This window comes from Neopelma chrysocephalum, unplaced genomic scaffold (assembly GCF_003984885.1).
Source record: "Neopelma chrysocephalum unplaced genomic scaffold, ASM398488v2 Primary Assembly neopelma1_74, whole genome shotgun sequence".
Lineage (NCBI taxonomy): Eukaryota > Metazoa > Chordata > Aves > Passeriformes > Pipridae > Neopelma > Neopelma chrysocephalum.
The window spans coordinates 10,307,138-10,378,330 of NW_020897735.1; the positions used below are offsets into that span (position 1 = coordinate 10,307,138).

The following is a 71,193-nucleotide window of genomic DNA, read 5'->3' on the forward strand; positions in this document are numbered from 1 at the left end:
ATTTCCCTCCCTATCTTGAAAACTACGGGAGGACAAAGCACATTAGCATGGATCTCTGCCTTGGCTCTTGCCATGCTGCAGCTTCACACACCTCTGCCCTGCAGTGCTGTCAATCACCCACTGGAAAGGCTGGGGCAGGCTTGAACATGCTCAGCTACGACATGTTGGAGCATTTCTTGTGGAGAACACACAGAGGCAGTGACTGCAGGCACACTGGGGAGCCAAGGGTGGACCTTACTGTTTCTAAGTGGTCACTATTGGTTTCAGCTGGCTAGTGATAGATAAGACCAGCCTCACCTGAAGCTGATATGACCAGAAACACCAAGAACTTTGCCCTACTTCTGCTATTTCTTGACTCCTCAAAAAGTCCACTCATAGGTGAAGGGGGGATTTCTGAATATGAATTCATAGTTTATCTCACTGCCCAGAGACGATTCTGGGAGTTACAAACTATGCCAGAAAAAAAGCTGACAGAAAATACACAGAATTGGATTACTAGATGACAGCTAAATCTAAGACACTGGTTTCTTTTGTCCCTTTTCAGCACTAGCTGATTTCTCCCAATTTAAGTGTTTCTAGCAGGAGAAATCTTGCCACTTCCAAACTGTATCCCAAGCCCTTATCAGATAGAGATGTCAGTACAGTTTGTTCCCAGACTTCTATGTGGATTCAGTTGGATTCAGGCATGCTTCCTAAAGCACAGCAAAGCCAGGACTGTCACTGCAGAAGGTGCCTGACCAGGATGGTGGCTCAGAGGCCTGAGCCTGTGGATTGAGTGGTTGTAGCTGCAGGGTCACCTGCCCTGTGACCCTGCACACAGGCAGGAGGTGCAGCCCTTCACCCTCCCCAGGCACCGAGTGCCACCAGAAACAGGCAGGTGGATCTGCAGAGTGTGGGAAATGCCCACTGCAGTGCACACAGGGTGGTTCTGTGCTATGCGTCTGGGTTGTAAAGATGATACTTTCCTTATAGAAAGCCTTGTCACTCTCACACAAGGTGTCCTTTATTTCTTCTGAACAGTTCTTGGCATCCACAAATGGAGTTTCTAGGTAAGATGCCAAAACAAGCTTCATCTCCGTAATCCCAGATCAAGTGAAGGCATCCAGAAGATTAATTTGGGAATTTTCTCTACAGGGCTGCTCCTGGAGAGCTCCAAAAGAGACCCAGAAACTCTGGTTTGCTCTCAGTTTAGTTCCCACATTTTTACTTCGGGGAAGGCTCTGAGGAACAAGTGTTTAAGTACCAGCATTAATGTGGCCTGTACTCGCCTTTTCCATCCCCTGTCATTTTTACTCCTGGAAATGGGAGATTTGGCAGCATCTTTCCCCAGAGGACAGAGCTGTTTCAGACTGAAAGTTATTGTTGGAGACTGTGTGTAGGGTTAGAGGTTAAATGTGAATTTGTTTTTTATAAAGCAGTTTCTCCTGCACTGATTTGTCAAATATTGACCTCAGAGTCCTATATTTCCCATATTAAATTGATGATCTCACATATTCTGCTTAATGTGGTACCTGTTCTATGAGATATTGTATCTAAATATTTCTTTGGAGATGCATTTACCTTACATTCCTACTGGAGACAAAACAGCTGAGATTTTATACTGTACTGGGATTCGTTGTGTGTTTTTTGGTAAAAGTTTGTGAACCTCATTTGAAGGTATTGAGGTTTTTTCCAAAACATATATGGATGCCTGAATATACTGCTAGACATTTCACTGAGGTAATGTATTAATATTCTGAGAAGATAATGTTGGTGAATGCCTTCTTTAATACAAATGCCATACAAGAGGATATAAGACATAAAAATTGCATATATATGCTTGATATTAAGTCAGAAAGTCATCAAACTGGTCAGAAAATGTAATTGCAGCAGGGTGAAATGCAGAGAAGTGGTTCTATACATCCACAGCCTCATCACCCATGGGAACATATCAGATCTGCCAGCCCTAATTCACTCCAAAAGTCAGTGCTGAAACAGCCAAGTTCTTTCTGGACTTTAAAGAAAGAAATTAGATGCAGAAAGAGAACTACATCCATTTTGCAAGGATGAGTACTAGGTTATGGGTCTTTATATTTTTTTGTAAGGAAAACCTTTGTGAGATGGTTACCCTCATGAACAGTCAAAACAGACATCCTTGGGACAACAGAATATGAAACTCCAGAAACATAGCTCAGGATCAATCCCCTGTTCATATACAATCTTTATTTACTTTGAGCTTGGGGGGGGCAGGAATTAGTTTTAGTTTAGGTTTGGTATTAGTTTGGGGTTTTTTCCTGTTAAGGTTGGGGGGCTTTTTAGCTTGGATTTTACAGCACTACAAGAAAAAAAACTCCTCAGTATTGATCCTTTAAGGTTAAGAACTTGGTGCACTTAAATTATTCTAACCCAGAGAGTTTGAAATTTATAGTCCCTCTTGAACCTCCCTGCCTCACCAGCTTCCTTGGGAGGACCCTGCTGCAGGCTGCACGCCAACTGCAGTAAAATTTAAAGAGGTGAGAGAGAAACTTCCCAGAAAATATAAACATTTCATGGAAATGAAATAAGTCTTCCCTTATAGGAACTCACCTCAGCAAGCTTTAGATAAATGGAAAGGTATTCAGAATTGTAAGTGGATATAAAGTGTGGTGGTTTAGATACATTTGTTTATGAGCAATGCAGAAATGCACATTGTCCTGGAGGGTCTGGGGGCCATCAGTGCCCTTGTCCCGGGCCAGTGGTGGGCAGGGCTGGCGGGTGGGTTTGTCCTTCCCTCTGGGGTGATGGCAGCCCCACACACCTCTGACCCCAGGGACACCCTCTCCCCTGCTCACTGCAGCCACAGCGCTTGAGCCCATGACATCCACACACCCCGTGAGAGAGGGAAACACACTCGAGTTCAGAGATGGGAAACTTAGAAAAACAGCAGCAAGCAAGGCACAGGAACTCACTCTGCTCTCGTGTCCAAGGTCTCTGCTGACACAACACAGAAGACTCACATGGCTGCACAATAACAACAACTGTGGGGAGAAATAAAGTGTGAGCACTAGGAGGGCTGTAAATTCCTCAGCCCCACTCGCGGGTACCGGCTCCAGAGGCCTGCTCCTCCTGCAGCTTTCTGTGACCCAGGTTTCCGCAGAAATCTCACCACATCCGTGAAGTGTCTGGGAAACTGCTGGGAAAATGACATGCTGGAGGCAAGAAGGGGTTTTTCAGAGGGGACCCTTTTTATGGCCGGGAAGATGCTGGAGAATTCAGATCCAGTGGTGGCTCGGGAAGATCAAGGGGTTGATGCCCATCTGGTGCTACTCTCTGTGAAGGTCCTTGTCATGACCACAGGAGAGACCTGGCCATCCCTCTCACATGGTCACTCACTCAACCAACAGTGACTTCAGCTAAGACCATGGGTGAGCACAGCAGAGGCGTGAGCTGGCTCTGCTCAGCAGCCCTGTGTGGGTGTTTGCTCACACATCGGCACCTTCTTGTCAATGGTTAATTGACCTCAAGGTGTACCCAGAGCAAACCAGGTGTTCACATCTGTATATGCACAGAAATCCCAGATAAAATCGTGCCCTTATCAGGCTTGTCACATTTAATAGGAAATATAGGAAGGGAAAACAGATGCACAGGACAAATCACATAGTTCTACCAACTATTCTTCAGTCTTTAAAGATACTTAGCAAACATGCTGTAGTTCAATTCTTCTAAGGTTTTGCATGTCCCTCAATGAATTTTAACTCTATGCTGCTGCTGCAGCCACAGTTTATGTGGATGCATTGCCATGAGAACGAACATCTGTGAACACAGAGAAGGGATGCTGCACTTCAAAATGCCATTGAGCATCACAGGACAGGTGCCAGCATGTTCCTAATGCATAAAGCAAGGTAATCACTGTCCTTCAGATGCCAAATGGGTACCAGCTGAGGAAGAAAGAAGACAGAAGGTTCTGAAATACATTATGTGCATTGAGAGCTGATTAGGCCAGGAATCCCAGGATGTAACATGTAAACAGTAAGAAGTCACAAAGCCTGATGTTTCCACATGCTGTCACTGACTGAAATGGTTCTAAAGTTGGGTTTTCCTTTCCCAGTTGTTTCTCCACAAATGTATAAACTCAGTTCATGTAGAAACTTAAAATCCAGTAGTTTAGAGGTAAAATTTTTCACACCAAATCTTTTGAAATGGGTGCACTGGTGGTGTATGTCTGCTCTCTCAGAAAAGCTTTACTGTCCATAATTTATTTTAGATTTTTTTTGAGTGAAGTTGCAGATAAAACAAGGATGTCATTGCTTTAGCCGAAGGCAGATAGGGGTATGGACAGGTGGAGTTGTAATGCCCCAATGCCCTCCCCATTCTTCACACTTTAAAATGTAATCCCTCAGGCTCTCTGGAGTCCCAACGCTGTCCCAGCCCCTAGGAGGGCTCTCCCACCGCCCTGTGTGAGCTCTGCAAGGGAGCCAAGAGGAACCAGGGCTCCCTGTCCCTGGTTTATGTATCTGCATTGTCCTGGAGGCGTGTGGAGAAGGCAGAGGGATGGTGGCACCTTCACTCTTCTCTATGATATATTATATCCAGAAGAGAAAGAATTGCCTTGTAGGGAGCATAAATCAGGGGCTGCTTTCAGCTTTTAAAATGAGGTAAAGTTTGTATGAATATAATTACAGCCTCTGATGCAAATAAAATAAGATGTGACAGATACAGAAGGCCGCCACTACTAAGCTAATGCTATAAAACTTCGATAAGTGACTAGCAGTTGGCAGGAAGTTCAAAGAAGATTTTACTCCCTCTGACATTGATATTGTGTCTAAGATATCTCTTTTTAAAGTTTTTTGTTGAATTTTATATACTTTTTTAAAACATTGATTAGTTAAGATTGCATTGAGCTGCATCATTTAAGCCAAATTTATTGATTCCAAAGTACCAAACAAGTTTCTTAAGTCTCAAAAACAAAGTTATGCTCTTTGTGGTATTTGTTTCTTGGCAGTGATGTTACATTTTCATATGGCAAACATATATTCTATTTTCCAGATTCAGACTAATTGAGGTTATTACCTTATGTCTCTCTATAGCCAGTCTTACCTCATATCTTTGAAAGACTATATCACTCCATATGTCCCACAGACTGATACATATGCACAGACATGTGTGTTCACCCAGCAGCAATGAAGAGTTCAGCTCCTTCACACCCAAAGCAATTTCCTACAGGGACCTGAAGACAAGAGGAGCTGGGTGTTTTGGGTTTTGGGGTTTTTTTTTAATAGAGTGCTTTCCTTACGTGTGTAGTAGAGCAGTGTTCAAATACTTTGACAATGTTCTCTGTAAGGTGCACAGGTTTCATAAATAGACATAACAACGATATATATATATATGCCAGGTAAACACTGGACCAGGTACACAGTATCTGGAGGACTGTCCTGTCAGGAATTTGCAGGATTTAGAGACTCTCTATTAGAAGTCACCCAACTGTTCCCCATTTTACTGCTCAGATACTCATCAAGTAATCACTGACCTGACTCCTCACAAAGATAGCATTCTGAGTAAGAGTAAATTACAACGATGAAATCTCTAAGGGACTATTTATACAAAGTATAATTACAAAAGGTTACTCTCTCTGACACTTTCAACTCCTTATCACCAAGTCTCCTACAATTTGTTACCTTAATTACAAGTTGCCCAATTTTTCTGGTCTAATTTCTAAAATGACCAGAAATTAGATTGCCTGGTATACATTCCATGTTTTGCAAGGCTAGGCACTGTAAGGGTCACAGTCACCACTGCCTTAGTGGGATGAATCACTGACATAGACGTTTGTACCAATGTCTTGCATTGCTTTTACTTCAATAAATAATTATGTTGTTGGCACACATTTTCCCCCTGCAAATAGAGCATGGTGCTGGCTGCATTGGTCTTCAGTAGTATCTCTGTGCCTCTCTGTGACAGCCTCTTTTTTTGGTGGCAGGTGACCTTTAAATCTCAGGTGTGCCTTGCCACGTGATTCCATGTCAGAGAAGTTACTTGTGAGCACAGCTATTCCCACCCAGGCCATGCTCGCTGCAAACTCAGAGCAAGACAGAACAAAGCACCATGTTTTGCTTCCTCTGTAGGGGAATTCTTACTGTTTGTCCCAGGATAAAGTATTCTGTGGTGAGCTAATTCCAAAAGGAAACTTTCCTTTTGTCACCTAGCTGCAGCAGTTCTTGTCACTGAAGCAGATCTCTCCATACAGTGTCATGCATACATTTCAGTGTCAGTTCTACTCTCAAAAATCTCTCTGACTTGTAAGAATGAGCCCTCGGAGCTACACAGGACAGGGAGAGCCCAGCAGTCCACAAAACTGCTGGGATGAGACCCCCACGGAAGTGAACAAGAGTCTGGTGCCACTCAGTGCAAGTGTCAGCTTTTGTGCTGCCAGGTTAGGAAGGGGGTGGCTGTAAATCTCTGACCAGAGCCAACCAGAACCTCAAATGGAAAGATCCTCCAGAAACTCACCCACGGGTTTGCAGTTTCTGCTCCATTGCCTTTACCATCGTTAACCCTAAAGCCAAACCTAGAGGACAGGTGTCTTGCTCCAGGCTGCACAGCAGAGTGGATGCAAGGAAAGACAGGAACATGAGCAGCTTTCACAGGCCAACAGGCTGTCTTAAATCTCAGGTATAACAGGAGCTGCATTCTTACTGTTTGTCTTCCTTAGGTCATTGCAGCAAAGGCAAGGGGAATGTTACCATGTGAAAAATGGGATACATGACACAAGAGCTGGTCATACCAGACCCTGCCATCCTCCTTTCTCTCTCACTATTGCGGGCAATTTTGTCTTCACCTCCAGCAACTGTGAGAGCCTTCTGAATCACAGCTGCATTCCCTCTGAGCAATATGACTTCCACCAAGGCATTTGCTGTCTTGAGCGTATTAAAAGTTTTACAAAATGCCCTATTTTCCACCTCACTGAATGAGACTATTCAGTAACCTAACAATGGTCAGTGCCAAAGAGCAGGCAACCTTCAGTACTGCCAGCTCAATTTTCCTCCCCATGCCCCAGCACCAACTCTACTCTGAGACGTCATCACAGACCTCCTGAAGGAATTAGAGACAAAGAGTGACAATGGCAGCAGAGATCAGCCTTGTGCAAAGGAGAACAAGGAGATCTAACACCTACAGCACAACAGCCAGCAGCCACTCGCTCCGGTGATGCTGCCACAGCAGAAGCTCTGGGCCAGTGCTGGGAGGGCCATGCAGCAGCTGTGGTTCACACTGTTCAGTGGAACCATTAATGCAATCAATTACTTTTCAAGAATGTCTTGTCTAATGAATCACTGGGCCATTAACCTGAACAGTTGTAAGGTATATTCCCAATGTCAGTATTGCTTGAATAATCCCCAAGGGATTAATTAGAAGTGCATCACAGGGAGGAATGTGTAATACATTACTGGATCCTGGTAAATACTGTCAGGGATTTAGAAAGGTGTCAGTGGATGGAAGACAAAGAGGATGAGAAAGAGTCATGATGTGTGTCTTGCTGAGGTAGCTGAGGTAGCTGAGGTTGATACCTCACTGTGAGTTTAGAGAATTTTTCCATCTCCTTAGGACATCAAGACTGAAGATGTGAAGCAGAGAAAGAAGGAAGTTATTTAAATTCAATGGTCAGATTGTTTCTTGATATGGGATTTAGTCCTCCCTGTGGCTAATCTACCAGTCTAACTTGCTCCCTATTTAATGTAGACCCTGGTGTCTACATAATCCATTCTTCAGTCATGACACTTCATACTTAGGTTCCTCTCTAGTTAGCCAGTTAATTCCAGCCTTGAAGCAACCCAAGCAGAGCTAGCTGAGTAATTCACACAAGGGATACTCCAGGAAGAAATGATACATTAGAAGAGGCAAATTGCCCTGCCTCTGTCCAGGATAGGCATTTAACACTACGTCAAATGCCTCCATCCGCCTTTGCCACAAGGTACAGAACATTCATCCTCTATGCAATGTTTTAAAAAATTATCTACCCCCTCCCCCCACCCACTTTCACTACTACAGAAATTACAGTTGTGTGGTTTGGGAGTACAAGGCATGCAAGGAAAACATTACTGACTTCTGCAGGTATGGATGGACACACTGTCCCCAAAGGATGCTGGCCATGACCAACACAGACAGGAGCTATCGACAGAGCAGAATAGTGTCTTTGTCTATCTGCCTCCATTTCCCATCCTCATAAGCTGTCATTGGTATTAATATTTATTTAGGTCAATATTAGGATCCAAGCACTGTTACAGCCTGTGTCTCTACACAATAAGAGCTGGTAGGCACAGTAGGATAGAGATATGACCCTAAGAGTCAGTTATTTCAAAATCAAGCTAAGCTAGCTCCTCATAAAATCCCTTTGGTAGAAAATCTTGTTTTACGCACCTAAGACTGTGACAAGATATAAAGAATTCACTGTCCTGTACCTTTCTTAGCGCAGAAAATGTCCTAGGTAATATAAACATATAAATGTAGATATACATCTACCATCCACATTTTTTTTCCTCATGAGGATGAAGGGTACATTAGGTGACCTTCCTCTCCAATAGGATGAAAAATCTAATGCCAGCTTAGGAAACTTAAAAGTTGTTAGCAGTTATATATTACTGGCAACATATTTTACACTAGGCAGCTATGAAAAAAAAATCATAAAAATGCAATTAAATGTCTGAACTGTTGCTATTTTGGAAATTAAAACAGCACACGGTATCCTTGCTGCAGCTTATATTACTTACTTATGACTTGTGCACAATTATTTTCACCAGTTTAACCATGCTTCTTTTCCATAAAAGTCTGCTGTTAATAGGTCCTTTGGGAACCCTGAAAATAACAAGATCTGTAATAAAAAAATTAATAACACTGAGAGAAAACTCAAGTTGGAAAGGGGTTTTAGAGCACATTAAATGTTCTATGCAGAGAAACCCCCCAATGCTCTGTAGCAGGTAGATCTGAACTGTCACTGCGGAGAAGTAAAAGAAGGGACACACAGTTTTCAAGAAACTGAACTTTATAGTTGTTGCGAATACTACTAGACTCTCTGATGTTCCATTAAAGAATCGTGTTCTCGTGATAAAAACATACAGAGTAACATTGCCAGTGAACATCAGTCATGTTTACATTATTTCTACTTATAAATTCTTCCTGTACAAGAAAAATTCCAAGGCAGCACAGCCCAATTCAATTCACAAAGCAGAAGGTAGAAACCAGATTCTTTTATGGTTATGAATATTCCAGCTGACAAGTATAAGCTAAAGGAGAGAAAGAAAGAGAATTATACGAACAAAACAGATCATGGAACGTTGCCAACTGGTAGAATGCTGAATTCTGAACTTTTATGGTTTCAAAAGCTAATGGTTTGGTCTTCCTTGTTGCTCAAAACTTGTCACATATTCATCTAATTGGGACATTGGTGTTGTACGCAGAAGGACTACAAAGAGTTCTAAAGATTTTGCTGTTTCAAATGAAAATGGCACACTGTCTGGTAAGGCAGAAAAAGATGGTGTTCAGCATATATTTCTATCCCAAATGTGAGAAAAATTAACCAAATATGGTTATATTGATGAAGGGTGATGAAACAAAGTTCATCAGAGTGAGTCTGATGGTTACTAAAGGAGCAATAATTAAAGAAAAGAGGGTGTAACCTGTTTGGAAAAAGGTGATCTACAGTGGCTGGGTGCTGAGAGAAGCATCTCCGGGAATGTGTCTTCTCCTCTTTCCCAAAACACCAAGTGCCTGTCCTGTCTTTTTTTTTGAAGCCAGAAGCAAACTGAGGAAATACCACACTTATGCTGGATCTTTTGGCTGCAGTCTGTGGTCAGGGTTTTGAATCTTAGACAAACTCTATGCTTTATCATTCTATTTCATTTATTTATTGATTTTCAGTCCTAGCCCTTCTTTTTAATACAACATAAGTGCTCAAGCAATCAAAAATAATAACAAGAACTGATCACACCCAGAGGAGGTCATCATCTTTGTTTCTTCTGGTGATATCCGGACATTGTAATGTAAAACAATAATAGAAGAGCACTTTTGTACAGGCACATGCGAAAACTCCTTGATGTGATGGAAACAACTCTGAAGATAAGTTGTCAAAGCCCAAATGTGTGAGAAGTCCAACTCAGCAAACTCTTTAACTGTAGACTTTGGTGTGAGATATATTTTAACAACTAAAGTGTCCTCTGTAAAGATGAACAAAGACTAATAGACTAGGGCATACCACATTGACATTAGAGCTGCCAGTTTTATTATTCATTATCCCAGCACCCAAAACGTGTCAGGCAGCAAACAAATATGAAAGAAAGTATTAACATCCAGGTTACCTGAAGGAGAAAATTGAAGACTTGCCATACTAATCCTGTCATGTAAGAAACTTTGTATGATTTGGACTTTACAACAGCAGGCAATCGGAAGTGCTTACTAAGTGCTAATTGTACATGAGGTGACAAAACACTTTGATTTGTAGTTTTATAACCAAACATTGCTGGCAATGTTTGTATAGTACATCAGCAGTGGCATCCAAGACCCAGATCTCTGATAGCTGCTATGGGCTCAGAGCAAAACGCTGGCAACCCACACAATTAAAATATTAAATGATTATGGATTATTGAAACTTTCTTCTGCTTGCTCTCTCTAAAGAACACTGTATGCAGCTGAGAACTGCCTTGCTACTCTGAGAAGCCAAACAGTTAACAGTGAACTGACATCTGGTGCTCCAAAAGAGCCAAGAATGTTACTCCAGAGGTCACAAGGTGAGTGGCGCAGTCCCCGAATAAAATGAACTGGAAGATTTCATGTAGAGTATCACATTTCTGAACATATTCCTGACATCTTGTCATATACACATCAGCACTGTTGCAAATGGGATGTAATAGCAGTTCCCTTAGAATGCAGTGCTTGAACAGCCAGTGTAATATTCTGGCAGTCGGACACTCCATGTGTTCATCTGACTTCCCCTTGCAGGGCCACTTTCTTCCCAAAGACAGGGTTAGTGCTTGTCCCATCAGAAGCAACAGTTTTTAATACCTCTAAAGGTGTGAAAGAAACCATGATATTATTTCTTCCACTGTTTAAAATCTGCTAAACACCTTCTAAGCTTCCTGTGCATTCCGCAGGATGACCAGGAAGAAGAGCCTTTCCTGTCCTCAGCTGCATTTGTTCTTACATTATGAGCAAGGATAAATGTGAGAGTATGATTTCTCTGTGGACTCTTTTGATTTCTCATTATTAGATTCTCTCATTTTCATCTCTTCTCTCAACAAAGCCAAGCTATTTACTGTAAAATCAAATGATTTTTGTTGCCTGCCTCTGGACTCACTGATATTTGCATTGTATCATTTTAAGAATGAATGAAGTGGACAGAGCAGCCCTAGAGCTTGGATCTCAGTAATGTAATTCTAACAGATTTTAGTAAGTTTGCCTAAATTTTATGTACTACTTTTCTTTGACTAAAGGTTGCACTTTCTCTGAAGCATTTGCTCTCCCAAACCATCTGTTCTCCTTCTTGCCAAAATATGTTCTCACTCCTCTCTAAGTCTGAGGGCACCCAGGCATCCTACATCCACAGTGTCTGCAGGTCCAGAGATTTTACTTTGCTCTGACTCTGCATGTGAGCACCAGCAGCACTTGATGAGGATTCCAAGAGTGCAATCCTGGCCTGAACACCACCACCCCTTTGCTGTACTTTTGTATTTCTTCCCTTTACCGTAAGCCTTCTATCACCAGCAGCACCAAGGCCAAAGGCACCTTATCACCAAATTAAAGTTATCTTTTCTCAAAAAGCATGTAGGTAGAATACATCAAAGCTACATATATTGTAAAATTCATACTTGATCCCAGATAACGTCTCTCAGTGGGTTCATATGTGTTTGTTCCAAATTGTCTTCTTAGTTCAGTTTCTCTGTTGTGTTTTCTCTGGCCATCTGACAACATCCACTGACCAGCAGTGACATGGCAAATCCAACAAGTCATTGGTGGTTTTATGAGTTGTAGCTAAGAGACATCAATTAGCTAAGATGTAAATAGCCTTCATGGGCCTCATAAAGTCACCTCCAACATCTGCTCTGCTAAGTGCAAAAGGCATCATGGTTCCAAGCCTCTGTCACAGCACAGGACTGGGGGAGCAGCTGGTGATGACTGCATTATGAGAGATATTATCTACCTATGCCAGCGACTACCAACTGCTGAATAAATGTTGGAAGGCACAGCAGGGCCATTGCAGTAGAATGCTAAGGACCAGCTGTAAATGGTAACATGACCACTCTTTAGGTTTATGGATAAGACAAGCTAGCAAAAATTGTATTCTGCTAAACATGCCTTTCTTGCCTGGACACCAGCAATGAGCCACCAAAGGGCAATCTCCTCACAACATATCTGAGGCAACAGTGACCCAGACTCTGTGTCCCATTGCATCCATCCACAATCCATAACCAGCATTTAGCAAAGACATTTTTTTAAGCTTACTAGATGTTTCATTCTTGCAAAAAACATTTCCAAATCAGTAACTGTCAATACAGAAAAAAATCTGCTATGTGGTTAAAACATGGGCCAGACAGGAAAACCTATTCTGCTACTGTGTGGTAGAAGTGGCAGAAACCCTGTTGATCACTTCTGTAGTTTCATCCCAGGTGAAAAACTGGTCAAGGGGCTGGTGGCCCTGCCTTTCCCACCACAGTCCAGTCCATTTCCAGTGTACTCTGTGCTAAGATCTCAGGGTGCAGATCTCTCCCAGTTCTTTGGGATTGCACTGGGAGCTGGCTCTTCATCACCACTTCTTTTTGAATACCTATTGTCAGTGCTGACAAATGTGCAACTCTGCCTTCAAACAAGAACTGCAAATATTACTGGGATTACCTTGCATGTCAATGTCACTATCCAGTCACTTAACAATCACTCAAAGAAATGATATAAAATATCACTTTTTTACATAGATGAATAATAGAGTGTTTGTCAGTCACTTCTAGGCTGACTGAGCCCCTTTAACTCATGGAAACCAGAGTCCATTTTTTTTCCTAAACCTCACGAGAAAATGTTGACAAAACAGGCAATTTTCTGTAATTTCTCTGCAAGCTTCTGTCAGCACAAGAGGCAGCCAGAGCCCGCTCATTTCAGATAACACCACGGGGTAACCTTTGACATCCACCCCCTCGCTGCCATTGGAGGCTCCTCTAAGTGCAACAGTTGTGTCTTTCAGGTTGCAGGATGCAGGCCCACAATTTGGGCTCTTGTTCGCTGAAGGCAGTCTTTGTTTCCCAGCTGACTAAGAAGCTCTTATAAAAGGGATAAGAAATGTAGTTAATAGCTTGAGAGTGGCCTAATCATCGGCTGCTATTACCCCTGCAATATTAGGGAGGATGACAGACCTATCAATAACAGAGCCCCAGGTGAGGTACGGGAGCTGATAAGGTGAACTTTGGCTTGATCTTTGCTCTGCAGAGCACAGCACTTATTTGAAAGAGAAGCCAGCATCTATTTTGTTCTTCATATTGTGCCAAAAATCATTCAGCTGAGCAGCTTCTGTTGTGTTTTTCTATCTTAAACCACAGTGACTTGACCAATTTAATTTATAAGCAGAGATGAAAATTTAAGAATTCTCCTATCGGGCCATGTAAGCTAGAGATATGCACCTGTGTGATGTGTCCACTTACATGAAAGTAAAAGGAGGTGAAATGAGGAAGCAGGTCTCCATGTGTTCCTCATCTTTACATACGTGTGAGCGTGGACACATTTTTGCACAGATTTGCACATGCGTTCATCACACACACACTGGTTTCCAAGCAGTTACTGTTTCTGTGAGTAAACAACATGCAAAAACTAAACATACAGCAAATGCACTGTAACAGCATTTTATGGTCCTGACAAATAAAAACACAAGCAGAATCCACAGATGAGAGCAACTGGATATACTTTTGCTTGGAAACAAGACTACAGAGTCTCCTTTAGTATCACATAATCTCAGAAGTTATCAGCATCTCCCTAAGAGGGAAGAGACTGGGAGCTGCTGGAGAAGGAAGACGAAGGTCCAGGGCTGATAAGAGGATAAGGGAGCCAGGGCAGACAATGGACATGATGATTCACTGACCTCTCTCCTACTTGCATTCTCTGCCTCCAGTCTGGAGGGGAAATCAGGACAGATCCTTATAACCACAGGCTTAGTTCCAGGCCTGTGGAAAGGGGTGGGAGTCTTTCCACCACCTGCAGTGTGTTACGGTCTGGGGCTGTAAGCAACTGGTGCTCAAGCAGCTGGTACTGGGACTAACTCACTTTCCATCATACCACTGAGAAACTTAGGATGCAAACCACAGCCCACAGCACGCAGCTGCATGCTCCCGCTATGTTGCACTGAATGAAGGTTAGTATTTAGAAGAGATCACAGCTAAGCAGGTTTTCTTCATTGTCAAACTATGTTCAGCTTGTTTTGTTTTAAAAAAAATCTGTTTAATACTTTTCTTCTGAAATAAGGGAACTTTTAATATAGCCAAAGTGGATGCTGTTTTTAAACAGATACAGTCGTTTGAGAACGGCTTTGTTTTCATCAGGTATTTAACTGGAGTTTTGTTACTAATGCTGGACTTACAGCAGCTAAAGCCAATATAATACCTTCCTGAAATATTGCTCGGAACTGCTTAAGCTAATATTTCCAAAGCCAGAATTCTTTAAAAAGCTAAGGGCACAATCTCAGATGGCTCAGAGCCACATACCACAAAGTCTGACTCTAAAATGTTTTTTAGGAAAGTTCTGTATTCTCAAACTATTGCAGTAATTCTTGCACCAACTTCTGTGATGGCAACTTTCTCCTGTACACAGTCCTGGCACTGTGAAAAGCACGTGAATTTATAATCCTAACCCTGAAGAGAGGATGCAGTGAACAGATTGGGATCTAAACCCAAGGAAACGTGAGCCCAGAAGAAATAATCCCTGTGAATGCCAGCAGCATGCTAAGGTGAAGGAGCCACCCTGGCTGTGCTTGGGGCCCTCTGTGATCTCCTGGCTCAGAGGATTAGGCAGCTCTTTGCAGAGAGACAGCTTTGCCCCACAAATATTACCTTGGTCTGCAGCTCTGGTTTGAACGTCACTGTGGTTCTGGAGGTTCAGCCTGGCCGCAGACGGGCCTTAGGGCAGAGCACCCCAATGACCACAGCAGCTGCTGTCCCTGCTTTGGCAAAGCTGGCCCCACCACAGGCCTGTGCCCCAGCACCGCAGCAGAGCTGAGCACCAGTCACTGCTCAGCTCCACACTGGGCTGAGACCCCGACACGCCCTCCTGGCTCGGTCCCTGTGCCTGCAGCAGCACCCGCTGCGATGCCCAGCCTGGCCGTCCCTGTCCCTTGAGAGCCACGGTGGGCTGGCAGCCTTGCCATGACCATGGGCCAGTAGAACACAAACAAGGCCTGGAGAAAGGTGCTGGTTTTGTAGAATGCACAAAATCTGGCTGATCTGGCTGTGCTTTTCAAGTTCACTTCCACCAGCATGAATCTGGGCAGCTACCACATCTTATCCAGCCCAGGATGCGCACTTGGAACATCGTCCTTTGCCTGCTAAATTCCATCTGTTCTCTGTGAGTGTGGCAGGGTCGATGTCTCCACTGTGACACAGCAATGCCATTAGTTATATTAATCACCCTCCACCCAGAAATGACAATACAGCATATCTCCAAATTAGCCTTTTTATTGAAATCAATAAAGGAAAAAATACATGGCACTAAACTATTTGGTGGCAGCTTTTTTATAAACTCATTACTGGAAAAACAGCAGCTGGACAGACCTTTAACCACAGCCATTGATTCCAGCACAGCAAGGGTGATCTATGGAGTTAATCAGCGGAGTCACTGTGGACAGCCCTGGTCATGTGCTGCCCTGCCTGGGACTCGCCCACATGTCAGCAAAAACTCCCCATGTGCAGGAGAGTTGTAGGCCAGGTATAAGCCTCAAAAAAGCAAACCTGACACCACCACCACTCCCCAAACAGACTGATTTTAAAAGCAGTACTTTCAGTGTCAAACTGGCTGGCAACACTCACTTTGGCCTCCGCAACCATTTAGTAGTGGGGGATGAGTTGCTTTCCCCAGCACCAAGTTTGGGGTTGCTGCAGGGGTTGGACCAGCTCACCCTTTGCTGATGCCTTGGTACTGCTCCTGAGCTTCAGAAGATTCACAGCCACACAGAGCTGGCCCTGCACGAGCAGATCAGAGCACACTCCCAGTTTGAACAGTTCTGCAAAGACATGTTTTTAGGAATTGAGCCAAAGTTTCAAAGGACCCACCCATAGGGTCAGTTTTTGCAGGGCTGACCCTTTCTGACCCTCTGCCAGTGACATGCTCAGAGTTCTAGCCATTCATATGCGGGTAAATTTCAGGACTGTTCACCTGAGGAAATGGCTTTTTTCCTCATGTAACTACATTTTTAAAGCTCCATTTGTGTTCCTCAGAATTCCTTTTTCATCAAGGTTACTGAAAGAGGAGACAGCATCAGCATGAACACAGTGTTCTATGTCTCATTCCTGGCCTTGTGACAGAATTTAGACGGTAAAACACTTAAAATCAGATTTGTTTCACAAGAAAGAGTGAACTGAATTTTTGCAGGTATCCAGTATCTGAAACCTTTAAAGAGCCAGCATCTGATAACAAATATTCCTTCAAGAGCCTGGTATGAGTTTATTCCTAAATACATATTTGCTTGCAGTCGTTTGGCATCAAGCTGCTTTTTGAAAATAGCAGGATACAGCATGTAACACCAACTAATTTTTTAACATTTTTTTGTCCATGGTGCCTCCAGATAAGCATCTTCTCGTAAGTGTCTGCGCAGCTTAAAAAAAAAAAAAAAGAAATTCAGATGGAAAGCAAAAACATTGTATAAAGAAATGCCTGAGAACAGGGCACATTTTTTGAGGCATGTGACACAGAATTTTTTATTTTCCACCTCAGAAAATATCTATAATAACAACCACAATTTAGAAGTAAATTTCCAGGTGCTTCCAGCCACATTTGCTGTTGCCATGCAGCTCCTGGAACAGGGTGGGACAGGACAGCCCATCTCCCTCAGCTCCTCAGTGCTGTCTGCTGCCTGCCTGAGACACGGGCTCTGGCTGTCACCAAAGATGGGCAGGGCAGGGTTAGGGTTAGGGTTAGGACTAGCCAAAGCCACCACCTCGACATCAGAGATGCATCCTCCCCCCACCTGCTGTATTAAACCTGAACTAAAATATTTTTCTTCTTTATAGATTTTTTTTAATGGATTTTCCCACGCAGGCATTCATTTCTTTTTACAGAATACTCAAATTCACCCCACAGAGAATTTATTCTACCTTCTCAAATGAAACTCAACTGTTTTCCCTGGGAACTTTCTGCAGGTTTCTCCCTGGGATGAAATTCACTATTTTTTCATGGAAACATAGTTAATTCAAGCTTTAATGACCTTTACAAACAAAATTTGGATTAAAAGATAAGTAAGGATTTTCAGCACTCTAGATAGCAACAAGTTTATGACTCTCAAGCAGGTCTTATTATGACTGAAGGGCTTTTCAGTTTATGGTATAAGAAAATCCTGCTCCCGGGTCATTCTATACTTTATTGTGACTGAGGTAGAGGTACTGTAGTTTTCTGTAGCAACAGCACCAGATAGTCGTGGTGTGATTTGTGTGCTGAGAAGATGATTTTTTTTTTCTCAGCCATCTGCTCCTTCTTTGAATTATCTCCTTCCATACCCCTGGCATTCAAAACTTTCAGTGGGATTATTGTTTATTTTTGACTGTCTGTCCTGGAATGTTATTAACTTAACAGTTTGATTCTGTACATTCTCAATTCTCAGTGATCAAAGTTGCAAGAACTTAGGTCAAAGCTGCATCAGAGTTTTAAGTTGTGAAGTGCTTTGTGATGTCCTCTGCTCATGCAAAACGACATAACTTACAACAGAAAAGAAATTTTTCTTCTTACTTTTTCCTTGAACTGTTAAAATGACCTTGTTGCTATACATCAGTATTTGGCAAATAGAAGGTCAAATAATTTTTCCAGAGCTTTATCTAACTCCTGAAAGGATGTGATGAGCAACTAGTCATATATTGGTCCAGTATTCCTTTGGATATCCAGGAAATTTGGGAAAGACTCAGTGATTGCCACCGTTAGAAACACAGCCAGCAGAAGCATACTGTGCATCTTGTTAAGAAGTTTTTAAGTTCCAGGATAGTGGCTTCTCCAGAGACAGTTTGGGGGTGTCATGCTTTGATTCCTCATTCAGTTCAGAGGAAAAGGAACAAAAGGCAAGGAAAGCATTTTGTTCAATGGCCAAGTTCACCCTATTCCCATCATATTGCAGAGTCAACTCCAGCCCATTCCAAAGGGAAAGAAATGAGATACTGCTGCAAAGTGCACAGACTCAAACCCTGATTTAATACTGGAACAGACTAATGTACCTATCATGGGAAATATATAAATGCAAAGCTTAAAATAGCTCACACAGTGCATTGTAATGGGATGTGTGTTCAGATATAAATATAATAGAAATTGTTTTGAAAATACAAATGAGGAGAAACATACAGATACTGTGTATTCCAAAACTTCTAAATTTTGGTCTTTGCATGGTTTTTTATCCTTGATCCCATATCCAACAAAATTAGATTTACTGTCCTCCTTCTTATGAAATTACACAGAGGCTGCAGCTTTATTCCTCTCCAAGACAGTAAAAAGCAATAAAATTCTTGCAGATTTTGACAGCAGGCAATTCAATAAAAGGCTATGTATATTTTATAAGTACAATAAAGACAAGTCTATAGCTGAATCATAAATGGGGTTTTGTTTGGTTGGTTTGTTTTCTGCAAGCATCAGTGTTAGAGTCTGTTTTCAACACAGGTTGGTCTTCTCAGCACACAGCCTTTCCTTTTTGGAGAGAAGCAGAATGAAATTTATATCTTTATAATGTATTATTTAGATTTTGCTCAAGGGATTTTGCAATGTGTGTCTATTTAAATTTTAAAGCTGTTATGGAACTGAATACTTTCCTGTTCCTGATTAGTGCTATAAAATTTTACTTTTTTTTTTGTTACATTGTAAAGTGTATCTATCTTATCATGTGTCATTCCCTTTTTTATGAGCAAACAACAAGTATTTGATACATACACAATTATTTCCTAGACTCCCATCAATGCTCAGGGATTTTTACTTCTTCAATAATATAAGATAACATGGAGATTAATGGTTTGGTGTATTTCTGAACAATAGTGCTACAATGCATTTAGTGACAGTGTCTGTCTACTGAAATATAAAATTTTATACAAATGTAAAATCAAAATTGACAACATGCAAATGACCCTCCCTACATAATTGCAGATGTGTCAATTTTTCTTCTCACTTGAAGAAAGAAATTTTGAAAATACGAAGAAGCTGATAAAGAAAAAATTTCTTCCCTATTTGTCTTTGGGATGAGTTCTCCAGCACTGAAAATCAGCAAGAGGTTTATCTGAGTGGGGTCTGTGGCATCAAACGCCAAGTTTCCCAGAGAAGAAAACTTTACTCTGTATCTGCATAGAATCCACAAGTACCAGTTTGCCCTTCTGAGTAGTTTGGTAGTTAAGGGCTGACTCATCCAGCAAGATATAACTAGTGTAATCTTAGAAGATTAACCAAAAATACAAACTTTCAGAGTGTATGAACACTATGGGACAGACCTAAACACATTTTTTTCACCATCACTGTGCAACTAAAGCTGCTGTTGTCCCTACTGCAAGAATTATCAACACAAGGGGATGCAGACTATCTCCATCTCAAAATCCAAACAAATATGATTTGGAAAGAGACATACGTCAGCCTGTCAAATGTCAAGAAAGAATTCCCTTTCAGCTGACTTCTTAGAACATTGTATTTCTTGTTATAACAGAAAAAGTATGAAACTCACCACCTTAAAAATAAATTATTTTAATTAATCACAGCAGGGAATACAGAGGAAGAAAAAGCCACACTATTAAAAAAAAAGTATTCAAGGGAGAAAAATCGTGGTCTCTAAGTTTAGAATGATCAAGATGTGAGTGGGGGAAAAAAAGAAAAGCATGAGAGCTATGGACTCATCTCAGATTTCTGTTTCCAAATTGTTGGTGATTTAAAACCTACTCCTAGATACCATCCCTATCAGACCTGGTACTCGGGATTGGCATGTAAATGTTAAACCCTTCCTAAAATAATTGCAGGCTTCTACTTTCTGCCAAAAACTGATGATAACATGCTCCTTTGGCATCATCATTTTGCTATTTCAAGATATGTAATCTGGTGACTGTATTAAAAATCTAATGACTGACACCTCACACCCAAGGACACAGCTTCACAGAAGCACATGATTTTTCCTACCTGGAGTTCAGACATGGGTCCAAATTCCATTAGTGAAAGATGGAGGTAACACTGACTTTTAGCACCGATTTTCTCTCTCAGCAGTGTAAAATAACATCAGTGCAACTGCATGCCTGGACACTTGCTCATGACTCAGAGAGTCAAACTCAGCCCAGCAATCTATGCCAAGCAACTAAGAGTTTTAAATCAGACTTTTCTTTGCTGAAAATTAATTGGGAGTTGGGGTGTCTTATTCTTTTTTATTAGTTTTAAGAAACACTTATAAAGGATTTGATTTGGCAATGAGAGAATTTAATGAGTATTTCATTTTAAGGAGCTAAGCAGTTGGCAGTGCTATTACACAAAAGAAGTATTTCAAGTATTTGGCTTTGGAGATCACAAGCAAGATACTTCAAAATAATTTCCCTTGTACCAATATGGTGTTTCTATTTTCCAGTAGTAAAAGGAAATATTTTACATTTCTTTTTGAATGGTTTAAAAGTAGGCAAGACCAAAAATTTCCAGCGGTTCAATTCAATGTCAAGAGTGGCCAGATGGCACCACATGGGAATAAAACAAGAGTTCCCCTCTACAGCACAAGCTTCTGGGATGGTGCATCCAAATAATTAAAGATTAAACAGATTTATTACTAAATCTGTATGGCTTTGACTGGGGGAGTCTTGGGGCAGCGGGACGGGCCCGGGCGGGGAGCAGCGCCCCCTGCAGGCGGGCCCGAGCGGGGTCACGGGGTGGGGGGAGCGTGGCCACGAGAGCGGTTGGGCCGCAGGGGAGTCCCGGCGCCGGAGCACAGCAGGATCGGGACACGCGGGCCGAGCCAGCGTCCGGCGCGGACAGCGGGCTCCAGCTGTACTCTCTGTTGGTCCCGTCCTGGCAGTGCCCACAGCAGCGCTGAACGTATCGCCCTGGGTAGCAGCTGCGGAGCAAAGGCAGAGGAGAGGAGAGCTCGGCCCGGCTCAGCTCGGCCCGGCCCGGCCCAGTGGGTCTGTAAGACCCCTGCGAGCCCCCACGGCTCCACCAGGGGGCGCCGTCGCTGCCCCGGCACGAGCAGGGTGCGTGTCCTGCTGTCACGTGACCGGAACGCGGAAGTGCCCGCCGGAAGAGGGGGAGCCGCTTCCGGCGCGGGCCGGGCTGGGCGCGGGCAGGGACGGGGCCGCACCGAGCGCCGGGGCCGCACCGCCCGCTATGCGAGAGACGCCGCAGCCCGTAGGTGAGATGCTGTCTCTCGCGGCCACCAGGAGGCCGCGCCGTCGCCGGGCCCGGCCCGCAGCCCCACTCTGGGGTGGAGCGGCGCGCGAGGCCTTTCCACCCTCCGCGGCCGCGGGTCCCGCTCACTCCGGGGCGCGGGGGCCGCCCCGGGCAGAGCCGATCGTCAAGGCCGCGCGGACGCGCGGGATGCCGGGGCCTGTCCGGGCCCGCGGGCTGGAGCCGGGCCCCCGCGCGGGGGCGTTGGGAGGGTGAGAGATCGGTGTCTGTGTATGCAGAGGAGAAGGAACTCCCTGCGCGCACTTCTTAGAAGTAACGTTATTTTAAAGCAACTAATATGTGCCTTGTATGTTTCACTCAACCCTGCAGCATGGAGACTAATTTTTTTATTATTAGTTGAAATAGAAAGACTTTATAAGTTTGGGGTAAACAAAATGCAGAAACAGAACAGGTTGTAGAAGGAGGAAGTGAAACCCCTTTGGAAAACTGAAATTTTCCTGATGTTTATAGCTTTGCTAATAGAAAATATTTTCCTTACATTTTGTTTTCATGAGAGCTTAAAATACATGAAAGTCTGCTACCACCTGGATTTTTTTCTCTGGTGACATGCTGAGTCCTTGCTGAAAGTTGGCAGTGTAGATTAGCAGGAATTATATATAAGTTCTACAGGCATCTGTCTTTAAATTTCAGTTGAACATGTCCTGAAGGCTTATCTTTTTTATAGGCTAGTATTGGAAAATAGAATCTGAAATCTGAGAATATTCTAAAGGGAGGTAGGGACCTACATCTGTATAAAAAAATCTGATTGTTTAAAAAAAGTAGGCATAATATACACAAGGTATAAGGTAACTCAAAGTACTTAAATAATTATGTCAAGTTGCTTTAAGCAAAGTGGTAAGAAAAATAAACAATTGAACTGGCAGGCACAGAATTCTGTTGCTCCCTGGAAAAGTATCGGTTGCTGATTTGGTCTCCTGGTTGGTGCTTTGAGGAGAAAAACTGAGGAGTGCTGAAGACAGTAGATTTAAGGGTGGTCTGCGATTGTGTGGGCGGCAACTTCACATAACTAGGCAGAGGATACCACTTGCTGCCCTGTGGCTCTTTGGGAATCCCACTGCCTTCAATTTTCTCATTATCAAATTGAAAATGGCGCAAGTTAAAGGAGGTAATGTTGGTCTTTCATGGTTGGATTTAAATTTCTGTAGTTTCTAATGATAGTAGCATGCAAACTTATCTCAAATTCAATTAAAAAGTTCAATCATGCTTTTTAGAAAATTGTATTACTGCGTAAAGGACTTTGTAGTGAGATGTCTGGATGATGTGGGACCACAGATGTGAAAATCTGGGAGCTCTTAGCTGAGGTTCTGGCACATCGTTGTTGTGTTGTTACTAATATTCACATTAGAGGCAGGAAAAATTCTGTACAGCAGAATATCAATTTCCTGATTGACATTTTAAATTCTGTAAGATTTTTTTGAAAGTAATGTTATAATAACATCTCGATAAGCTCAGAATTAAAAATTGGATTATAGTCCTGCAGCTGTACAAGCTGTTGCTGTTCTACCTTCTAGTTAATAAAATGACAGGGAAATGTCACAAGAGGGGTCATAAGCATCATTTTCAGTGGGGTTCTGCCTGTGCTGCTGTTGTCATGGGGTGAGTTGATACAGTCGCTTTTGAAAACTTCATCTGAAGTGAAATATTTCGTGAGTACAATCAGTGTTTATTGGGGGAACAAGGAGGTTATTTTGTTGGCAGTTGAAATACAGAATCTTTCATATGCTGTTACAAACTCTGGGATATCCTGGAGTTAGAGCACTAATGCTATAATTTCATGAAATAACTGGATTGTTATCCAAAACTCATGCTTGAAATGTTTAGTCTATCCCAACTGGGTAACATGCTGTTTGTATCTCCTGCTGTAGTGGATGAGTCCTCTTGGAGAGAAGAAACACAATAAAATGTGCTGGCATAGCAATTTGTGGCCTCAGTATGGCTTTCAGAAGAGAGAGAAATGAGGTGGAGTGGGAGAAATACAAGTACAGCAGTGACATAAGGTTCCAGAAGATGTTGGGTTGAGTTCCACGTGAGTCTGTTAAAGAAAAAGTTTAGGTGGAAATGGAAAGGTCAGTAATTGACTAAGGAGAATTTCTGATTTATTTTTTTTTTTCACTTGCAGCACAACACTTAATTTGTAATGAAATGGAGTCTGGGTCAAGCTCATTTCGAGTGGAATTTCCAGATTTTTCTAGCACCATTTTGCAGAAGTTGAACCAACAGCGCCAGCAAGGACAATTATGTGATGTGTCCATTGTGGTTCAGGGCCACCTCTTCAGAGCCCATAAAGCTGTTCTTGCAGCTAGTTCACCTTATTTCTGTGATCAGGTTCTCCTGAAAAACAGCAGACGAATAGTCCTGCCTGATGTGATGAATCCCAGAGTATTTGAAAACATTCTTCTGTCTACCTACACAGGCCGGCTGGTAATGCCTGCACCAGAAATCGTCAGTTATCTGACAGCAGCAAGTTTCCTTCAGATGTGGCATGTAGTGGATAAATGCACTGAAGTGCTAGAGGGGAACCCAACAGTTCTGTGTCAGAAGATGAATCATGGCAGCGACCATCAGTCCCCAAGCAGTAGTAGTTACAATGGCCTTGTTGAAACCTTTGAACTTGGCTCTGGAGGACAGACAGAATTCCACAAAGTGCAGGAACTAAGGGATGGCGAAAATGAAGAAGAAATCTCTAAAGATGAGCTGTCATGTCAGCTGACAGAACACGAGTACCTTCCCAGTAATTCTTCAACAGAACATGATAGACTTAGCACTGGAATGACCAGTCAGGATGGGGAAGAAGGAACTAGTGATAGTGCAGAGTACCAGTATACCAGACCAATGTATAGCAAACCCAGCATCATGTCTCACAAGCGGTGGATCCACGTGAAACCTGAAAGGTTTGAACAGGACTGTGAAGGTGTTGATAATCCTTATGATGAACACCAAGTTTCTGAATCCATGAATGCCATTCAAGCAGATCATTCAATCCAGTCTTCGGGTGTTGAAGACTTTCACATAGGTGACAAAAAGATGGAAACAGAATTTGATGAACATGCAGATGAAAGTAATTATGATGAACAAGTTGACTTCTATGGCTCGTCCATGGAAGAATTTTCTGGTGAAAGGGCAGAGGGAAATTTAAGTGCTCACAGACAGGATCTTATGATAGCAGCAGGCTATGGTGAGGGCATTGATATGGCTGCTGGGATTAAAGAAGAAACATCTCTCACTGGATTCTCCCATGCTGATAAGCTGTATCCTTGTCAGTGTGGAAAAAGTTTTACACACAAAAGTCAGAGAGATCGGCATATGAGCATGCACCTCGGTCTTCGACCTTATGGCTGTGGTGTCTGTGGTAAGAAATTCAAAATGAAACACCATCTTGTAGGCCATATGAAAATTCATACAGGCATCAAACCATACGAATGTAACATCTGTGGGAAAAGATTTATGTGGCGGGACAGTTTTCATCGGCATGTGACTTCTTGTACCAAGTCCTATCAAGCTTGTAAAGCTGAGCAGAGTACTACTGAGATGAACTAAGACATTAGTGCTTACACTTGTTTAATAGAGTAAGAAAAATAAACTAATTATGCAAATAATGTCTGGTACTTGCTATTGTACATTCTCAAAAAACAAGTTTTAGTGATTATGCTGGTATAAACAGATCAAACATATTTTGCTTTCTGCAGTATTACTCCAGGTGTTCAGTGTGTGAAGTGCAAATGGTTAATCTGAAAGGTGCTTGTAAAAGGAGTCTGACGTTGATGGTAATCACAGGAGTATTTAGAAGCCCTCTTGTATTTCTAAGTCATCTAAATTCACGGTAAAACTCAGCTCTAAATTGACAAAAATCCTGAAAATACTTGGATGAAGCAGGAATCCAGGTAGCACTACTTAATAGAAAACTAAGATGACCAAACTGGGTTATATGATTCGCATTTTAGTGAAAAAAAATAAATTAGAATTTCACCTCAAACTGAAGACTCCAACGTACTTCCCATGCATCATTAGATAGTCTACATCATTCAGTAGCCTTTGCTGTATTGCTGAATGCAAGGCAGTGGTAAAGGTGCTTTGGCTTTCCTTTATCTGTCTTCCATTTTTTAATCTATCTTCAGTAAAACAAATGTCTAATTTTGTGCTAATTTTTATTGAAAGTCTGTAAAGCACTTAAATATAGTTTATCAATATATAAACTTCAGTATGTATTAAGTATAATTTGTCCTTGCTCCTCTAGGGTCTAATGCTATATGACTCTTGACTTCATTAGATTTTAATTGCTACATCGTGAGAGCTTCTAGAAGTGTGTGTAATAAGTCTGAAAAAAAAGTAATATGTAACATTTGGAACTTACTCAAAGTAACTATATATATTTAAACTGTAGTTTTTTGTTCAAATTTTTTGTGACTTACTACAGTAGCAAGTACCAAACTGGGTTCATGAACTGACTTTTTATTGGTACAAAAACTTCTTTGAGAACTTCTATCTAGTTTTTGAAACCTGCCTTAGGAAAATTATGTAGTCATTGGTAGGTATTTATACTTCTAATTCTTTACTCTTTGAATAGTAAGAACTATAATATAGATTCTTGGTACTAAACTACTGTGACTGGTTAGGTGTGATCACGAGCAGAGTTGTTTACCTCTTCAAATGAAGTTGCTTGTGAAAAAAAGTAGGAAGTATGTGATTTGGATCTTCTAATGGTACTGCAGAACATGGTACCGTGCTTATGTCTGAAGTTGGGATTCTTGCTGGGAAAGTGGCACTTGTTCTTTGTTAGGATTAGGATCTATGTGTGGGGCTCTCGTTTGTGGAGATGGATGGAGGAGTGTGTACAGTTCTGAGAGATGCTGCCAGCTCTGAAGGGAGAGGGAAGGCATGAGTTGTAAAGGTGACAACAGGATTTTTGGGTTGAAAGCTTAATGCAGTCCAATGCAAAAGCAATTAACCCTTCTCAGTAGCTTACTGAAACATAAAAAGGAAAGAGCCTTTATAGCATACATAGGCTATAATAGAAAGGGGTGATGTCCAAGTACAGTGCTGATAACATAGGAAAAATGTTAACCAGCATTGAAGGCCTGAGCCTGTGCGGCCCCAGTTTCTGTATTAGGCACTGCAGTGTGCAGGATAATGTACTGAAACAGATGACCCTGTATAGTGAAGCAAAACCACACAAAGATTATTACTCTTCAGTTTCTTTTTTGCAGTTTCTTTTTTAACTCCCAGTTAAAAATTGTCTTAAGATGCAACTGAACTGTATCCTGAACATGAATGTCTGCTATGAGCTGAGGGTTTACTACTCAGTGGGCTGTAGTTACTGTAATTTCTTTACTGGCATTCTACTTACAAACTTTAATTTTTTAAAGAGGCTCTTAATTCTTAATCTTCTAATGCTTCAGATATTTTTCATATGGAATTTTGTTAAAACAGATATTCCCAAATACAATGAACCCATTGCTGGCAATGGGCACGAATGGTCAGCACCACAGAGTTCCTGTTCTTCGCACTTAGTTGAACTCTACAAATATTATGGCGGCCATGGGTTATACATGGTACCTTGTGATCAAGGTACCGAAACAGGGATTTTGCTCACTAACACTGTAACCTGCTTAATGTATAGAAGCACTTTGTATTTAAACAAAAAAAAACCAAACCATAAAACTTTATAAGTATGTTTTTTAAACTTAGAAATTATATTCCCTTTATGGTTTGTTTCCACACTGCTAACACTGTCTTTTTTAATATTTAAAAAAAAAAAATTATAATGCTTGCCTGTTTACATGAGTGTAGTGGAAAGGGTTCTTGCACTCTGTGGTCCTATTTTTCCATTCTCCAAGGCCTTACCACATATAGGGTGTCATTTCTGCAAGTAGCATCATCATGTTTGAGAGAAGGCATTAGAATCACACAATCATAGAATGGTTTGGGTTGGAAGGGGACCTTGAAGATCATCTAGTTCCAGTGTCCCTGCTGTGGGCAGGGACACCTTCAACTAGACCAGGTTGCTCAGAGCCCCATCCAGCCTGGCCTTGAATACATCCAGGGTGTTCCTTCACATACTCATTTCAAGAATGATCTTGTATATTACATTAGTTCTCAGCCCCTTTGAAATTGTCACTTTAGTTTTGCATAAAAAGGTTAAGAGTGCCTCTTCCCATTTAACCATAAAAAAGGCTGGACAGAAATACCAGTCTGAAAACCATGGTCAAGCAAAAAATATGTCTGTCAAACCCAGACCATCCTACAGAGCTGCCAGCAAAACTGTTTCTTTTACCAGCTTGGAATGACTTTTATATGGGATATTTCAAGGTTAAACATTACTTCTATTTGCAGTTAGATTACTTTGAAATAAAGCTTTAAAATAAATTGTACTGCGGGAGACACTTTAAAGGTTTTATAACAGTAGATCATATTATGGAACCATGTCCTTTTTTAATGACTTAGCATGCATAGTAACCTTTTAGTATTTGCCTGTAGCTGTTTTACCCCATATTATGGCATTGTCTTGAAAGTCCAGCAAATGCTGCTCCACTGATCTTGAAGCACTTGGCTGATGTTAATTTACATGAAACCAACTGATTGCAGGAAAATACTGATCTGATTGTCATGAGATCAAGTTGAGAGGTTTGATGGTTTAAGGGCAGCTTGAGATACATGTCTAAAATCCTTACTTTTGCATGGCACAGGTGAATCAGTTGTCTTGTGGTGTTTTTCCTGAGTTCAATTTATTGCCCTTTGACAAACTTCTAATCGCCATTTCAGGTATTGGGGGAACAAATAACAAAAAATTACTTAAACACTTAAAGAAACATCTTTCCTCCCCCTGCTTCAGGCTCGGCTTAAGTCTAACACCTCTCCTCCCTGCCTTTGTAGTCTCAGTTTCCCTTGTTTTCACCAAGAGTTGCATTCAGCCCCTGCCATTTCCTTTAGTGAGGTGACAGGTCACACAGGAGGTTGGGCTCGTATGCATACTGCCTTGTCTGATGCTCTTCATTTCTTAGTGGGTGTCCTCTGGTGCTCTGGGCTGGTTAGTGTCACTGTTCATGGTGACACAGGGCCACAGTCCCTTCAGGGATGTGTCTGTTCCAGTCTGGCTCTCCTGTGGGCCTCAGTTACTTCAGAGGTGTACTGCTCTGGCATGGCTTAGCTGTAGGCCAAAGTCCTCTCAAAAGTAAATCTCCTCAGACACAGAGCGTGTCCTTCTGTGAGTATGTCTATACATATCCTCAGTGACTTCTCCAGGTATTTTCCCAAGAGCAGCTCTTCAGTTTCTCCACATGTCCCCAGGAGTATATGCTCTATAAGTGTCTCCCTGCACCTCTTGCTAGCAGCTGCCACTCTTCCTTAAATATGTTTAAGCAGAGGCAATATGCACACCTCTGGTTGAGATTTTGGCATGCAGTGGATTGTCCACATCTGTTTTGGTGCAGGCTGAACCCCACTTAACTAGCACAGGGCAGCTCAGAAGCTCTGGCCACTCATCCCCCCTGCAGCCCCTGCCACTGGTGCCACTGCAGTTCTACATAGCCAAGATACACAGATAAGGCTTCTGTCAGGCTCTTAATCTTTGCTAATGGAGTGGTCTTGTTCAAGGTACAAAAAATTATTTCTTGTTTGTGGGGAGGAGGGAAGTGATCCATATATATATATATATATAAAATATGAATGCATATGTATACAATGAATTTCATTAATCTTCCCTTATGCTTCATTACCTTCTATTGAATAATGTGGCTTTTGGCTGTAGTAAAGCGTCTTCTGAAAACCAGCATCATTGTACACACAGGAGGCTTTCAGAATTTCCTGCTGCTGTGAAGCCATTTGTTGTCCTAGCAGTGGTAAGAATACTTGATGATACTACAGCTAAGTTCCTTTTCATTCCATTTTGTAACTCAGATGTTAATTACCATGGAATCTGTGTAACTGCCATTCTGAAAAATTCAACTGTTAGCAGGGTTGCTTAGGTGTATATCAGACCCTTTTGAGGTAGGAGGTTCTTATTTCAGATACCACTGTTGTTTTGGGGTGTGTTTTTTTGTTGTTTCATTTTTTAAACTTTACCTTCTTTGTTTTATGGGTGAGCAGGTAGACTCTAGAAGGTACTGTCAGTACAGTTTTTGGTCTCAGCTTTTCTCATCTGAGGTGTGTCTGAAGTTGAGAAACTGTTGTGTATCATGAGCAAGGCAGATGATCAAAGGCTGATGTATTGCTTTTCTCATTATAAAAAGAATCCTTGACGTCCTTGTATTGAGCCTGAAAGAATGGAGGCACATCAGGGTTTGTAATCTCAACCCTTTTGCTTTGTGCCAGCAAGGTGACCTGTCTGAATTATGAGACCTACAGAAGTATATTCAGTATTTTGCTTTAAAAGAATTAGGACCTTTCTCAAAACAATAAAAGTTGGTTTTTTGTCATTTAGTCGCTTCATTGGATAGATTGGCTTCTTTAGCTATTAGCTGTAAATTGTCAGTGCCCTAGGGGAAGATGCTGGAAAAGAAAATGGTATATTTTTAATGTGATTAAATTGTAAGTTCTGATTTTTGCTTGAAGCCTGTGTCTGTCAATTGCTGCTCTTTTTTTTATTATTCATGGGATTCCATATTTCTTTCAGAAATGTAACTGTTTATGCAAGTGAATCTTCCTTAATGAGCTATAAGTTTTTATTCTAAACAAGTCATTTATAATAGTAAATTAGCATAACTTGATATTTTGTGAGATGTTATGCCTGTATTGCAGAGGTTGGATAGTTTTGTCTATAAATATTGCTGTCCTAATTGTACAGCATGGTTTTAATTTAATGTTACTGTTCAATATTTTCTTCTTATAGAAGAGTCCCATGCCCCTTTTTCGTATAACATGTTTTAATAAACGTTATCTGTCAACTTTGTAAATGTTTTCTTAAAGCTTGAATGAAAGGAATGCATGTCTAGTACTAGTATTTAATATTTCACTTTGCCAAAATAAGTGCTCAAAGAAAAGTACAAATCCAAAAGTTGTTGATATATAACTTTATTAAATATATAAAGAAAAAGTTTATCTGGTAATGTGTCTTCTTGAAATATTGAGAACATGCCAGCCTGGTCTAAGAAAAAACTAAGCTAAAACCTGATTTTTATAACACAGTAAGTTTGATGAATTTGTAGAATTGGACCCATTTCCTTGTTTCTTTAGGCAATTAGTTTCCATGCTAGTTCAAATTCATCAAACAGGTTTTGTTATAACTGTCTTTTGCAGAATGGTGATCTCTGAAGTTACAATACAGAATGTACATGCTGATAGGGAAATTCCAAAACACACAAAGTAGCAGCAACTGCATGTCTCCAAAACCTCCTGGTATACTTAAGTAAGTACAGATAAAATATAGATTTTTTTTTTCTTGTCTAAGTATGAAAGAAATTTCATACTGGAAAAAGTATTAAAGACTAAGTCTCCCTTATCTTTCTGTGAGGATTCGTTCTCTCCCTGAGTAAATTTAGATACTCAAACTGAACAATTGATTTTGTCCAGCCTCCATCTGCTCTGCCCTTGTGGAACCATCCCAGCTGCTGCTTGCTACCTAAGCAAAAGCGAATTCACTCTCATTGAAAGTATGTTCAGCTAATTCCTGGAGAAGGCAATATTTGTATACCAGGCTCCTCAGTTTTCAGCAAAATCAAATGGACTATGGTACAAGCAAATTAATTTTCTTTTGCTGTTGGTTACACTTACTGAATGCATGTAAGAACAAGCCCGAAGTTTTCTGCCTGTTCAGAATTAGTTGTTGGAGTTTCTTTTATGTGAGTGAACAAATACAATTTGTGTGTGTGTTCTTTAGCTCTATTATTTGTGCCCTCGTCAGGATGCTCCCCAGGCTGCTGCTTTATCTGATCAGCATTCAATGCCTAATTTCTGAAGACTGTGTTCTGTGTTTTATAGGGAGAGAAAGACATACCTTCAGAAGACAGAATATGGTGTCCAAAGTTAGACCAGGTGGATATCCCAGCAGGACCTACTGCACCAGTCACTCTGACTTTAATCAAGTAGTACATCAACTGTCTGGTAAAACACCGAGTCATTGCACTACCTGAACAAGTATGTGCAGGATAACAAAAAAACCCTCTGCATGCATGCTGAAGCGATTTGTGTGAGTTACAGGGACAGTGTAACACAGGTGAACTTCTTAATTCTTTGCTCAATAAAGGTGGCAATTCACAGCTGGGGTGGGGGATGTTCTCCCTCAAAAGCTTCCTCACTGCCTCTGTAAGGGCCCAGTGGGGTTCTGAGCGCGTGTTGTCCTCTGGAGCTGCCCCGTGGGAGTTCTCGGAGCGCCTCTACCCGTATTCACGCCGGATTCAGCCACAGCTCGAACCCTTCACCCTCCCTGGGGCGCCGCGCCGGGAAGGCGGCTCCGCCCGGCCCCGGGAAGCGCCGCGGGCGGGCTCCCGGACGGCCCCGGGGCTCCGCCCGCTGCCGGGGCGGCACCAGGAAGCGGAACGGCCGCCAGCGGAATCAGTTCCGGGTGCGAGTGGCTGCGGGAGCGGGCGGGAAGCGGCGGTGGGAACGGGCCGGGCCGGCCGGGGACCCGCCATGTGAGAGCCCCCGACAGCCCCAGGTGAGCGGCGGGCGCGGCGCTCCCGGGCGGGACGGAGTCGTGCTCGGGGAGGGGGTCCCGGCGCCTGACAGGCCCCGCGGGAGCGGCGGCCGCGGGCCGGGGCTCGGCTCGGCCGCCTGGAGCGGCGGCAGCGGCTCCGCCGGGGCTGCTCTGGCCCGGCCGCGCCTCGCCGGGGGCTGTCGCGTCACCCGAGTCGGTGTCTCCGGGGCAGCTTTGCCGCGGAGGGAGCGGGTCGGGCGCGCGGGTGTCGGGTCTGCTGTTACCTCGGGCGAGGCGTCACATCCCCGGCCCCTTCGGGGACGTGTTCATTGCCGGGACGTTTGGGACCCTTCAGCCGCTACTGTTCCGTCAGAGGAAGTGGAAATCCTAAGTGAAAACCCAATCTCTGTAATGCAAAGGTCTTTCCAAATCCCCGCAGATGTGTACGACATGCAAATTTGGTTTTGGTCTAGAATAAATCATATTTGAGAGTGAATTTGGAACAAGCCAGAACAGTCTCAGAAACATTGACATAGGAGAGCCTGGTCGCCAAGGGAAAACCAGGTGGTATGGGATTAACTGCACTGCAGTCGATAAAGAATCCTCAACATCTGTGTCAGAATGTGACTGTGCTTCATCGCCTGTCTAGGGACAGCCACAAACTGTTCCGTCTGTCCCAAGTAACGGGTTGGAAAAATACTATGAAAATGGCTCTTCACAGCTACTGTAGATCTACTGCAAAAAATGTTGCTGATATCTAGAGAACATAGTTACTTCATTGCCTAAAAGAAACACTGAAGCCAAAAAGTTATGATTTGCTGAAGAGTGACTAAGCCTTAAAAAAAAAAATAGAAAAGTGGATGGATTAAAATGCACAATAGTCATGAAGTGTTACCTTGGTAGTAAATAATATTGTGATAGCAGGACGTTCAAGAGCCCTCTCCCCCTCCTCTCACTCCCTGCTTGTGAAAGTTCTGCCTATATACATATATCCTGAGTCTCAAAATATAAGCTGGTGTTTTTTTATATTTATAGTGGCTTCTCAAAGCATACGTCTCAAAGTTGTCAGATATTCAGAAGATGTGACTATTTAGCATTACATAATGGGGATATTATGAAATTTGTGCATAAAATAAAAGTTTTTGATCATTACTTGTAAGATCTTGCTGATTTGAAGTGTACGTATCACCAACATGTCCCTTTGTTTTATTTATCTGACAGAATACTTTCATCAATATTGGAATCATAGACTTACAGAATAGTTTGAGTTGGAAAGGACCTTTTGATCTTGGCTTGTCTCCAGTTTGCCTCCTAGTGACCTCTTTTTTGCATTCAGAAATAAATACATACTTGTAACTTCTTTTGTAGTAATTTAATTTCTAGAGTAAAAATTTAGAGATTATTTCTATTGAGGTCTCTAATTATTAAGTGAAGTATTTTTTATGCATTGATGGTTGTTTCATTTTTACTCTTTCAATCACTTACACACAGGCAAGCAGTTGTGAGGAAAACAGTTAGAAACTAAGGGATGAATGTGGCCCTTGGACTTCAGTTTTACATCTGCTTGCTTTGGATATTTGTTCAAATAGGAGGTTCCCTTCCCCCCCCATAAAAATGCTAAATATGCAATTTCAACAATTTCCCTGCTGCACCATGCTAACCACTGAGAATGGGTTTGTAGTGTTACTGGTATTGGAATGTATCTATGTGTGCATGTGCATATTATAAATAAATTGGTTGTATTTTGATATTAAAATCATCCACTCTTTGAAGTGGTTTTCTGTTCATCATGTTGTGAACCTTGGTGAGGTAAAAATAAATCCTTTTAAATTTTTGTTAGACAAAAGTCTGAATTAGTAAAGCTGTTCTGAACCGAGTGTCAGGAGTTACTGTGTTGCTCCCTGGGCAGCTGGTGGCATTGTGTCCTGCAGCACTGAGCTCTCCCACCAGGCAGGACCTTTGCTCGTGGCTTTGCTGCAGGTGTTCAGTACTTAGGGTAGAGCGTGGCCTCTGTGGCTGTACAGGGAGGATGATGACTTTCACTGGAGTGTTCTGATATTTACTGATGCAAGTGTGCAAGAAATAAGCTTTCTAGTAACTATGTTGCAGCCCACACTAACTGGCTTCAGTTTCTGAGGAAACTGGGCATTTCCTGCATGTTTAAGAGGTACAGTAAAAAGTTTTTAATTGCTTTGTAGTCTTCACTACTCTATCAGATTCTGTATTGTAGTCTAAAATAGAACTGAAGCAAACTGACTTTCAAAGCTGTTTTCTAACGAGTAATATTCCCCATGCACTCTTTGTTGTGTGCTTTCCTACAGATAATTTGGGCAAACTGTCTGTTTCTTCTTTGATTCTGATGGTCACTTCAGAAGAAATGAAGAATTGATGCAAAAACCAGTTCTACATATTTGCATTGTATTTGCTGCTTATATTATTTTAAGTTTATTGTAGTTCAAAATTATCTCAATTGCTGGGAGACTATAGGGTTTTTTCACCTTCTTTTGGTTTGTTTTTTTTTTTTTTTAATGGCTGCAGTATTAAAATCTGTTTTCTAGAGGTGGGGAAGCTACCCTCCTTTGGGGTTGGATTTGCAGTGAAGCAGTAGTGCTGGGTGGCACACTGCTTAAAGCCGTCCAAGGGCACTATACATTGACTTTTAAAAGATAATTAATACTTTACTGCTATGAGAGGTATAAACTGGTAAAAATATTCTATGAACAGTCTCTTCCCTATTTTTAAAAACTATTTAAAGAGTGTCTTGGAGACCCCCTGTAGCCTGTGACATACCTGATGGCAGTTTTTTTTGGATACAGCCAGAATTAATTAGTGTGGCTGCTGTAAATCTGAAGACTAATGCAAATGCAGTCTGAAAGGAGTGAGAGTGATAAAGATCTTTGCCTAAAAACTTCCATGATCACAGCTGATAGGTTACATTCCTAGGTTAAAATTCTCTTGAATGATGATACATATTTGCAGTGATGTCTTGAGTTCTCACATAGATGGTGTAGCAGATACTGACTTCTACAAAATGCAAGGGGGAAGTGCACTGCTCTGTATAAATACCTATTTATTTTCGTGCTTTTTCTCTGTACTCTGAGCAGTAATGTATGGAGGGAGTATCACAGAATCATTAAGGTTGGAAAAGACCTCCAAGGTCATCAAGTCCAACCTGTGACCGATCACCACCTTGTCAACTAGACCAGAGCACTGAGTGCCATGGCCAGTCATTTCTTGAGCACCTTTAGGGATGGTGACTCCACAACCTCCCTGGGCAGCCCCTTCCAATGCCTGACAACCCTTTCCATGAAGAAATTCCTCCTAATATCCAACCTGAACCTCCCCTGGCACAGTTTGAGGCTGTTTCCTCTTGTCCTGTCACTTTTTGTCTGGGAGAGGCATTCTTGGTGTCATGGAGCACTTTGCTTTGTTTTTGTCTTAATTTTCATTATGACCCTCCTAGCTTTTCTATGTATTCCTGTTTTCAGACGTGCTACAACAGTAATGGTTTTTAATGTGAGGTTTTTTCCCAATGATCCCTTGTTGCTGAGCTAACTTAAGAAAATGCAAGGAATCTTTTCTCACACCTTTGTGTGAGTTAAAATGAGCGTAATTTGTATCATTCACCTGTCTGTGAGAATGGTGAATCATACTTCAGTGAATGAAGGAAATTAAACAGGTGCAGACTTAGAAGCAGAAACTAATACGATGTTGGCAGATACACAGCTTCGTGTTGTAGTTATATGATGCTTCTCTGCTGCTACTATATGATGTCAGTAAAATTAAATACCTAATGTGATTTGTCACCATCTATTCTTGGTTTTTTAAATTAAATAAGAGCTTTCATAGAACATAATTTTTAAAGTAAGTTTCTTTCAAAATCTAATGAGAAATGTTACATGTCTATCACTCTGTTGTTCACAGGTTACTTCAATGAACACTTTTGTTTGAAGATGTAGGGCAGCAATTCACTACTAGTAAATTCATTCTGTGGCCTACATTTGCTGTATAAAACCCCGATGACTAAAGATAATGCAGATGCAAAGAGAATTTATATGATTCTTTTAAGTGCAACTGGATCATCTACAGAAATACAGAGGAGGCTCAACACAGAGCCCTGCCAGGACTTAGTGAACCTGGTGTTCAGTTCTGGCCTGTGCCTTCAGCCAGTTTCTTGGATACATAATAGCTAGGAAAACCTTAAACCACTACCCCCCAAATGCTTGAGTTTGTTTATTGCAAATAAAATTGTCATCATTCTGAACTACTGTTCTGCATGGCTATCCTGAGCCTCAATAACAGAGGTTCCCTCTGCATGTGCTGAGATATTATGGAAGGTACTGAACAAGACTTCTGACTGAGCATTGATTTTTTTTTTCTTCACCTGTACTAACTCTGTAAAGAATTATTATGTGTGTAAATTTCATTATGACTGTCTGGTTAACTGCAGAGATCATTTTTTTCTTTAGAGCACACAGTGGGTGCATCCAAAGTTAATTTGTGCTTTACAGTACCTTTCTGCTTCAGTTTAATGCTACATGCCTCACCCCTGAAGAGAAGAGATTAGGGAGATGTTTCAACTTGAACTAAGCTGTTTAAAAAATTGGGGGGGTTCTTATTAATCTTTTCAAACTGTAGTGATCTTTCAGGACTGTTTCAGAAATGTTTCAGTCATAAATCACATTGGCTTGTAAGAGCTACTGGCCTGCCAGCACTGATGAATGATTGAGCATTATTATTGTACAGTACCTGCTGAACATTATTTTGGTTAATGTTACTAGAATTTTATTATGGAGCTGTTAAGTTGATCCTGTATACAAATAAAATAAAACCTTCTTGTGTATGGGAATATAATCTATAGATTACTTTTATTTTCTAGCTAGTGACATTCGGGATCTCTGTGAATAAGATCATTCTTCCTCTGGCCATTATTCACCAGTAAAACATGGCTAGTGGTGCCAGTTTCTCTGATGTGTGTAACACTCAGGTTTTTCCCCAGGTCTTGCTTTCCCTAATTGATGCAAGGAAGGTGGGGTGCCCTGATACTAACCCTGGCAAAATTACTGCAGCCTCAGTGCTGTTCCTGCTACAGTCCTGCCTGTTCCTGAACGGGGTATCTATCAGCAACGTGATGAGTTCCAGAATCTCCAGCTGGAGATATAAGGTTGTGGCTGAAAGCAGAAGTAGGGTTCCCTTCTGTCAAGTGCTGTTGCAGTTCAAAATTCTTGTCATTTAACCCCGGCTTTCTACCCCAGATATTTTCAAGGTCACAGGAAGCATGTGAAGGAATAAACTGAGGTGGAAAAGTAGTCACAAGTGTGTGCTGTCGCTTGTTCACTTTGTTTTTTAAAAGCAGATGGATATAGAACCTTGTCGTCCACTGCTTTGGGGCTCATTCTTGTGTACTGGACCTGTTTGGTTGCTTTCAAAGCAACACTGTATGTTCCCTTGATCCCTGTTGCTGGTTTTTACTGCTTTTCTGCTGCACTGGCAGCCAGACTTACAGACCGTTAACTCCATCATCCTCTGCACTCACTGCCAGCATTTGTGCTGTTTACTCCCAGCATCTTTAGCAAAATAAGCTGCTTCATTTCCCAAAAGAAAGATGAAACAACTCTGAGAACAAGGAATTACTTATAGATATGTATATGCATATGGAGTTAAGGGAATGTTCTAACAGAGTAATAATGTGCAGGTATCGCCCTGGTTCCATTTCTCCTTGGTGTCCTTCCCTCCTGGTTCTCACACTTTCTCTGGTGTGTGTTTACAGTCCGTTTTCAATGTGTGGCTGTGTCCCAGGACTGTGAATTCATCTATAGATGCCAAGATGCCATGATCAAAAGGACATTTTTTTTTTCTCCATGGTAAGGTATAAAATGTCCATCTTTTTTATACTCAGGTGCCTATCCTTAGTTCATTCCTTCTGTCTGGACCAGTGCTAGTGGTGACAATTTGTATTTTAATATTTTCTCTAGGAGTAAGTTGTTTTTGATTTCGCTAAGCAATAGCCCTTACAGAAGTATGGGACAAGGAAGAAGCCCATTATCTCTATGTGACAAACTTTCTGTACATCCTAGACAGGAATGACAAATTATTGCTGCTGGGGACTGGTCTTTTAGTTTGTACACAGTCCTCAACCCAGGTAATTTGTGAATTCATGTCACTTCAGGTCAGCAAAAGTTTTTCCTCCACTCAGCATGGAGAGTCATGAATGATTAATCAGGAGTGGCGGGTGTTGCATCTGTGTGTAGCTAATAAGCCCCACAAATTAAAGGTAGTGAGCTCTGTTGGGTTTGTAAGAAGCCTGCTGCCCTGTCAGACACAAGTGAAGGTGACAAACAGGCATCCAGCTGCTGGGACTCCTGTCTTCCCCGTGGGACTGGGATAGTGGCTCTCTGCACAGCATGCAGGGATGCTCAGAATAACAAGGTTAATCTTGCCATGTAACTGCCTCACTGTTGGACTGGGGTTGGTTGTGTGTTGTACTGCTTGATTTCTGACTTAAATCAGCTTGCAACTCTGAATCATTTTATAGCTTTGTTTGCTGAATAAAAGAACTGTCCTGCCCAAGCCATCTCTGAATGGATCGCTGTGATCACATCACTTCTGGTAAACATCTTGCAGTCCTTATTTCCCACCTCAGATATAACAGGTGGGAAAAATGTCTTTTCCCCTTCTTTTACATCACAACTGTAAAAGCTCAAATGAAGGCTGGTTTACCCATTTTCATCAATGACACTGATAACTTAGAGAACATGTTTAGCAATTCCAATAACTTGATTTTGAATGCTCTGTGAGAGTTTTTTCCAGCTTTCTAAATAGGTATTCATTATAGTGTCCAGTCAGGAAGCTGGCTCTCTTGTGTTTGCTGAAAAGAAGTTCTATTTGTGAAAATTATGAATGTTAGTTTCAAGTGAAAGTCATCTGACAGAGCTCCAGTTCTTCCTTTCAGGCTTTTTATCGTATTTCTACCTGTTGATTTTGTTTTTAGAATACCTGAATTTTCATAATTTGATTTAAATTGTTCATATGTCCCATTACAGCATGTAGCATAATAGAAAAAAAAATCCACTAGTATATTGTGATACATTGGACATGCTTCCTGCATCCGAAGTCAATGGATGATGTTGAGATCTCTTTGTTCAATTGGAAAAGCAGGTATGGTGGCAATATTGTGTGTTTATACTTCTGCATTAATAAGAACAAGAATAGCAATAAAAGTCTGAAGATTCTTGGGCACTTGATTAGTGTCTTGGAAATGTAAGATGATGCTGCGGATAGACACTCTCAGGGTGACAAGTGTGTGTGCTTTCTACAATAGTACTCTGTGAAAAGTGCTTTTCTTTAGCTCTTGTTTGGGATTCTGTACATTTCTTTAAAGCCTCTTGGAATGTCCTTTCCTGGTGGTTGAGTACCCATGGCTTTTAATTTAGGTTAGAATTTAAATGTCAAATCATTCTAGATAGGAAATCACTGTTACATGGGATGAACTTCAAAACTCACATCGTGGTTTATTAAAAAAAATAATTAAATCACAAAAGAAAATTTTTTTAAAAATTGAAAGTCCATGGGTGGCTCAAACACTTTTCTTTCAAATGCACACACACACACGTGCCTGTGGTGTTTCTTTGGCAGGTTTTTCAAACTTCATGAAGTACCTTCCAACAATAATTCTTGGGCAATTTAACAATGCAGTTCCTTGCAAGTATCACTGTAGTATCTGACTTGTACACCTACTCAGGGTTCTGAAGTGTTAACCTTGCTTAATGGCTATAAAACTGGTATTCTTTTGGAAGGGTGGAGGTATCATTCTGCAGTTCTTGCCACGGAGTGGAATTGTAAAGTTTCTTTGAGGACACAGACTGTCCCAGGGAGCCTGTCATGTATTCTGAGCAATTCCATTGTGAATGTCACAGAGGAATAATTCACATTATAGAAATGCATAGATTAAGACTCTACTTTCTTTATTATATCAAGTATCTATGCTTACTATTTTGTTGTATTGCACCTTTAACAGACCGGTGAGGTGATGTAACTTAAACATTTGCAAGCATTTTTTAAATGGAAAACTCCATATTCATTCTCAGTTGTAAATCTTTGTGTTTTTCTTTCAGATTACTCTTTACATCAGTAGAAATGGACAGCAGCAGTTTCATTCAGTTTGATGTGCCAGAGTACAGCAACACTGTTCTGAGCCAGCTAAACGAACTCCGCTTGCAAGGGAAGCTCTGTGACATAATTGTGCACATCCAGGGGCAGCCGTTCCGCGCCCACAAGGCTGTGTTAGCTGCCAGCTCTCCATATTTCCGTGACCATTCAGCATTGAGCACCATGAGTGGCTTATCCATATCAGTAATTAAAAATCCCAATGTTTTTGAACAGTTGCTTTCTTTCTGTTACACTGGAAGGATGTCTTTGCAGCTGAAGGACGTTGTCAGCTTTCTGACTGCAGCCAGCTTTCTGCAGATGCAGTGCGTCATTGACAAGTGCACGCAGATCCTGGAGAGTATCCATTCAAAGATCACTGTTGGCGATGTTGATTCTGTCACTGTTGGTGCTGAAGAAAATTCAGAGAATCGCAATGGCGTTAAAGACAGCAGCTACTTTGCCAACCCTATTGAGATCTCTCCTCCCTATTGCTCTCAGGTGCGACAGCCAACAGCAGGCAGCGATCTGCGGATGGAAACTACTCCAGGCAAAACTCTACGGAGTCGTCTGCAAGAAGAAGGACATTCAGACCGAGGGAGCAGTGGGAGTATCTCTGAATATGAGATTCAGATTGAAGGTGATCATGAGCAAGGAGACCTGCTAGTAAGGGAAAGTCAGATTGCAGAGGTGAAAGTTAAAATGGAGAAGTCTGACAGGCCAAGCTGCTCTGACAGCTCTTCCCTCGGGGATGATGGATATCACACTGAAATGGTGGACGGAGAGCAGGTGGTGGCAGTAAATGTTGGTTCCTATGGGTCTGTCTTACAACATGTTTATTCATTTACCCATGCCTCATCCCAGGCTACAGGTGTGTCAGAAACCTTTGGGAGCCTGAGCAATACGAGTCCTTCAAGGTCAATGCTGAGCTGTTTCAGAGGGGGTCGTGCACGCCAAAAACGAGTACCTACAGGTCACTTGCATAGTGATGTCCAGGGCTTGGTGCAAGGAGCTGACAGTGAATCCATGGTGAGTAATCCAGGATATGAAAATAGTCCACAGGAAAGAAATGCAAGAGGTCATTGGTATCCATACAATGAAAGGCTAATTTGTATTTACTGTGGGAAGTCTTTCAACCAGAAAGGGAGCCTTGATCGACACATGCGATTGCACATGGGAATAACTCCTTTTGTGTGCAAGTTTTGTGGAAAGAAATACACCCGTAAGGACCAACTTGAGTATCATATTCGTGGTCACACAGATGACAAACCCTTTCGCTGTGAGATCTGTGGCAAATGCTTTCCTTTCCAGGGTACACTAAACCAGCACTTGCGAAAAAATCACCCTGGGGTAACAGAAGTGAGAAACAGGGTCGAGTCTCCAGACAGAACAGAAGCATTTGTGGAACAGAAAGTAGATAATGATGCTTCAGCTTCTGAAGCCATGGATTCTAGTATGGAAATTCATGCAATGTCTAACACATCTGATTAAAATACTACATTTTAAGTGCAACACAGACAAGCACACTACTAGTGTATTTTTAAAGTATTTTATTCTTTCAGTAATCTTCAGTACAAGTGTAACAGCCTTTTAATTTTCCTGACCTTCTGGAAATCAGTTAGAAATGGTTTCTGGAGAGGACTACACAAGTATTCTTTGTTTTTGAAGGAGGCTGAGTTGTTTGGGGTTTGTTTTTTACTTTTGGAGATGCTCAGAACATAAAGACTGTGCTGGGGAAAAGATAGGAAGAGTCTGCTGAAGTGTCCCTATTGATTGATCTGGCGAGACACAAACTCCAGTGGAGAAAGATATTAGAATAAGATTGGCAGCTCTGCTGGATGCTCCAAGAAGCTGTAAGTTCCCTTATTTTCTGAAATCCTCTTGCTGGTAATGAGTTACACAGCACTGGGGAGAGAGAATATCATAGCTTTGATTCTTCTTGTGTCACAATGAAATCTGTTCTTACTAACTGGTTTTGGTAGTGAGTCTGTTTATATATATAAATTTGCTTTATATATATAAAATGTTTTCACTTTTCCTATTCTGGTTGAGGTGAATGTAAAAGTATGTCAAGGCTGATACCATATACCACTCTTTCAACTGCTAGGACTCCTCTCTGCTTAGGGTTTAGGACTTTGGACTTCGGGAGGATGGTTTTGGTTTTAAATGAATGTTGTTTGGTTTTCATTTTATTAAACTATTACTTTGTGTGCAAAAGTGAGCAAAGTGAATTACCTTGTTTTAATAGCTTTGCTTTATAACATATGTAAACCAAATGCCATAAATCTATTAAATTATGGTTAAACTGTTGAGGGGTTTTGTTAGTTGTCTAGAATGCAAGCTGGACAACCTGTGGTGCTGACCTTTTTATATATATAGAGATAGATATATCTATATATATATATATATATATATATATATATAAAAAAAAAAATATTAGCAAACCTAAAAGTAGCATTGTGGTTTTAAATGTGTTTTGGCTGGCCTCAGAATCTACCTTCATTTCGTACTGTAGAACCATACCAGGTAATTAAATTTAACTTCATCACTCTTCATGGTTGGTTAAAACCAGAGAGAGATGTAGTTTCAACCACAGTATTTCCAAGCAGTATTTTAATAGGTCTCTTCACAGAGAACCGTTTTCAGGTGCACGTTGACTTCCTACTTAAAGCTCCAAGTGATATGCCAGCACTTGGAATTTGTACTTTTTTTTGTATAAAAAAACAAATACTCTATGGGAATATTGAGCAATATGTCTGTTATTTCATGTGTGAGTATTACAGAGTTGCTATGGCTTCTCTGCTATTTTCAGTGGTTGTTTTCTGCATAGAGGAGCTACCAACAACTTTAAAAATACTCTAAATCTTTTTTGTTTCACCAAATATATGTTTTTAAAATGGTGCTAACTTCATCATTTAGGTCAGTATAATATATAAAATGTGAAACATAATAGTAACAGTTAAGCAAAAAAAGAAAAAAAATTCCCTAACAATAAACAAACAAAAGCCCCCACCCTACACAAACCACCCCCTAAAAAACCCCCAAAGCCAATAACAACCAACCAACAACAACAACAAACCCAAAAAAACATACCACAAAAAAACCAATAGCTTAGGAGACCTCAAAAGCAAGGACTGGGCAAACACTACTGTGTAACATTCTACCTGAATTCTACCTGATGAACAGAATTAATCGTTAAATTAATCACATAATTCTTTAAAATACAGGTTTTGTATTATTGGGTCTTATGTTTGTTTAGCTGATATTGAAAATACGTCTGTGAACATGCTGTTTAACTCCTGAAATTTAGAAAATAAAAGCTTTTCTAAATTACGGGAAAGCAAAAAGGTAGGTTTGCTATGTTGTACAGCTTTTTGGCCCCTGTGAAGTTGGGGCATATTTGTGCAGTAGCTTTATTAAATACACTAGTTCTTAATATTGTGACAGTCTGCAATAAGAATTAATTTCATAAAACGTGGATTTACAGTATAACCCCCACCTGCTCCATTGGAGCAGTTTCAGTTAAATTGGGTACATCATTTGCCTCTTTGTCCCAAAACTGCCTAAATAAAGAGGCAGAGGGTGGGGAGATGTTTCTCTCCTTGAAGCAACAACAGAACTTTTGTTTCCAGTAAGGGAAGGGATAGTCTGTGTCTAGGGCAGGTAGTCTGTATGTTTACCCACCTAAAAACATGTTGCTGTTTCTGATATAGTTTTTTCCCTAAATGTATGTTTTAAGCAATTAAATGCAAAAAAAAAAAAAAAAAGTAAGTTTTGATAAATTAAGTTTGAGACATGCAAAATCCAAGAAATGTACAGTTATTCCTAACCCTTTATCTTGAACCTGTGCTGTGGTGCCTTTGGTGTGACTTTTTCCCTGGAAGAATGAGTTGAGAATAGCAGGATATGGGTACAAATTTTATATTTCTTGAATTTCTCTGTGTCACAATCTTAACATTATTTAAATCTAGTTCTTTGTATTTGTAAATGTATTAAAATGGTTTGAGTTTACCAAAGAGTGACTTATCCAAAATTGTCTCAGACGAAAGCAAACAAAAAACCATCACGTTGATTGTACAGGTTCAGGTTCAAACCATTGTAAGGGGACTGTTAAGGGGCAGGAAATGATTCGTTTCTATACAAGCCCATGATCCAGCAACATGCAGGTCCTGCTTGCCCTGCTTGTGCCCGTTCCCTCCCTGGGGGCAGCGTTCCTGATTCCCAAGCCATAGCCCAGCTCTGCCCGGCCCCCCGGGCTCTGCTGAACACCAACAGCACCCCTGGCAGCAGCAATTCCATTGTGCCTTGTCACTCAACGGGGTGCCAGGATCAACACTGTCACAGACACGAGACGTGACCTGATGAATTCGTGTCACCAGCCCAGCGAGCAGGAGGCTGGGATACTTTAGCAACCATGGAAACACTGTACAATGTCTCGTGTCTGTCCAGTTCTCAGCACAGAGCTGTTACACATTTCATTTACAATAAATGCAGAAGTCAATAAAATATGTGAAGAAATATTTGACAGCAAAATAAATGGTGAAATTATATAGGCTGGTTCATAATTGAGTCTCTTCTTAATCTACCTTTTTAATTCTAGACAAATGTGAAAGCAGTGACAGTGTCCTTTCTTCTAGATGCTTAACCTATTTTGACAAACTGTGAAAATAAAGGATTTTATACCTTTGCTAATGTCTGTGGTTTTAAACTGTTATTTTAGTTTTCTTTCATATTATCTTCCATATTATTTCTTTTAAGCTTGTAAATACATTTAGAAAATAGCTTTGTAAATACTTACAGTATATGAAAAGTTCATTTTGGTCACTAAGGCCTCAAGATTGGCTCTGCTTTCTTGGTGTGAAATCTTTCCGTAGCATAAAGGATACTGTCAGTTCACTGTCAGCAGGGTAGACTGTAGGCCTAAATTGAGAGTTTTAATGCAGTCTTCCCCAGCATAAATTCATGGGTTATGCTGAAGCTTTTGGTTTACTTTTAGACAAAGCAATGAGGCCTCTTAATATGTTTAGGCTGAATTATGGGAAGAACAATAGGAATAAAATCAAGGGCTGGGAAAATATTGAATGAGCTTTACCTTTAAATATATATATTATTTGAATTTTTGTATCAGTTTACTGTGATTCTTTTATTGTCATTTTTCTAAACAGGTTTCACATGAAACCATTGAAAGGGACTCAAATATGCAACACCTAATCTATTTTCCAAGGGAATTTTACCCTTGAATGGTGCTTTTTGACTGGTCAGGGTTATTTATTAAATTTTATATTTGAAAGTATTTGGGGAATTATGTAAATTCTTTATATGAATCTCTTTATTTCATGAATTGTAAATTTCATAATACTCAGTGATTGAATTGGAAGTTTAGTAAAGTCATTCAAAATGTTCAAAGTTTATAATCTCTGTGCATTTTACATGTATTTTAACAAGTGCCAGAATAGTTGTATTTAATATTGTAGATTTAATAGTACTTGCACATCCCTGTGACAGCATTAACTTAAGTTACGCAAGTTTACATTAAAAAACAAAAGCTAAACAAACAAGTAAGCCTGGGACATGTGTTCCTGTATTTCTTCAGGGGATGTGAAGCCACGTATCTCTGACTGAGCAGGTTTGCCTCTCACTCCTGTAGCTCACTCCTGCCATGGCAGATCCAGAACTGCTGACTCTCATTCCCACAGGGATTCAGCCTTTGGACTCGGACTGCGAGCCTCTGGTTATAGGTCTGGTTAGAGGTAGAGCTCTTGCACGATTTTAACAGTATTTGTTTCTGACTGAAAAATTGTATTTTTAAAAAACTTTTATTTGTATGGTTGTTTTTGATGATAAATAATTGAACAGTTTGAATGACTTGACTTGGTGTCATTATCTTGCAATATAAACCGGGAACCTCACACCTCGCACTTCATTGCCACGTGAAGTAAATGAAGCTAGCTAAGCTGATGCTGTAACACCTAGTAACTTGCCATTAAGAATTATTTTATAGCATGAACTTTAAAATATTTATTCAAATGATATTTTACTCTTGTATTCACTTTGGTTTTAGATTTGTGACATGAATATTTCCGTGCTGGTTTATTTTGTTCTGATGAATTTGTTTCTTGCTTGTAAATTGCTTTTTTTATGGTATAAAGTCAATCGGAATTGCTGTTTGTAAATTAAAATGCTTCTAGAGCAAATCTGGTGTCAGTGTCTACATTTGGTTACTTAATCACTAAGGGGCTTGCATATTAGATGCTACTCCTGAAGTGTGATTAAAAAGTTGCATTTTAATACTCATGTACCAACTAGGAGTCAAAAATCGTTAGAGACAAACTACTCTTGAAGTTTCTCTTTTTTGCCAGCATTAAGTGTTTAGTTCTGAATGGATGATGTTTGAGTTTTGTACTTTTATGAAGACTCATACTTCTACATCCACCATCAAACTGAGCTTATTTTCTTATTACATAAGAACTGTGTGTATAATAACTGTGAGCGGGCACAAGAGATCTCCCTTTCTCCCAAGTAACTGAAGTTCTGGCATCAGAAAAAAGGGTGAAGTAGTATCAGGGAAGATCTTCTCTATGATGGGATGCAACAGAAAGCTTACAAAGGCAGAGCTCTGAAAAAATGTCCATCTGTACTGTGCTGAAACTATAAATGAGACCCTTCTTCAAGACACACGTTCCGATATGACTTCCTCAGAAGGCTTGGACTGTGTAAAACAAACGACAACAGATGTAGGCAAGAGAGGAAAAGATGAAAGGGTTTTGAAAAGAGCACCCATAGTGAACTCTTTCCTGTCATTAAAACAAAGGAGGGTTCTGAAGGAGGATGTTTTGAGGCAATTTTGTGAGGTTCATCAGTATGAGGCAGTATCACAGAAAGTACAAAGGTGCTTGTTTGAAAACACAGTAAGTAGACAAAGGACAGTGACCCTGGCTAGGTATAAGGGAGATGTGATGGTAAGAAAACAGACATGTTGAGGATTAATGGAAAAACACGTAAAAGTGGAAGACACACAACTGCTTTTGGAAGAGAAAAACTTGGGAAAACAATGAAGGGATATCAGCAAAGCAACAAGATTATTGTAGGTTTAATGAGTCTGACTAGTATTTCTGAAGATTGATTTCTCTCCTTGTATAGTGAGGAAAATCTGGTACAAAGACAGGGAGTTCCACTGTGCTCAGTCATTGCGTGTGCAAACTGATTGGCAGTTTCAAAGAACCCCTTCTTTGCTAGTTTTGTCCACATGAAGATGTGGAAATAAGGGAAATTATGGTGGTGGGTATCAGATTATTTTAAGATTTTAAAAATGTCTCCAACTAATAGAATAATTCTAATATCCTTTGCACTTAACACTTAGAAATTACTCAGTTTTTCTTTTAACTCCCTTTCTTTCTAGCTAACCTTATGATGCATTTTTGTTGCATGGGATTTCAACTTTATCTAGTTCTGTCTAGGGATACACCATTGACCTTGGGTAGTTCGTATTTGTTTAAAGTTGCAATCCATGGCAATAATTACAGTGTCATAGTACAGTATGTGTGGTTAAACTTCAACTTATCTGCTTGTTTAGAGTTGCTCCCTAATAATGTAAAAAGGTTATTTCAGCAGAGATATCCAGTAAAAGAACTTTACTGCATAAGCTAAAGTAATTCTCGTGAGACCCCCCACCTGGAGCACTGCATCCAGGCCACAGAGATGGTCAGGGGGCTGGAGCCCCTCTGCTCTGGATAGGGGCTGGGATAGCTGGGGGTGTTAAGCCTGGAGTAGAGAAGGCTCTAGGGAGACCCTAGAGCTCCTTCCAGTACCTACAGGGGCTCCAAAAGAGCTGGAGAGGAACTTTGGACAAGGGCCTGGAGGGACAGGACAAGGGAGAATGCCTTCCCATTCCCAGAGGGCAGGGCTAGATGGGGATATTGGGAAGAAATTCTTCCCTGTGAGGCTGGGGAGGGCCTGGCACAGGTTGCCTGGAGAAGCTGTGGCTGCCCCATCGCTGGAAGTGTTCAAGACCAGTTTGGACGTGACTTGGGGCAACCTGAGATAGTAGCAGGTGTCCCTGCCCATGGCAGGGGGTGGAAAGAGGTGAGTTTTTAAGTCTCTTCCAACCAAATCATTCTAATTTTATGAATGCTCTGAAATACATCAACTTCTCTCATCTTTGCTGGCACATCTGAATTCAGCATCAAGGGAAAAACTGACTCAGAGATTGGACACTTGTTTAAAAAATGCTATAAAATACCATTCTCAGCAAAGCAGGAGATAGAAGAAAAAAAAACCAGTTCTGTTTACCTGATCGTTGTGTACCTGCAGCCGTATTGTTTAACTTTTCATAATGCAGACTTCTTGAAAACAGCTTGAAGGGAAGCTGGAATAGCCAGTGAACACGACATACTGAATTTATTCTCTTTCTGCAATAACCATGCAGGAAAAATGAAGCCTGATCCCATGGATGCTACATTTCATGAATAACATGAAATAGCATACTACAATTGTATTGTGCATTAGTTTAGGAAAAATTGAAATTGAATGTTAAATCAAAAGTCAGTTGAACTATAGACAGAAACTTTTCATTAAAATTTTGGGAAATTATATGGCTAATGACATTGTCTAAAGTAACGTTACTTGTCCATGTGGTTTTTTCCACCAGAGGGTGCTGGCCAGTTTTTTAAGTTACTTAAGGTCCTGTACATTACTGAAACCTAAAACAGGAACAAAAAACAAAAAACAAAACAAAGCAAAAAAAAAAGGCTTCCAGTCTTTATTTTGACAACTTCAAGAGGAGCAGGTGCTGAGCAATTCCGTTCTCAGCAAAGCAGGGTTTACACCCAGGATTTCAGAGATTGTTCTGCTATGCTGCACGAGACCTGTCTGGGCAGAGGACATCATAATTTTACAGTGCTTTAAGCACCAGTTTGGAAATTCTGACTTGGAATCTCATAATCATTCAGATAAGAAGTAACTAGTCTTCAGACTGTTTTTTCCTGAATTCTTGTAGAAATATGACTAACTAATGTATATTTTTTAAAGAGGATTGTAGTCCATGAACTGCTGTTTTAATGTCCTGGCACAGTGATACAGAGAGGAAAACATTTTGCCAGAGAATACTTTACTCTTGCTTTAGTGGGAGCTGATGCTGGAAGTTTTAGAGGAAAGTGTGTGTAGTGTGAAAATTGTGGCAGTACTAGTAGGACAAACTCAAATAAGAATAGTCTATTAAATGATTGGTGATTCACATGACATTAATTTTAATTCTTCAGCCTCTCTGAGGGGGTGGGAAATGTAGGGAAAATACCTTCTCATATAGTGCTTTTGGCTTTGATGTGGTTATTGGAGTTGTATCAGTACTCACAAGCAAATCTCAAATCTATGTTAATTTTTATAGTTTATTCTCAAATTGAATCTTTCTGCTTTGAAAAGCAAGCTCATACAAGTTTAATTAGGATGTCTGAAGATGTTTAAAGTGCTCTGGCTTTGATAGCGATTGAAAACCTTTGGCAAGCAGGAGACTGGAAAGACGCCTTCTCAATGTAGTCTGGGCACCGTGCAGTATCTCGGAGCTTCCTTCAGGTACCCTCACTTGGCTTTTGTTCTCTAACGTGCAAAACTGGAGCCCGGTGTGAGGGGCTGGATTTAGCCCTGCACATAGTACCAGTGCACAGAGCCAAGAGTACACTGTACCCTGAACGGGGCTTTTAGAGAAGCCGTCAATCAGCGAAAAGCGCACCTTTCTTTCGCCTCGTATCTTCAAGTATCAATAAAGTATCTTCAAGAGGCCCACAAAGCTCTGTTTAATGGCCTTGGAAGAACACACACTATTCTGTCAGGTCACTGCCGGGGCCTGGAGCATCAACGTCCGGACCTGAACCCGGGCCCGTGGGGTTCCCAGAGGTTCGTCGATGGGAAGGGCAAGGCACAGCCGGTGCTGCCGCGAGGGGAGGGGATGGACGGCACTGCTCTGACCCTGCCCTCGGGGCTGGGACTCAGGCGGGAGGAAGTGCGGGCGTGGTGGTCTGCGGGACACCCGGGCTGTGCGGGACCCCGAGAGCGGGCCCCGCTCCCCCGACCCTTCCCCGGGGCCCGGCCGGGCCCGGAAAGCCGCAGGCGAGGCCGCCAGAGGGCGCCTCGGAGCGCGGGCGGGGCGGGTGTGGCCAAGGCCGGCGCAGCGGCACCTGCGCTCGCGCGCTCCCGCCCCGCCCGCGCCCATTGGCGCGCGCGCTCCCGCGCGGGGCGGCAGTTGGCTCGCGCGCGCGTCAATCCGCGCGCCTCAGCCCCGCCCCGCGGTCCCCGCCGGGCTGGGCCTCGTCCTCGGCGGCGGCGGGAGCGGCACCGGCACCGGCGAGGGCCGGGCTGGCGGGTGCGGCGCTGAGGGCACCTCCCTTCCACCCCCGCCCCGGTGCCGTCCCTGCGCCGAGAGGGCTCGTGGGCTGGAGGCAGCTGGCCCCGAGCAGGTGAGACACGGACGAGCCCCGCGTGCCCGGCAGGACAGGTGGGACCGGCCGCCGCAGCCCCTCGCCCGCCCGCCCGCCCGCCGTCCCCGCTTCGGGCGTGTGCTGCGGGCGCAGCTCTGTGGCGCCGGGCCGGGCCGGGCTCCCACTCTCCGGGGGCGCCGCTTGCAGGACGCCGGCGGCTGCCGGGCCCCCGAGGGGCGGTGCGAGGCGCAGCCCTATCGCCGCCGGCCCTGCCGGGCCCGGGCCGCCTCCTGCGGGGCGCGGCAGGTGCACGGGCGGAGGACGCCGGGTTCTGGCAGGGCCGGGCGCCGCCTCCCACTCCGCGGTCGCCCGCCGTGCTCCGCGGCCTTTCTCGGCAGGGCCCTGGACCCTCACCCGCCGGGCGATGACGCTCCAGTGCGGCGCTGCCCGCTGGCGGGGGGCTCCGAGGCCGGCCCGGTGCGGTGATGCGGGGCGTGCTCCGTGCGGACACATGGGGCTGGTGCTTCGCGGTGCGTGGCCGGCGGACAGCGGAAACAGCCTTGGTACGGGTGTGGGGGGAGCAGGTGGAAACCGCTTGGGGTTGGCCACCTCCAGCAGTCTTTAGGAATAAATTTGAAAACTATGTGTATATCATGTGGATGATACTGTGCAGGTCCTGTTGAGAGCCTTGGTTGGCTGATATGTGTTTTCAGATCACTTCAGGCAGTTTTTGGTCTGGCTCCTGGAGGCTTTGGTCAGTCTGGGGCTTTGGCAGGTAGTGGAGAAGGAACCGTTGCTGAAATTCTCGGTTGTGGAAGTGCATCAGGCCCTTTGTCTGCGGCCTGTTGTTCTTAACCCAACAAAATAGAGCGTATGTAGTCTCTTGTCTTACTGATTGTTGAAAAAAATGAAATCTGTGTTGGTCTCTAAAATATGAACAGATATTCTTTGCCTCAGAGACCTTATATATGAATGTAGCAATCTGTAGCCTTTTATGTCCAACAGATGCTTTTAAAGTTAGGTTTTTTTTCTTATGTTGACCGTGCCTAACAGTTATTTTTCATATGTGAGTAGGACAGGAAGACTGTAAAGGATAGAACTACACACACTTGTTTGTTTTTTGTATGTTGCCCGTCCTGTATGGTGTAGCACCAGTTTGAAGAAATATATTACAAAACTTTTTAAACCAAGTTATTTTATTCATATTTCTGTTTATGTGCCTTACTTTAGTGAAGGGGTGATATCTCAAAGTTGAGGTGGGCATTAATTATGGGCTTTGTCCTTTACTAAAATGCTACACCATGCAGGATGGACAACATGCATTATGTCTGTCGTTTTGGTTGAAATACTGAAGTGGATGCTAACGCATTTTTAACTTGTCATTTTGATTCTTTTATGAATTCTTTAATGAACATTTGCTCATGCAGGGAGTACCTACTGGATGAGTTTTGGGTTTGTGAAGAGTATACTGCTCTTCCAGCAAAAGATACCTGCAATTCCTACTAGCATCAAAATAAGCTATTTAAAGTCTGGAAGATATACTTTTTTGATGTGGAGGCTCCCTAACAATAGAAGGAAAATAGAGACTGTGGTAGAGGCAGTAGTAACACCGTGTGATCTGCAGTGATTTTTAGCTTTATCAAAGCAACATAGGCTTTAATGGGATTTTCATGTCAGTTTCTGTATGAAAGTAGCTATCTTTGAGATTATTTTCTTCTCATTTGATGTATAATTTTGTTAAACATCAGATGTTATGAAAGTTGGTGTAAGGCAAAAGAGGAGAAAAGGGAAGAGCTATGCCTAAACATTAGCAAAATAAGTTACTGGAACAGCAACAGATTTGTTGCTGATCATGTTTGATGGTAGAGCTATAACATTAATTTCTAAAGAACTACTGTATTTGGGTTTGTGTTCATTCTGCTTTGTTTAGTTAAGCCTTGAGGAAAATGATGTGAGAATGAGTAGCATTTACCATTCATAAAGCACCTTGAAAGAAGTGAGTAGAACCAATATACAGCCCATGTTGGCTTGGACCTTGTGTTGATTGACGGAGTGAGGGAGAGTTACAGACACATATTTGGAGTATATTTAGTTATGAAATTCATAATATGTTACTCTTCCCTCTGTGATGTATTCTTTTCTTTTGTTTGGGAGTTTGTCACATACCAGTGAAACTAGAATGGGGGACTAGCCGTGAGAGTTGAGAAGGAGAGGTAAAAACAAAAATACCAGAGTGCATGTATTAGGTGAACAGTTTGAGAAGAACTGAGTTGTCACTGTAATCGTGTTTCCTGTTATTTACAGGAATGTCATGCTTTTAAACAAGAGATAAACCTGCTGAATAGCCAGCAAAGGACTAATGGAGGTGTGCACCAAAATGGGTTGAGTGCACAGCTGCCTTATTCCACTGTAAGTATGCAACTGTATTTGAAGGTACAGGTATTTCTATATTTTCACTTACATTTGATACCAGATCGCAGAGATTACTGTCTGTCAGTTCTCTTCTGATAGAGAACTTAAGATAATTTTCTTTTCCTGCAACTGTTTCATGAAGATTCCCTTAAGGTATAACTTCCCTAAACATATACCTTGGCCTTCTAACCTATGCAAGTTTGCCAACTTATGAAGGGTAGTGACTATTGAGGGAGGACTTGGCTGGAGAGAGCACTACAGCTCTTGTCTTGATATGGATCAAGATGGTATTGGGTTCTTCACTTGGGGGGTTTTATTATATATTATTTGTTTTTTCTTGAGGACATGTATTGCTTTTGTAGTTACTGTTAACATAGAAATATTTTTCACTTCGTTCCCTTTGACATGCGAAAGTGCTTTCCCCTTCTTTGTGTTCATGTTCTATTGACATGGAGTCATTTCCAGTTACCATATGACTACTCTGTTTGCATGGTCACAAAGGTTGATTATTTTTTACCAGGTGCTAACAGGCAGCCTCTGTGAGCTAGTTTTGTAGTGTGGCTCCTGCTGCGTATCGACTGCATGTAGTCTGGGTTAGGATAATGTAACCTGTTGCAGCAGAACTCCCATCTGCATTGTGGGAAAGAAGTGGCTGCTGAAATAGCAGTGCAGCGTTCATTCAGGAAAGTAAGACTGGCAGTTTAAGGATGGTACTTATAAAAAATGTCAGTGGGAGGCTGGATTGTAAAATCTGATGTGATAGCTTGCTTAATTCATGTGTGTGTTGTAGTTGACACATCTTCACACAATCATCTGTTGGAATGAGGATTGCTTCCAGCCCAGTTAATTCTAAACCAGTCTTCTGGCATGCAACGTAAGATCCTGTGAGATAGTTAATAATTTTGAAATAGTTTTTGACAGTTTAGGAGCATTATAACAGCCTTCTTGTTGTGAAATTGTGCATGCAGCTCTTAAACTAGGAGATTGAGAGATTGCATTCATTATAATTTTGAAAAATAAGATGACCTTCTTTTTGTTCAACTTGTAGAATGGTAGCTTACCTTTTTGGTGTAATGATTGCCACAGATGTCATTGTATCCAGGTTGCCTATGACAGTTATTTTGAAAAGCTGGAATTTGACTTCTTGTGGGGCAACCAACAAAGGGATCCATGGCAGTCTAGCATAACACGTGACTGGTCAAGTAAAGTGTATCCTAAAAGCCTGACTGTGCTTTGGGTGTTGTTTTTAATGTACTGTTAGGTATAATTGAAATAAGTTGTGTATTCATAAAACCCAAGAGTTTGGGACCTGGATTCTGAAGTTGTTTCTCATGACAGCAGCTGCTTCTCTGCTCACAGTTGAACTCATCTCAGTAAATGCACTGGAGAGGTGGAAGCAAGAGAGTTGAGAGAACTTTAGTAAGGGAAATCAACTCTGAATCTGCTTTTCCTGAGTTTGACTTGACCCATTGACAGCTCTTGGGAGTCTCTGCAAGAATCAGTTTTGCAGCCTGTTTACTCAGGAATGATGCATGTTATTGAAGAATAGTATTTGCTTCAGTGATTTCAATTTATGGTCAGCTGAATTAATCCACAGTCTCTTAACAATATTTATAGTGGGTTTAGTTAAAATCCTATTTCAATCTATTGAAGAGTGCCAGGTCTAGTGATCCTAGATCTGGGACACACTTGCTTTGCTAGTTTTGCTCAACTTCTGTGTTTGTGCTGGTAGTGTAACAGTGACTGGTGTAAGCTGCTACACTAAACTTGGGAATGCTGTTTGCCTTCAAAAGATGTATCAACATTAGATCTTGTCATAGCCCAATATAGGGATTTATGTACTAAATTATGAATTTTATTTCCCCTACATTTTCATTATTCATCATTAACTATAGTAACAAGTTTCTCAGAAAAGGATGTGCATGAAAAATGTGCATGCTAAATTGTCCATGGTGTATTTTATCTATAGGTGGTACTGTTGCCTAAAGCATAATGAAGTATATTAGGGACTTTCAGGTGAAGTGGATACTGAAAATACACAAGAGTGTTTTCCTAGGAGGATCTTTAAAAAGACATCACATTTATATGACTACTCTTCTGTAGCCTGATTGCTTTTTTCTTAATAACCTGTTAGTAGAAAATTATTATTTAAATTCAGGCATTTTTCGTGTTGTACAAGATGTCCATCAAGGTCTAATGTTGAATTACTTCAAAAGGACTTTTAGAAATTAAAAGAGCTTTTTTCCTATAAAACATTATGAGGGTTTACACAGCTCCACTGTACAGTCCCAGATCTGTGTTTGTGCATGAAGCATATGTGGTGAAAGGGCTCTGATGGCAGACAGAAGATTTTGAAATCCTTTTGGATTTACTTTTTTTTCTGGTTTTAATATTAAAATGATGATACTAAACAAAAGAAACAGTGTGGGGGGGGAAATGGTATGTAATATCTAGGTACAGAGAACAAGCAGCCTGTGGTTTTAGATACTGTGATGCTAATTGCCTTTTGGTCTTTATTACCAATAAAACAAAAAGATTGCTGAGAGGAGTGTGAACAGTCAATAACTTCCCCAGATTGCTCTGCTAGCATTCAGAGATTAGGCCATAGAGACTTCCTTGGACAGAGGTTGGTATCTGTGCTTAAGAGTCTCAGTGACTTTCTTGTGAGTTGGGTAACTAGTACTGAGAATGAACTTACGGGCACTTGAATTGCATTACATGCATATTACTAACAGCAATGTGAAATTGGCATTTTTGCTTTCAGAGAGTGTCACTTCTGTGGCATAGATAACAAAATTTGACAAATGCTGGTAAAATAATGGCGGTAGGGATTACTTCTGTGCTTGATTTTGATGGTGGTTTTGTTTTTTTTCCAGTTTAGTTGTTCTTGCACTGTCTTCAGTTTTGCTTCAGAGTGCGCTACATATCTAAATGGGTTTGTTAAGTTGGCAAAGAACAGACAACCTCTGGTGGTATGTATGTTTGCATCCTGATTTATCCACTTTGTTTCTGGCAGACTGTGAATGAGATCTTCTGCAATGTGCATGTGAACCCTACGTGCAAACAGATAGGGTGTTTTCTTTGTTTTGATTTTTAGCACTGTTTGTGTAATGCATAATTTTAGTTATTAACCTGAGCAAGTTAAAAGAAATTGTAAGAATTAAAAGCTATGAAAAGAAGTTATATGTCATTTTACTAACTTTTTACCTTTTATTGCCAACATATTGGACCTTTGATAATTTTCCGAACTTCAGAAATTTTTTACATCTTGTTGGAGGGAAATATTGCAAGTGTGGGGGAGCATTGTTTTTAATATCTTTATGTTGTCTGACAGCCTCTTATTACAGTAGGCTTAGTATTAGCTCCTGTGTTACTCTGTGTGCAGAGTGATACTTTCTGTGATAGCAGGTGTGGAAATACTTCAAATGACTAGATGGATTTGACTTAAAAGGATAATTGTTCTCTCTGACTTTCCTCAAGGCAGCAAAGCAAATGGGTGTGTATAGAAGTATTTTTTTTCATAGATGTAGATCTTGGAGAAACCTCTACACATAGGAAAAAGCAGTGCATTTTTAATGCTTGTGTTATATTTGAGACATTTGGGGGGAAAAATCTATTTTGATGCTTTCTAGAATGAGAGTTTCTAGCCTTGCAAGCTTTATATATGTACTGAACGTTGAAAGGCAAAAGTACATTGGTGCTTTTGGTTTCAGATATTAGAGCACTTCTGTCTCATTTGGATATAATGAACATTAAAATTTGGAGTAAAACTGAATTTAGGCAGTATGCAAGTTCACATATGGGATTTTTCTTCCACTTTTTGGAGCATTTTGGAGCCCCCATACACTGGAAAGCCTAGTCAAAAAGGCAGGGAAAGAGGACATAAGTATGTTTTTGTGGCCCTAATGTAAATGCCACATATTAAAGAAATTACATCTACAAAATTGCTTTCCACTTCAGTATCTCTAAGGACTATTAACAGGAGCAACTCCAGACCTAGAAATACTTTGCAGTCTGTTAGTGCTCAAAATATGAGTTAATTTTATCAGGACACAAGATAAAGGAAGTTGCTTCTTGACTTGTCTAACAGGAGATTTTGGCATTCTTTGAAGCACAATTACTGCCTTGTTTCATGTGAGACAGTGGGGAGAATTGTTTTTTGTCTTTGTAGGGTTGAGAAGTGAAGACCTCATCCTTCTAAAGAGGGTAAATAAGAGGTTCTTTTTATTCTCAGCTGTTTGCATTTCCAGCATTTTCCTGTAGGTGTAATCAGCGTTGTGGAAGGAGCAAGGATGCAGAGGGACATGCAGCAGTATCCCAAGTTGCATATTTGAGCAACTACAGATTTTGCTGGCAGAGTCCATGTGCAGGAGTCAGTGGCAGTGGTGGCCATGGAACTTGTCCATGTGTGCCTTAGGGAATGATGAAACCACCCTGCTGTTTCTTTGCTCAGTTTAAACAGAACCAGAGCTTGATCTGACTTGGTAGTTGTGTAAGCAGTTCTTGGTAGCCTACAGTTTCTGGATGCATACTGCCTGGCAGGGACTTCATATATAACCTAATTCAACGTAAATGACAAATAATATTCTGTTTTCCCCATAATTCTTGAGTTGAGTGGAAGTAGGGATAAGGACTTGGCGTGACTTTAGCGATATTTGGTTGTACTCGTTTACAGTTTGGTACCTGGAAAAGAAAAGAGAATCTGTCTCCTGGATAATCTTGTTTCGTAAGTTCTTTGCTCTGAGAAAGAAAAATGAAATCTCTTTTATGGATGGGGGTTTTTTGTGCGTGTGTGTGTTGTGGTGTTTTTATAAATTTTATTTATTTCCCCAAATACATTTGCTTTGCAGGAATTTCTGTTTTCTGTTTGCAACCAGTGCTGGCTGAGCTGAAACTTCCTGTGTCTTGGGGAGAGCATGTATAAAAGGAATGACTTCATGGCCAATGTGATGGTCACCTCTGCCACTCCAGAGGTACAGTTCCTTGGATTTTATTAGCTCCTATATCAAAATGGAAATTTTGGCTTTTTTCGGCTTTCACAGAAGCCCTTTCCACTACTAGTCCAATGCCACACCGTTCGTAAGAAAAAGGACTGGCATTACAGCACAGTAATTTTAGAACACTCCGTGGTTCTTAGTGTTCACCGACACTTTTTTTTGTCATTGTTGATGATGATTACTCATTTTGATTAGTTTTAAATAGCATTTTTGACCTGTTATTCTGTAACTTAGAGTAGCTGTTTATTATTTTTCAATTAAGAGCAATGTAATGTACCATCAAAATTGAGCCAGAAATATCCAATTGCATTTTTTCTTCTTTTTTTTTTCAATTTGCTAGTCTGCTAGTAAAAAAATGCCCTAAGATTTTGTTCACGTTAACCTTTTGTATCCCTTGCAGACCACGCAGCTTTTTTGTGCTGCTTCCAGAAAGTGCCTCACTCTGTGTTGAGCTGCAGCGCACAGCTCCATGAGAGGCGAGGGAGCACTGCTTGGGAATTACTGCCCCACTGAGCTTTTCTGGCTTTTCTACTTTCTTCTAATATTATGATGAAATATTATAAATCAGCTACAGTAAAGCTTGCCCAGTAAAGTGCACATTTTAAATGTGGGATTGGTGGTACTTTTTTCCAGCTTTAAGATGGAGACTTATACTGCATATGTATTCCAGAGTTGGGTGCGCCATGGATTATAAAGGAGCATATTCATAATGCATTATATATTTTTTCCTTTCCTTTTCCAGACTTAGTCAAACCTTGTGAAGGCCCCTTTCAGTTTTTCGTTGCCAGTTTTGGGGGTTTTTTTTCCACATTAAATAAATAAAATGAAAATCCATAGCCTGCAACAAGTCTACACTGTTTTCCAGGTTGTTGAATATGTAATAAACATCACTTATCTATGCATAATTCTCTGCTGATTAGATATTTCTAGTTCTTGTAACAACTGTCTTGTAACTAATTTTTTATCATTGCAAGGACAGTCTACGCTAGGGCTTAATGGCCTTGGAGTGATGAACCACGTGAAAAATCTTTGGAAGTCTAACAAGACTGTATTAATCTTGATCCTTTACCCACACGTCTGTCAATACTGAGGCAGCGCTTCTCTCTCTGAATGCTGACTTCACACTTTCATGATAGAGCATACCTATCTGCCTTTCTACTAATGCCCCTTTATTCTCTTCTTGGCTTTGACCAGCACAAATGTCAGGCTTTCCCAGTTAAATTTCAGGATGTGTCAATTTTTCCCTTGTTTATAATGTTATGGATAGAGCAGCTTGACTTGGATCTACCCACTCTTTACGTTGCATATTTAATTTAAATATTAGGCTCTTTTATTTAGTTTGTGATTTTAAAAGTGGTTTACTAAAGCTGGAAATTTTGTAGAGCTAAAATTGTATGTCACTAAAGTCTGCAGAAGAAAGTCAGAAACGTTAGTGAACAGTGCTAAACTAAATTTTATAATTTGGTGTCTGAAACTTTTTGAATTTCATACATTTTGTTGTCATTACATAGTATTTTTACACATAATTATTTTCTGAATTTGAGATGCAATTCATCATTCTGCAGATAAGCCTACTATTTTTTCTTTGTAGGGTAGTAGCAGCTCAGATTCTCTGGAAGGGCGAAGTTCAGATTATGCCCATAAAAGCTACGATGCAGTTGTATTTGATGTGTTGAAAGTAACTCCTGAGGAGTTTGCTGTAAGTAGAAATGTTATTTTTGCATTTAAGCTTGTATAACATTCAGGGCTTGCAGGGTACAAAAAAAAAATCTATAAAACCTTTCTGCTTAAAAAAAATATTTTTAAATGAACTTCCAGTGTTCTTGAAAGCAAATTTCTGATTATATCAACTTCAACAAAATAAACGTCTTGGCATTTAATTACTTGGTACTGACCTGACACAGCATATTTGTTTTCCTGTGTGAAGCCATCTGAATTTTTACTAGTGTTTTAGAAAATCCTAGCATAGGTTTAAAGATGTTACATTTATAATCATAGAATCCTAAAGGTTGGAAAAGACCTGCAAGATCATCAAGTCCAACCTTTGACCTAATACCACCATGCCCACTAAACACAGTCTGGTTCAGTGTTTTTTTAACTGAAACCACAAATACTCATCTTTTCTGCTGAAACATTAGTTTCTCAGAAAAATAAAACAAGGAAGAAGCTTGTAGAGAGGAGACAATTGGCATTCCTTAATACCAGCTTTTCAATGCTAAACTGAAAATAGAACTGCAGTTTTGGCAAACATTCAGTGCAATTCTTGTCCTTGCCCCTTGTTTTTAATTTGCATGTTAACTTGCTGGAGAGCAGGAAGGAGTGAGGATAAAAGCTACTGCACATAGTTGAATGTTTTCACTAACATTCTAAGCATCAAAATGATGTTTTGTTATTTGGCAAAAGTTTGTATAATACCTGTTTGGCAAAAAAGTCTTGGAGATAGGCCTACCTTATTCCTATAAGTTTGTCACTTTGGAACAGATTCGTGTGGGTCTTTTTGAACACTAATACACACTACACAGATGAGAGCTGTTGTTAGATAAAATTATAAAAAACTTGGATGGCAAATCTGCATCAACTCAGTTAAAAATCATTCCTATTCGTCCAAGTTCAGATGATTCATGGCCACGGACTGCCTTCAGAAATTAACAGAGCCACAGTTAGACAGGACTGTAAAATCAGGTGAAAATAGATATGTCTGATTTCATCACAATATCAATATTAAGTCCAAAGGCAGCCCAGAACATAGAGTGTAGTCCTACATTCGTGGTTAACCTGGAAATGTATCTATAAAATGATCAAGTCAAGGTAAGGTTGTTCGTAACTTCAGGCTCATCAGTTTTCTGTTCCAGCTGCTGTTGGTTTGAGATGGAAGCTTGTTGATGAGGGTCTTGATTTAGTGCTACACTTTAAAAACATACCTGTATGTAGCCACACCCCCTTATAGCTTTGTAACATATTTTTTAATTCTCAATTCCAAACTTCTGTAAGCTGCCTTTTTCTCTCCAGCCCCCTTTGCCAGCTGTAGCCGTGAGCAAAACAAAGACCCTACCAACCTGCAGAGAAACCAGAAATTTAACTGTGTGTCTTTGGGACTGAAAATCTCTGTATGATTCCCTTAAAGCCTATTCCAGTCATAACTAATTAACACATAATAATTTATTGCCTTTCAGCCCAGTGAATGTCAAATGTATGCTGTTCTCTGTGTGAAATAATTCTTCCTGCCGTTACTGTCCAGACTCTTTATTACATAAGAGGAAGACTCTCAAGCACAGGTTTGTCCCCTTAGACTGGCACAGGTACTGAAATTCTTCAGCTGGGGACAACCAGAGTGTAACATGGTGCCTCTCAGGATGGGGTGTTTGTGCTTGTGTATCAGCCTGAAGCAAGGGGGCCAAACTCAGGCTGGTCAGTTCTGGTCTGTGAGGAACATGCGGATGGTTTGTAGTTATTGAAGGGCAGATGGAAATATGTCATTGTTAGCTCTTCATATTACATGATTTAAAATTCTGTCTTTATTTCAGAGTCAGATAACGTTGATGGATATGCCAGTATTTAAAGCTATACAACCTGAGGTAGGTTTTCTTAAACCGTCTGCTTACATCTTTGGAAATCAGTGCCTGAGGAAATGTAACCATTTAAATAATGCTTTTTTATTCAAAAATGCTCACCGTCTTGCACTCCACTAATATTCTTCTAGGCTTATTGCTTGTTAGCACTGTGAATCTGTAACCCAGCCTGAGTTACTTTGATTTGTTGTCTGTTGCCAAAGGAGATGACTGTCTTCTGGAAGTCTTCCTGTCCTGCTTTGTGTTGAGTGTTTCTTCAGGATAAATTTATCAAACATAAAAATTCTTTACTCTCCCTTCTGGTGCTGTTTTTCAATGCACATCTGATTTCAGAGTTTGACTCATGCCTCTGGCCATAACCTTTATTTTAGGCTGCATCAGCCACTTGGTAAGCTTTTTAATTTGTACAGTCATGTTTAAGATTCAATTCTGAGGGAGTAAATCAGCCCAAGCCCTTAAAAGTTAATGTGTTAGTGTCCTTTAAGTTTTTAATGTTTTAAGAAAGCAACTTGAGGCCTGTTGAGGAAAAGCGATGAAAGTTAACACAGGCATTTGAAAATTAGAAATAAGAACTTCAGAAATTAATAAAGGTAGTTATCAGAATATGATAAATTTGCATTAAAATGTCATCTCGGTATTTTGATTAAATAAATATATTTACTGCAGAAGGTACAAGAATCACATGATTCCTCCTTCAGGCGCTTCAGTATAAGAACATGTCCTTAGATCCATTATGGCTTCTTGTCTTCCTTAGGTGGAATATCATGAATATATGAAGGGCAACTCCACCCCTCCCTTCTGTCAGTGGAACTGAATTTCTGACAACATCAGTAGGGGCAGTCAAGTCTAGAAGGGGCAGTCAAGTAGAAGCTCAATCTATCTAATTTGATCACCAACAAAACAAGTTGTCCTATATTTACCGTCGTTCAGAGAGATTACCAGCCCTCTATTTTGAGAAAGTATAGGAAAGAAAATAAAAATTTGTCTATCTGATGTCTGTCCTTCCTGTCAGATAAATGAATCTGGGTTTTTTTGTCCTTCCTCCTGAAAAAACACCAAGACAGTTTTGTTGCTAAATACACTTGCATGCTTCTGAAATTACATGTGTTCTCCAGGCAGCTGGGGAGACTTCTTTCCTGCAGGGAAAAAAATGGCAAATGAACAATGTGATAAGAAACCATCAATACCCATAGAAAAATCTGCTAACACAAAACTACCAATATTTACAAACTGATACATAGATACTTTTTCGTGAAGAAATTTTGTTAAGAAAAATATCAGTTAAAATAAAACAGATGGGTTTTTTTGCTCTAACTACCTCTGCCAAAAGTAGAGCCAGTGTCATACTCTGAGGGGATGAATGAACAAAAAAATAAAATACAAAACTGTAGATACTGATATTTAAAGTGAATTTTGCATTTGCTTTAGTTGCTAGGAAACATCTTTGCCATATAATTTTATAGCAAAACAAAATACCAATTTACTGTTCTTCTTTTCCTTTGTCATTGCTTCATTTTGACTTTTGGAAATGAAATTTCCCGAAATGCTACTCTGGTAGATAGATGTAACTTAGTGAGGAGTTATCAGAAAAAAACTAACGTATTTTCAACTCCTTCTAGAATTCAGGTTTGTGAATAAGTAGCAGTTGCCATAAACTATTAGTTTTTTAATTGTGCTTTCTGACTTTCACTTTATTGGAATTACCAATATTATTTGTTTGCCAAAAATAAACAACTGCTTCTATCCTGAAATTCTGCTAACTGTAGGACTAGGTTTTAAAGCAAGAAATAGTTTGTGTATTTGTCATCAACCTCCATTTTGTTATTAGGTAAGTTATTAGACTAAGAAGGTTAACGTTTTCTGGTTGAAACTTACGGTTTTATTCTTTTAAGATGGGCCTGTGCATAGGTGGAAATACTTAAGATTTTAGAGTTCTAGTTGCCAAGTCTTATCTCAAACACACAAACATCCTTTAAACCTGGCACTTTCTGGGGTTTTATCCTGCTTTTTGACAGCTATTACTAAAAAACACATCTTCATGTTACTGTGCAAAGTTCAGTAAGAGGATGTCTGGTTAACAATTCTTTGTTTTCCAGCAGAAATAACTACCCATACATTCTCAATTTCTGTATAACTTTATTTAGAGCTTTTTCCAAGTCCTGAAGTTTGCAATCTCCACAAATTTCAGGGTTTTCTTGCGCACTTGATGGGAAAGTTTCTTGTGACTGCGTGCATTGAGGAAACTGCCAGCATTCTTCCATACAAAAAAAAAGAGATGAAGTGTGCTTCTAGAACACAATATATTTCAGCAATATAAAAAAAATTCAGGAGGGGTATGTGGAATCATTTATCAACCTTCCTATCCAGTCCAAATTTGAAAACTCATCAAATGATTTTGCCATGCACAGGATTTTCCATTGTTGCTTACTAGCGCTCTGGCAACTGCTTAATATCCTTAGGTTACTGACCTCTTTGACTTCTCTGACAAAGGTAGATTTTGCTGTCCCTAGTTTCTGCATAAACATATGATTTCCAGTCTCATAAGACCAGACATGGACTGATCATGTGTAGAATCTGTGTCTTCTCAGATGTAAATTGGCATTTTTATGTGCGAAAGGTTTAAGTGCTGGAGATTGGGATTCAAAATATGTTTGGAACTGGAAGTGCTTTTCCTGATGCTCACACAGGCACATGCAGACCTCTGGATCTCTAGCGTATGTTCCGTTTATCATCATGTGTGAAGTGCTTTTCAGAGGCAGAATTCTCTTTGGCTGACTCTGCCTTTTCATGTAAAGGCCTCCAAAGTTAGTAGTACACATTTGGAAAGTTGAACAATATTTTGATTGAAACTGAATTTGTGGTTCTAAGAAAAGAAGAATGATTTAGAACTGGTGTTAAGGAGGACTCGTTTCTGGGTTTTAAGGCAATTTTTAAATGTGTTTCCTAGGAACTAGCCAGCTGTGGATGGAATAAGAAAGAAAAACATATCCTCGCTCCAAATATTGTTGCCTTTACTAGGAGGTTTAACCAGGTAAATAATTTGATTACTGTCATGAACAGATACTGTCTGGCAGTTGTCTTTGAGTCTGAACACAACTACTCCTGTGAATTAAGACTATCTTTCCAAATGAGGATTAAGATTTTTAAATGACAGTTCTTGTTTTCAATTGCTTTGTCCACATTTTCATGTTTTTCCTCTAGACCATTTGTTCCTAATGTATTTTGCTATTGTGTCATGGTACAGCATTAGCAATTCTGTTCCTTTTTTTCTGTGTTTCACTTGCTCTTTCAGTTATCTTGGTGTTGCCTCACTTCTCTACCTACCTCTTATACCCAGTGGTAAAACTTTGGGGCAGTTGCAGTGATACAGATGAGAATCCATGGGATAAGAACTCTTTTCTTTCCTTACCCTGTTTTCTCCCTGGAGCATCTTGAAAGTTTGCAAATCTTTCATCTAATAAAGTCCATTTTTTGTAAATAAATTAAGTTATATGTGTTTACTTTATAGGTCAGTTTTTGGGTTGTACGAGAAATATTAACAGCACAGACCTTAAAAATAAGGGCAGAAATACTGAGCCATTTTGTGAAAATAGCTAAAGTAAGTGCAACATTCTTATACTATCATTCAAACTCTTAATTGCTTTTTGTTTGTTTCTGCACTACCCCTGTGAACCATTCTTGGATTGCAGAGGGTAATGTTCTGTTTTGGTATGTCTGCTACGTTGTACCACTTGAATAGGATAAAGGTGTGACAACTGTTCTTTTCTACTTGATTAGATGAAACTACCCAGTTCAGTGTGACTCACCTTGGACCTCTGCCTACCAAGTTTAAAAGCGGTTTGGCTTGTTGATGGTCAACTGTGTGTTGCTAATGTCAAATGTGGTTGTAAACTGTTCTGGTTTTTGTCTCCAACCATTTTCAAAGTTTTATGAAAGAAATTTCTTGCTTCTAAAGCGGCTGTTTTGAGACTTGTATTCCTACTCATAATGTGTACTTGCTGGTATAAAGTACTGCTGATAAAGCTCTGTTATTTTAGTGACTTTGAGCACTACATTTTACTCTTGAAGTTTTATAAAAGATATATTTATTTAAAAATACGTTTATCTGCTCCATGACCTGTGGTCATTCTGTATTTGTATGACCCTGTGTGACACAGCACTTGGATCAAAGTCCCAGGTGCTCATCTTGTATGTGTAAAATTATGTATGTGTGTAGGTAATTAAAATAATATTTTCCATGTAATAAAAATTTTTTTTGTATTGTGAATATTTCCAATCAGTTTACTTAGTATTTTTGTGCTTATAGAAGAAAATTTGTCTGCATGAGTTTCTGGTACAAATGCATAGTCCAAGTACTAGGACGATGGTCAACTTGGAGGTCCTGGGTTGTTCTTAGAAATAAGAGTTATAGTGTTTGTTTGGGGGATTTTTCTCCTGCAAAAAGGGGGACACTGCCCTCTTTTTTTATCTTTGCTTTTTTCCCTTTCCTTCTTTTCCCTCAATAAAGTCCAGATCTTCCTCAAATGCTTCTAGGCAATTAATAAGTGGATCACTCAAGGATGAACCCAGCTTCTTCTTTTTAAGATTTACAAAGAAGCTCCATGACAGCAATTCTCATTTTTTTATTTTACTGGAACTATGTTGTAGCAAGCATTATCATTTGAGACAGCTTTATTCCCAAGTGTTGTCTACTGGAGACCAACGTGTTTTGAGTAATTGTCAACACAGAGTAAATATAAAGTACATTGAAGTGAGGTGAATTTTTCCTGTGAAACAGATTACAAAATCAAACATTGTTTTAATTCTGAGAGGGTCGTCAGCATCTTTGGTGGATGTTTTCGGCTTGATTAAATTTTTAATTTCCCCAGTTATACCAATTTGCAAGAACCATATGTCAAATAATTTTTTCCTATTTTCTGTTCCTGGAGGAACAGCCTTAGAAAATAACAAATTCAAGTCAAATACAGTTTATATTCTCACAACTGAAATGCCTGTTGTATCAATGGATATATTTGGAAAATTGGCAACTTTTAAAGTGGTCTTAAGAATTTTGCACATGCCAGCGTTGGATAATATCGTTGTCTGTAGTCATTGATGGAAATGTTATATTTTATTAATGAAAAAGATCATGCTTTATTAATGCAACTTTGAGATTAATTAATTTTGTGTCCCTTTTCGATGTGCTAAAAGCTATTATTCTCTTTTTTTCAGAAGCTTCTAGAACTGAATAACCTTCATTCTCTGATGTCTGTGGTGTCAGCACTGCAAAGCGCACCCATCTTCAGGCTGACCAAAACCTGGGCTGTAAGTGTTGCCTTGACTATTGTCCTTTCTGTCTCCTTTGAGTTCTAAACGTTTCTGAACTCTTCAGAATTTGCCAAGTTGTAAACTGTGGAAGAAGATTCTTTTGTGTTCTTGTTTCTGTGGTAGCAGAAGTAGTGGTCAATTATATGTTTTGTGAAAGTAGAGTTTTGGCTGCATATTTGTAGACAGTCTTTCCTGTAAATTTCCTGTTTTCCTGTCTGTTCTAGAAGCCACTGATTATGTGCTTAGGAGGACTTAGTTGATAAGTAATCTTAGAAAACCCTCCCACAGAGTATGTATCAGTGTCCCATTATTCAAAACATAGTGTGTCATTTAATACATCGCCTTAAAGGAAGAAAAAAGGCGTGTTACAAATATACAAGCATTCATTTTTTATCACTGTGCAATACATATAAATTTTTATTTATTTTAGAAATTAAAAACATAGATAATTCTGTTTCCAGAAATTCCATCTCTTGAATGCAAAATTTCTTAGCAAAACTTACAGTAAATATTAAATACTTCTTTAAAGAGGAATACACGATTATAAGTTAGTCCTGCTGTATATATTCTTTAACTATACAAACAAGTAGGTAATTCTCATTAATTTAGTATTCCACTCAATGTGGATCACATTAAGTGTTCAGAGCTTATAAATAAAGATGACTATACTTTAGTCTTATCTAAGTTTATCAAGCTTTTAAAATGCTTGTAACTTTTTTATGGTCTGATTGCTCAGAATTACTCTATAGTCTAATAAAAAATGAAAATAATAAAAAAGTAAGTGCCTGCTGTTTTGAGCAGCTTGCTGAAGTTGGAAGATAAACAGGGACATTTGCTCCCATCAAGTGTGTGACTGATTTGACTTAGACCTAAAGAGGTGTGAGGCTCTTTGTAGGCACAGTAGTTCAAAAATAAAATACATTGCAGATCAGGGCCTCAAGGAATTCTCAGTGCTGATTAAAAGAAAACAGCACAATTATTCTGAAATATTTTCATTCTTCTCCTTTTTGTTATTTTTTTATTAACAGCTAGTAGTACAAGCTAAGTAGTACAAGAACTGGAATTTTCCAGAGGAAGAGGTTATGAAGGAATGTGCTATGGAGCAGCTGTCTGCTATCAGAAAGGACACATGCAAGAAGCCAGTGTATAGTGCCATAATTCTCCACACACTCTGACTCAACTGGCTTCTAAAACCATCTTAAAAATATTGCTGGGGTTTCTTAAACCAGCTGAAACAGGGAATGTGTTTTTTATAGCTACAGTTGACTATTTCATGTTTACTTTTCAGTCTTCTGTCGCTAGGATTTTTGCATTACTATATGTTTTTCTGGTTTTCTGTAGTAAGTCTAGCAATAGAAAATGTAGATTTAATATCAAAATGGTTTACTTTCTTTATACTTTCTTCCAAAACTTTTTGTCATACTTTTAATAAGGCACTGTTGAAATGGCACAATTTACATTTATTTAGAGCATTTTCCGTTGTTGTTTGTACTTTTAAATTCAGAGGATTTTAGCACTTCTGATGAATTATGAGAACATTGGTGACTGTATAATAAATATTTTTTCTCTAAAAATGTAATATTGCTGATCTTATTCAAAACTGATGTAGTGATATGGGAATCCTTGACAAAGTATTCAGAAATAATGGTCATATTTGTTCATAGCTTAAGACTTGTGCTGAATTGCTTCTTTTTTTCTTAACAGGTAGCACATTTTCAAACATTATGCTGGTTTGAGTGATGATAATGAATTTAGTCTTAAATTTACTATGCTTTTCTTTGTGTGATTCAGCAAGCTATTGATTGTTGTTGGCTTTGTGGGGATTTGTCTTTTAAAATTTTATGATCTACATGTTCTGTGTAGCTTCTGAATCGTAAAGACAAGACCACCTTTGAGAAGTTGGACTACTTACTGTCTAAGGAAGATAATTACAAGAGGACACGAGAGTACATCAGAAGCTTAAAAATGGTTCCTACAATTCCATATTTAGGTGAGTGTGAACCTTATTTATCTGTAGCCCATTGACAGACAAGTACTAATGACTGACACATTGTGCACATGAAAAATACTGTATATAGAAGGAATGGTTCACTCCATTTCCTATTTAGAAAAATGGGGTTAGGTTGAGATTTTTAGGTCATACAAATGTATATGTACTTTTGGAATGAGTATTTCTCTCGGGTGCTGAATAAATACATGTGTAATACAACATAAAGATGTATTAAAAAGAAGACCTGTAGTTAAAATGCTGTCCAGTGTTCATACTGTCTCCTGTTCTTTTGTGACATGCACCAAGTAGCCATTTGGTGAACTGTTTTTGTTGTCAGTATTTCACCTGGGAATATTTCTGCACGCAGGTCATTGTTAGTGAATGTAGTCCAATATAATGAACTGTTTAATGGTTTTACTTGTGATTTAGTATGATGCTAAACTGGAGCTAAAAAGGGTTGATGTTTTTAAATCACTGAACCTGGATAACAAGAGATCAGGAATTCTGCTCAGGCTTCCTGGACCAGAATTGCTGTCTCTATATTAGTGACCCCCAATGCCTCGATGGATTCCTCGTCATGAACTCTTACACTCTCTCTTTAAACACTTGTAGGCTCCTTGCATGCTCGGCACCCAGCTGGCAGGATTTCCTCAGCTCTGTCCAGTACCACATTCTTTGCTTGAATTGAACATGGTATTTCCTACCTTCACTAGATAAACCGTACCTTGTTCCTTGTGCAACTTGAGGCTATTCCTGACATGGTGGACTTCAGTCATTATCTCTGTTGCCTTCACACTAAATCTTCAGTTACTTCTCTTCCAAAAGGAGGAGTCCTTGGATTACTTGAGCATGCCTTGTACAGATGCCAGTTGGCATCCTTGACAACCTGCCAAGGCAGTGTTTCAGTCCTGGATCCTTTTTTTAGTGGGAGAGAGTGCACATGGACTGCCTGCAAAATGCAAGGTAGAAATGCAGGTTAGATTTATACTGTTACTTCAGAAAGTCTTTTGTGCTCTGCTTAATAATTTCTGACATTCTGTTAGGTTGATGTTTAGTAGCCATCAGGAACTGTTTATTGAAATCCCAAGATTTTGCCTTTATTAGCGGTGGTTTGCCCTTTTTATTTTATATGGAAAGTTAGGACTTTTTTCCCTCTTGTATCTAACACTGTCTGTAGATCTTTCATTTTCTGTTTTACTGTCCAAGCAGCTTATCTCATAAATCTTTCTGCAGTTCGTCTCAGCCAGACCTTCTCTTTGCTCCCCTGAATTAGTTAATATTATCAGCAGATTTTTGTTCCATTGTTCACTCCCGTTTTCAGGTCACTTGCAAATATGTTGAGCAGCATGAGTCCCAGCACAAATTGCTGTGGATGCTTATCTAAAATATTTCTTATTTAATAAATTTGGCCATCCCTAGTGGCCATACTTAAAAAAAGTGTTGAGAACTTGGTATGAGTTATTGAAACTTCTTAGAAAATAATTTCAGATTAAAGGAATATTTAGCTTATCAGAATATTCAAAGGTGACTAGTTTCAGTGAATACGTATCTTCTCGAGGAAAACAGCATTACGTATAGAACAGTTTCTTTAGTCTGTTTAAATGAACAAGTAGACTGATAGATCATGTTAGGAGTAAACAGTGAATATAAAACAAGTGAATGAGAGTGACAAAGTCTGAAGATCTACAGTTAATGGGGGTCACAGTTCATTCTGAGCCTCTTGTCTCACTGCAAGAAAGTTACTTAGTTATGTTCTCATTCCGTCTATGACAGCCTGAGATTGTTTGAAATGAGCTGGAGAACGTACTGGGAAGCTAAACATCCACTTAAGTTGTCTAGGTACTCTCGTTTATAGAATTGGCTCACGCCCTTGTGTAAGGAATGTTTTAATACTACCCAGTTATTAGGACATCACTCCAAGCCAGTCCTAAATAAAAATGAAAACATTTCTGGAATGAATGTGTGTTACAAGCCTAAAAAGTGAAAGGAAAAAATCCATGTTACTGAATTACAAGGTTGAATCTGAAATTCCTGCTGGTGTCTAGGCAACCTCCTTGAGACTTTGAATCCTGCTGCATATGTTGTATTTTGGGTTTTGTGCATCAGAGGCCCTCTCCCTGCTGATTGGAAAGACTAAGGAGTGTTGCTGCTCTTGTAAAGTAAGGTTTTCCCTGCATCCTAAGAGGTGCAGTTGAACCTTCAAGTAATCAATACAGGGGACAAC

General features: G+C 40.4%; 3 protein-coding genes across 16 annotated transcripts in view; all 3 read left to right on the plus strand.

Annotated features, from left to right (window-relative positions):
• The first annotated feature begins 21,107 nt into the window (after positions 1-21,107).
• ZBTB43 (zinc finger and BTB domain containing 43) lies at positions 21,108-30,461 on the plus strand. 6 transcript variants are annotated; one of them, XM_027687726.1, is made up of 3 exons: positions 21,432-21,517; positions 23,439-23,599; positions 23,693-30,461. In XM_027687726.1, the coding sequence occupies exon 3, from the start codon at positions 23,716-23,718 to the stop codon at positions 25,108-25,110; it is 1,395 nt and encodes a 464-aa protein (XP_027543527.1). In that variant the 5' UTR covers positions 21,432-21,517; positions 23,439-23,599; positions 23,693-23,715; the 3' UTR covers positions 25,111-30,461. The 6 variants fall into 6 exon arrangements, with proteins under 6 accessions (XP_027543530.1, XP_027543525.1, XP_027543527.1 ...); XM_027687727.1 differs by lacking the exon at positions 21,432-21,517 and adding an exon at positions 21,749-21,859; XM_027687729.1 differs by lacking the exons at positions 21,432-21,517; positions 23,439-23,599 and adding an exon at positions 21,108-21,216.
• Positions 30,462-32,046: 1,585 nt separating this feature from the next.
• On the plus strand, positions 32,047-45,835 carry ZBTB34 (zinc finger and BTB domain containing 34). 4 transcript variants are annotated; one of them, XM_027687797.1, is made up of 4 exons: positions 32,102-32,161; positions 32,580-32,820; positions 39,184-39,298; positions 40,255-45,835. In XM_027687797.1, exons 3-4 carry the CDS (start codon positions 39,258-39,260, stop codon positions 41,774-41,776), a joined length of 1,563 nt encoding a protein of 520 aa, XP_027543598.1. In that variant the 5' UTR covers positions 32,102-32,161; positions 32,580-32,820; positions 39,184-39,257; the 3' UTR covers positions 41,777-45,835. The 4 variants fall into 4 exon arrangements, with proteins under 4 accessions (XP_027543596.1, XP_027543599.1, XP_027543597.1 ...); XM_027687795.1 differs by lacking the exon at positions 32,580-32,820 and having other exon boundaries at positions 32,047-32,161; XM_027687796.1 differs by lacking the exon at positions 32,580-32,820 and having other exon boundaries at positions 32,065-32,161; positions 38,676-39,298.
• A 4,742-nt stretch (positions 45,836-50,577) lies between these two features.
• RALGPS1 (Ral GEF with PH domain and SH3 binding motif 1) overlaps positions 50,578-71,193 on the plus strand; it is a 98,189-nt gene continuing 77,573 nt past the window's right edge. For 4 of the 6 annotated variants that reach the window (XR_003534935.1, XR_003534934.1, XR_003534936.1 and 1 more), the window contains exons 1-10: positions 50,578-50,733; positions 52,999-53,103; positions 55,983-56,078; positions 57,957-58,079; positions 59,695-59,802; positions 61,628-61,678; positions 64,620-64,703; positions 65,181-65,270; positions 66,884-66,976; positions 68,843-68,969. Coding sequence is in view for 3 of the 6 variants with exons in the window: in XM_027688009.1 (XP_027543810.1) it covers positions 58,023-58,079; positions 59,695-59,802; positions 61,628-61,678; positions 64,620-64,703; positions 65,181-65,270; positions 66,884-66,976; positions 68,843-68,969 (610 nt within the window). In the remaining 3 variants the exon portion in view is untranslated. Of the gene's footprint in view, positions 50,734-52,998; positions 53,104-55,982; positions 56,079-57,956; positions 58,080-59,692; positions 59,803-61,276; positions 61,379-61,627; positions 61,679-64,619; positions 64,704-65,180; positions 65,271-66,883; positions 66,977-68,842; positions 68,970-71,193 lie in introns of those variants that run through there. The other 2 variants (XM_027688011.1, XM_027688012.1) reach the window with 2 other exon arrangements.

What these genes read in the sequence shown, in the direction of transcription:
- ZBTB43 (XM_027687724.1), top strand. Translation starts at nt 21,493, where the DNA reads ATGCGAGAGACGCCGCAGCCCGTAG. An exon ending in AGAGACGCCGCAGCCCGTAG is followed by an intron (nt 21,518 to 23,692) that starts GTGAGATGCTGT and finishes TTTCACTTGCAG; the next exon opens with CACAACACTTAATTTGTAAT.
- ZBTB34 (XM_027687795.1), top strand. Translation starts at nt 39,258, where the DNA reads ATGGATGATGTTGAGATCTCTTTGTTCAATTGGAAAAGCAG. An exon ending in TTGTTCAATTGGAAAAGCAG is followed by an intron (nt 39,299 to 40,254) that starts GTATGGTGGCAA and finishes TTTTTCTTTCAG; the next exon opens with ATTACTCTTTACATCAGTAG.